Source organism: Argentina anserina, chromosome 2 (assembly GCF_933775445.1).
Source record: "Argentina anserina chromosome 2, drPotAnse1.1, whole genome shotgun sequence".
In the NCBI taxonomy this organism is placed as follows: Eukaryota; Viridiplantae; Streptophyta; class Magnoliopsida; order Rosales; family Rosaceae; genus Argentina; species Argentina anserina.
Window position 1 is genome coordinate 5468043 of NC_065873.1, and position 71444 is coordinate 5539486.

The 71444-nt window shown below is 37.9% G+C and overlaps 6 protein-coding genes and 1 non-coding gene across 8 annotated transcripts; 2 read left to right on the top strand and 5 right to left on the bottom strand.

Annotated features, from left to right (window-relative positions):
• Positions 1–14891: 14891 nt before the first annotated feature.
• On the bottom strand, positions 14892–18313 carry LOC126781939 (uncharacterized). 2 transcript variants are annotated; one of them, XM_050507063.1, is made up of 2 exons: positions 17657–18313; positions 14892–15402 (listed from the first exon to the last, which is right to left on the bottom strand). In XM_050507063.1, exons 1-2 carry the CDS (start codon positions 18085–18087, stop codon positions 15138–15140), a joined length of 696 nt encoding a protein of 231 aa, XP_050363020.1. In that variant the 5' UTR covers positions 18088–18313; the 3' UTR covers positions 14892–15137. The 2 variants fall into 2 exon arrangements, with proteins under 2 accessions (XP_050363020.1, XP_050363021.1); XM_050507064.1 differs by lacking the exon at positions 14892–15402 and adding an exon at positions 16656–17084.
• Positions 18314–18378: 65 nt separating this feature from the next.
• On the bottom strand, positions 18379–21510 carry LOC126781960 (HVA22-like protein k). Its single transcript, XM_050507092.1, has 8 exons — positions 21414–21510; positions 21250–21308; positions 21046–21143; positions 20675–20726; positions 20023–20086; positions 19617–19712; positions 18966–19038; positions 18379–18735 (listed from the first exon to the last, which is right to left on the bottom strand). The coding sequence occupies exons 1-8, from the start codon at positions 21432–21434 to the stop codon at positions 18623–18625; spliced, it is 576 nt and encodes a 191-aa protein (XP_050363049.1). The 5' UTR covers positions 21435–21510; the 3' UTR covers positions 18379–18622.
• A 433-nt stretch (positions 21511–21943) lies between these two features.
• LOC126781945 (origin of replication complex subunit 1A-like) lies at positions 21944–28022 on the bottom strand. Its single transcript, XM_050507072.1, has 16 exons — positions 27258–28022; positions 27020–27155; positions 26478–26627; positions 26250–26387; positions 26012–26163; positions 25826–25925; positions 25569–25691; positions 25325–25486; positions 25116–25173; positions 24762–24940; positions 24570–24684; positions 23540–23610; positions 23210–23305; positions 22855–22931; positions 22511–22594; positions 21944–22202 (listed from the first exon to the last, which is right to left on the bottom strand). Exons 1-16 carry the CDS (start codon positions 27986–27988, stop codon positions 22139–22141), a joined length of 2436 nt encoding a protein of 811 aa, XP_050363029.1. The 5' UTR covers positions 27989–28022; the 3' UTR covers positions 21944–22138.
• LOC126785577 (small nucleolar RNA snoR28) lies at positions 26493–26570 on the bottom strand. Its single transcript, XR_007671107.1, has one exon. It is a non-coding gene; the product is annotated as a small nucleolar RNA snoR28 (small nucleolar RNA).
• A 1581-nt stretch (positions 28023–29603) lies between the features above and the next one.
• Positions 29604–35326, bottom strand: LOC126781965 (polyadenylate-binding protein RBP47B'-like). Its single transcript, XM_050507096.1, is given in 9 exon segments — positions 29604–30047; positions 30662–30762; positions 32935–33093; positions 33954–34050; positions 34165–34196; positions 34199–34302; positions 34389–34472; positions 34579–35062; positions 35137–35326. Coding segments are annotated over 9 exon segments (1302 nt in total). The 5' UTR covers positions 35287–35326; the 3' UTR covers positions 29604–29956.
• Positions 35327–42081: 6755 nt separating this feature from the next.
• LOC126781942 (stromal processing peptidase, chloroplastic-like) lies at positions 42082–53959 on the top strand. The gene is made up of 26 exons (XM_050507068.1): positions 42082–42215; positions 42870–43034; positions 43380–43644; positions 44062–44303; positions 44445–44643; positions 45424–45471; positions 45658–45765; positions 45862–46050; positions 46133–46426; positions 46602–46703; positions 46842–46976; positions 47381–47605; positions 47986–48189; positions 48303–48473; positions 49370–49519; positions 50083–50220; positions 50384–50611; positions 50691–50840; positions 50949–51075; positions 51157–51289; positions 51818–51938; positions 52023–52103; positions 52232–52333; positions 52535–52685; positions 52953–53088; positions 53576–53959. Exons 2-25 carry the CDS (start codon positions 42883–42885, stop codon positions 53033–53035), a joined length of 3798 nt encoding a protein of 1265 aa, XP_050363025.1. The 5' UTR covers positions 42082–42215; positions 42870–42882; the 3' UTR covers positions 53036–53088; positions 53576–53959.
• A 10356-nt stretch (positions 53960–64315) lies between these two features.
• LOC126781949 (aldehyde oxidase GLOX-like) lies at positions 64316–65990 on the top strand. The gene has a single exon (XM_050507080.1). The coding sequence runs from the start codon at positions 64347–64349 to the stop codon at positions 65988–65990; it is 1644 nt and encodes a 547-aa protein (XP_050363037.1). The 5' UTR covers positions 64316–64346.
• The last annotated feature ends 5454 nt before the right edge of the window (positions 65991–71444 follow it).

The window sequence follows — 71444 nt, forward strand, 5'->3', positions numbered from 1 at the left end:
CAGTACAATGAATCGTAACAGTGAATCGTAACCGTGAACAGTAAATTCGTAAAACCGAAAATTGCTTAACAGTAACCGATTATTACTGTTTCGGCATTTAAAGGTTTACGAAACGTTTCTAAATTCTTTTCTTATCTTTTCAAGGTGATCTATAAAGCGAGAAAAGGAATTATCTTCGGAAATTGTGGAATTACGCTCGACTCGATAAGGTGAGTAAAATCTCACATAATTACGAATCTACCCTTGCGGTGATTCTAAGATATTTGCAAGAGTTTTTAATATTGAAATACGACATGTATACAATATAGTGGATTCTATATATATTGTATAAATGGTAATAAGTACATATATATATATATAATTTGCTATATTATATACTGTTATGAATTCATCTGGATTTGGTTAATTCGATGACAAGCATGTGAGCTTAATATGGAGTTTGTTTAACGTTTTGTCTTCGGACATGTTTATAAATTATGACATGTATAAGATATAATGGATTATATATATATATCGTATAAATGGTAAATAAATACATATATATATATATAGTTTCCTATATAATATACTTTTATGATTGTATTGTAATGATGTCATTTTGATGACAAGATATATCAAGCATGTGATTTTGATTTGTACAATATGATGTGAGATTATTGTACGTGATTTTAACATTGAGATTGTTAAAATGTTGATTTGTCTTCGGACGTGATTTGGTACAATATGATGTGAGATTATTGTACGTGTTTGGCAAGTCGGAACCTAGCCTTTGGCCGGGCGAAAGTTACGATATAGTTAGAGCTCTAGTCTGTCTGCCTTAGTACTGCATGTGAGGTAACGGGTGGTTATCTGCTCATGGGTACTCAGATTGTTTTGGATGTTGGGTAGCGGGTGGCTATCCAATATCGGCGGTGTATTACGAGAGGGGTAACAGATGTGTACCAGCGTTCTTGGTACCCGTATTATAAATGCATTGGGTAACCAGAAGGGTTACTTAATTTTCTCATAAGCGTTTCATTTCATATTTCTTTGGGACAACCAGATGGGCTGTCCATTGACTCATGAGGGCATTTATATTTGTTGATTTGTGATTTTTCGTATATATTGATATGCGAATTATATTTTGATTTTACTCATACGAGCTATAAGCTTACCAGGTTTGTGTTTACAATCCCGGTGCACCAATCCAATGGTGTAGGAGATAATTCCGCAGGTGTTGATTAGTGGAGTTTGAGAGACGACTCCGGAGACTCGAAGTTGTTCGTATCCAGCTTGTGGTGAGGTTTCTTGCGTGGAATTTTGTGGGAAAATTGGTGTGGTTTGATTTGTGAGTTTTGTGAGAGTCGTGAGGATTATTACATTTCCATTTTATGTAATGTTGAATTATAAATTTGGGTTGTAATAATTGGTTTTCTAAGTTGTATTGAGAACTCAATAATGATCCGCTGTGCATTTTAAATAATTTCGATTTCATTGAAATTGTTTTGTATTTAACGACTTTAAAATTTTGAGTTTTTAAGCTCGAAATTTTAGGGTCGTTACAATTTGCGTACCCTTACTCGTACACTATGTTAGCTTAAAAGTGAAAAACAACATTAGGATAGCACTCAAAAATGGAAGTTGGTGTTGAGCCTTGAGCTCGTTAAATGCAGTCAAAAGGAACATGTCATGAGAGTTTCGTCCTAAATTCGATCTCAGTCATAATCAACCTCATTTAGACGTCCCAATAACAACCCAACCTGCTCCTTGATACATGGTCATGTAATCTAATTCATCTAAATGATCTAATCTCTTCCAACACAGCGATACATGCATCTTTCTCTCTTGTAGAGCTAAGTGGGAATCATAACTATAAGGCCAATATTGCTCTTTCTCGATCAGTCTCACCTGGTCTCTCAGTATTCTTTGGGACAAGAGCAGCCTAAACTAGTGCTTTTATTGAGTTTTAATGCCCCCAGCCAATTAATTAACCAAAGGAAGTTGAATCATTGTCATTACGGATCGAAACGGCAGATTACATGAGGCTACTGGGAAACACGAACTGATTATACCAGTCGTCTACGCGACAACCCTGGGGCTCAAGCAAAACTACAGACACTCATCTAATTGTCATTAATTATTTAACTTGTACAATCATGCATAATTTGATTTTACCTTATTAAAGTGGGCTGTCGATCACCGAGGCAAATAACACGAAATCCATCAGTTTTTGAGAAAAGTGAGCATCTCTTGTGTTCTAACTTCTAAGGTCAAGAATCAAGATTCCGTATTATTTGAATATTTACCATGTAAGCAAATGATATATACTATGCTGACATGTATACCTTATTTTCACCATGGATGTTCCAACCTAACTTGCAAAGTTGGAAGTACCTGTAAACAGAATAAGATATGGGAAATCTGAGTCCTAGCAAATGGTTATCTATGCACATACCATGTCATTTCCAAAAACTGCAAACTTTGATACGAGTGATGTGTGTACCACACTATCAGAGAGTGAAACTAAACTTGTCTTATTTCTAAATAGATTGATCAAATAATAAAAGGGCAAAAATCCAGACGACCCACACAGGGTAGAACCAATCTAATGCATAAATGAGCCAAATGACTCCGAGTTTTAACTTCAGACCTGTTTTCCAGTTCTGTAATAGATGCTTACCCTTTTGGCTTACGACTACCGAGTCAAAGATCAAGTTACCAGCTAAATGAAGTCACTACTTTACTAAAAGTAAATCAGAGACTAAACCACATGATTGTGACAACGTCTTACATTTTGCCAAGGATGCTCCAATCTCACTTTGAGGTATTTGTAAACGGCGGGACAAATGGGAATCTGAGTCCTAACGAAAGGGTGTTATCTAGGTGACTAGGTACATACCTTGTGGCATTTCCAACAACTGCAAACTCTAAATCAGTTAAACCAACATGTCCCATGTCTAAATTGAATGAACAGGAACAACAGAGGGGTTGGTTATTAAGCCTTCGACAGTAAAAAAACCCCCAGCTTTTTTCGGATCACCCAAGACAAGGAGTTTTTCTTTGTTCAGCCAACCGAATCTTCTTCTTCAAATCTGGAACTTTTCTCCGTTGCCGCAACACTCTGATTTGGGCATGTTGAGCTTTGCATACCATTCACACAAGGTAGAAGTAGAACTAACCTAATGCACAAATGACTAGAACATGATTATAACCTCAAATTTGCACCCCAAACCATTTCTTTTTGACAATGTCGCACCATTTCAGTCAGTAAACAGTGACTGAAACAAACAAATGTAGCTCACCTGGGAAATGGATTTGCTTATCCTGTAGGCTCACAAATGCCAAGTCAATGCTAGTGTTACCAGCTAAATGAAGTCAGACAGTCCCTGCTCTATTGAAAATATGTCACATAAGCGAATGAAATATAATCTTACATGTGTTACTGATGCTCCAACCCAACTTGCAAAATTAGAAGTATATGTAAACAGCATAAGAAATGGGAATTCTGAGTCCTAACAAGTGCTCATCTATGCACATACATTATGTCATTTTAGAAAGTGCAACCTTAATACGAGTGATGAGTGGATAAGAGAGTGAAACTAAAATTTCCTATATCTAAATAGATTGATCAATGATGGCCAAAAGTACAATCAATAACATAACATGATCACATTAGTTTTCACCAAAAAAAAAATTTATCAATGATAGAAAGCAAATAAGTCACTTATATAGCTTGATAAAAGTAAAACACGCCTGTAATTCAGTCGCATTAGTTATAGGGGTAGAGTACCTCCAACATTAGTGAACCATACCTCCAACATTTCCTTCACATTTGAGTTTGCAATAGCAGCAATGATCTCTTGATTAGCAGCAACTTTCTCCAAAATCTTTGCTAATCTTGGATTCACAGATTCATCAGGAACAACAGAGGGTTGGTTCTTGAGCCTTTGATAGTACCAAAAGGATCAGCTTTCTTCTGATCACCGGAGACAAGAACTTGTTTCTCAGCCTGGTTTATCCTTTGTTCAACCAACCGAATCTTTTCTGTCAATTACCTAACATTCTTTTTCAACTCAGAATTTTCCTCTGACGCCACAACAAACTCAGATTGCAGCATATTGAGTCTTTCAGACGATTTACATAGGGTAGAACCAACCAAATGCAAAAATGACTAAAAACATGAAGATCATCGTGTTAATAAACCTCAAATTTTCACATCAAACAATTTTGGTATAAGCCACTAGAACACCACAACAGATGTGCATGCACATCAAACAATCACAAGTACCCCGCAATTCTATGACTACTCACACAAATGAACAAATGGGTACCTCAGATTCCCATCAACTATATATATGAACAGCTGTTAAGTATTGAAAAGACTTTTTTTTTTTATGCATACATGCCCATCAAACGATCACAACTAGTCGACAATTCTAAACACACAGAAATGCACAGATGGGTACCTTAAAATCCAATCAAGCTATACATGAAAATCTAATTATCATTGAAAGTCTGTCACTTTATCATCTTTGGTATAATGGTATTATAAAGTCAGTGTCTTTCTACAATGACGCGTTACAAAGATCAAATGATCAGTTACAGTTAGTGGATTGATTCAGAACTCACATGCACCAAAATCCAAAGTCGACTGGGCATGAATTGGAACCAAAATTCCAGAATCCCAAAGCATTGGTCATCCATTTAATTTAAATAGTAAACAATAAGTGAAACAGAAGATTAACAAGAGCAACTCGGGAAAAGGGTTTTTGGTAACCTGGGCAATGGATTTGGCAAAGCGGCGATTGAGAATAGGGGCGGGATTGGAAATGGAGATGAAGCCATTGGGGAAGCACAAGGTGAAGACACAACCCAGAAGGACTCCAATGCCTATGGCGATCCCCACCCGACAGACTGGGGCACTAGGCTCTCTCTCTCTCTCTCTCTCTCTCTCTCTCTCTCTCTCCACTTATTTATCTAATTTTCTCTCACTGGGATCTTTAAACAATGTAGTGTCATTTTGGGAGGCATACTCCAGTGTTCCAATTTCCAACTCTGTATAAACCTTCTGAATCACATTATTTGCGGTAAATAAGCATAAAGAAAGAAAACAATTTGACAGCCATATTTGAATGTACACAGAGAAGAAAAATTAGTTATCTAGATACTTGCTTTCATCGTGTTTACAACATAAATTGAAATGCACTATTCATGAGGTCAACGCTGATCTCTGTAGCAGAGTTAGCGGCCCCAACAGGCTCAACTGAAGTGCCCTCCTCGTCTTCGTGAAATTCCTGGCTGTTGCAGTAGTTCTCACTGCCGGCCCTGAGGCAAGGCAGAGTAGGCACCGGCCTCAATTTTTGGGGGCCTCAATAAAAAATTTTGTATGCATGCATTTTTTTTTAAGAAAAATCAAGAAAAAAATTCTTCTTAATCATATATGAGTTATGCAATATTTACTGATTATATATATATATATATCTTACTTATTACAATGCATGAGTTATCCAATAGTCATTGATAATATCTATCTATTTCTTATGATAATTTTTTTCTTTTAATCAATTTAAGGCATAAAAACTTTCACAATTCATGTTTTTTCTTTCTCAATCCAAGGCATAAGATGTAAGATTTTTGAACCTCTTTATTTTGTATTTTCTATTTTGATCTTTTTTAGTTGAGATAAGATTTTATTATCGTAATTAATTGAAAACGTAAGACTTCTGAGCCATTTATATCCTTAGAATAATAAATTTATTTTTCTTTGTTTGTACGGATTTTATATTGTCCATGTTTCAACTTTCAACAATAAATTATAAACAATTAGGGCTTTGTTTGAGGATGAAATACTTGTATATTATTGAATGATATGGGAGCATATATATAGGCATTTACAACACCACAATCTCGTAGGATTCGGAGTCCTAATCTACTACGGAGATGCTAATCTATCTCCTAACAAGAAACCTATTAGGCTAAGACACACATAAGGGTAGAATAGTAATTCTCCCGGAACACTCCCCCTTGTGTCGCATGCCTAGGTTGCATGGTGCACACATCGTTGCCTCGGTAAAAACCTTGTCAAGCAAAACAAAAACCTATTGGGTAAAACAAAAGCTTGATCGAAGGGAAAAAGAGCACAACGCACCAACTACTTAAGGATCTTAACATGTGATGTAGACTCCCCCTGAAGTCTACCAAACTCTAGTGTTCCGATAAACGACGCATGCCAATGCTCTTCACATGTTTCACAAAAGTAGATTTAGGCAAAGACTTGGTGAACAAATCCGCAACATTGGATTCTGAACTCACTTGATTGATCTGAACATTCAAGAACTTCTGTTGTTGAACGTTGTAGAAGAACTTAGGCGAAATATGCTTGGTGTTGTCTCCCTTGATGAAACCTAACTTCGTCTGCTCTATGCAAGCAGCATTATCTTCATAAATGCACGTAGGTTGATCAGTTGTAGAGACTAATCCACAAGAATCACGAATATGGCGAACAAGTGATCGTAGCCAAACACATTCTTTCACTGCTTCATGGAGAGCGATGATCTCCGCGTGATTCGAAGAAGTAGCAACAAGAGATTGCTTTGTGGATCTCCAAGATATCGCCGTATTCCCAATGGTAAACACATAACCGGTTTGAGAACGAGCCTTGTGAGGGTCAGAGAGGTACCCTGCGTCGGCATAACCAACTAACAAGTTGTTTGGAGTCTTTGCATCGGGGGAAAGAGCTGCACGGGACCGGTTGCTGCTCTCGGCACTGCGCACGGTCTCCACGCCATAACGGCCGGCGGCGTCGCTGCGGTGTACGGCAGCAAGGCCGGGGTCGGCGACGGCGGTGGTGTGGGGAGATACCGTGGCGGTGTTCTCTCTGCAATAGGGGTAGAACAATCTCATGTCAAGGGAACCTTTCAAGTATCGAAACAAATGCTTGATTCCATTCCAATGACGTAGCGTAGGTGCGGAGCTAAATCTAGCCAATAAGTTCACTGCGAAAGATATGTCCGGTCTAGTGCATTGAGCAAGATACAATAGTGCCCCAATCGCACTAAGGTATGGAACTTCAAGACCAAGAACGTCTTCATCATCCTCTTTAGGACAGAAGGGATCCTTCTTGATATCTAGACTTCGGACGACCATGGGAGTAGACAATGGACTGCATAGATCCATATTGAAACGTCGAAGCATCTTCTGCGTGTAATTTGACTGATGCATTAAGATGCCGTCGGCCCTATGCACAAGCTCAAGGCCGAGACAGAATTTCGTCTTCCCTAGGTCTTTCATCTCAAATTCCGACTTCAGATAAGACACGGTCTCTTCAATCTCATCAAGAGTACCGATTATGTTCATGTCATCAACGTAGACCGCAACGATGACGAATCCGGAATTTGTCTTTCGTATGAACACGCATGGGCATAGTTCATCATTCTTGTAACCCCTTCTCACCAAGTATTGATGCAACCGATTGTACCACATTCTTCCGGATTGCTTTAACCCGTACAATGAACGACGTAATCTGACTGCATGAGCACTCCGTGGTCTGGAGGCACTTGATGGAAGTAAAGGTAGTCCCTCAGGAGCTTTCATGTATATCTCTGCGTCAAGATCCCCATAGAAATAAGCTGTGACCACATCCATAAGCTGCATGTTTAGTCTTTCAGACACTACCAGACTAATAAGGTAGCGGAAGGTAATGATGTCCATAACAGGAGAATAAGTCTCTTCATAGTCAATACCAGGTCGTTGTGAGAATCCTTGTGTCACGAGTCTTGCCTTATAACGCACGATCTCGTTCATCTCATTACGCTTACGAACGAAGACCCATTTATGTCCAACGGGTTTGACATCTCTTGGAGTCAATTCAACCTTTCCGAAGACTTCTCGCTTCGCTAATGAGTCAAGTTCTGCCTGGATTGCTTCCTTCCACTTCGGCCAATCTGCTCTGTATTCGCATTCAGCTACAGAGCGAGGTTCAACGTCGTCTTCAGATATGATCTCAAGTGCGACGGAATAAGCGAAAACGTCATCAATGCATGTAGTGGCTCGGTTTCGGACCGACTGCTCACTTGTGTAGTTCACTGAGATTTCGTTGTTCTCTGGCATCAAACAAGGTTCCATAGCGTCACACGGAAACACTTTAGTTGATTCATGGACATAACTGTAATCAGAGACAACTTCATACGATGGTGATTCATCGTTGATGACGCGCTGTGCCTTAGCCATTCGCTTCTTTCTAGGTTTTGAATCCCTAGAGTTTATCGGTCTCCCCCTTTTTCTTTGAGGAGCCGAGGCCGAAGCTGCTCCATGCTGGGCCATCTCAGCATCGTCGCCACAAGGGGCGCCGGCAACACCACGGCGTACGGTGGTGCCGCCGTCGGCCTCCGTCCCACTGTCAGGGGCGGTGCCAACGTTGCTAGGTCCAGGAGCTTGTCTTCCACGCCCGTATTTCGGGACATCCAACCGTGCTGGTACGTTCGCAGCGGGTATGTTTGATCTCGTCACTTTAGCAATATCTACAAAGCCGTCGGGCATCGAATCCGCGACTTTCTGGAGGTCGATAATGCGTTGCACTTCTAACTCACTTTGAACAGTGCGGGGATCATAATGAGACATAGTGGGGACACACCACGTCAATTCCTGACGTTCATTTGGAATGATAACATTCCCATCTCCCCCTAACGACGGGAAGCATGTCTCATCAAAGTGACAATCTGCAAATCTTGCAGTAAAGAGATCTCCGGTGGTTGGTTATAAGTAGCGGACAATCGTTGTGGAATTATAGCCAACATAGATACCTAATCGTCTCTGAGGACCCATCTTAGTACGCAGCGGAGGCGTAATAGGCACATAAACAGCGCAACCAAATATGCGTAAGTGTGAAATATTGGGTTCGTAACCAGTTACCATCTGGTACACACTAAACGCTTGGTTAGCCGCGGGTCGGAAACGAATAAGTGTCGCTGCATGCAACACTGCATATCCCCACGCAGAGACCGGCAGGTTAGTACCCATAACCATTGCCCGAGCAACAAGCTGAATACGCTTGATGGTAGCCTCTGCTAGACCGTTCTGTGAATGAACATGAGGAACGGGATGTTCAACTTCGATCCCAATAGACATGCAGTAATCATCAAAAGTTTTGGAGGTGAATTCTCCAGCATTATCCAAACGAATGGATTTGATAGTATAATCGGGGTGGTGAGCCCGAAGTTTGATTATCTCAGCTAATAACTTAGCAAATGCAGCATTCCTTGTGGATAGCAATGCGACGTGTGACCAACGCGTCGATGCATCAACCAATACCATAAAATATCAAAAAGGTCCACATTCTGGTTGAATAGGTCCACAAATGTCACCTTGGATATGTTGTAAGAATGGAATGTTCTCGGTTGAAGCCTTAGCAAAAGAAGGACTTCCTTGAAATTTAGCAAGAGAACAAGCTTTGCAAAACGAGCGATGGGCATCAGAAATTGCCATGGAGGCATGTGAAAGCACGGGAGGCATCACAAGCTCCTGTGAAGGAGGGGATGCCGCCACCGACGGCATGAAAGCCGTGGAGCTGCCGAGTGAGGCATGCTCGGCCTCACCATGCGGTGCATGGGTCGGCACGGCCTCACCGTGCGGAGCACGGGTGAGGTGATCCTCCAATCGCTTCCGGGACTTGAAAAATGGATGACCATGTGAATTCTTAAGAATTCTAATCATCATATCACGTCCAGGGTGCCCGAGACGGGCATGCCAAAGCATATAAGAGTCCGAATCACAAAAGTTGCGTTCAACCGCATATGATTCAAAGATCCGAATGGAAGTAAGATACAAACTATTCCCAAGACTCTTCATCTTCTCTAAGATGCGGCGATGGCCTGCTTTCTCAGAGGTAACGCAAAGATATTCCTCTCCATTCTCAACATAAGTATCGAGGTGAAAACCATTGGCACGTATGTCCTTAAAACTTAGCAAGGTACGGGGAGACTTCGGCGCATAAAGAGCATCGACGACGTTAAGAGTTGTACCATTAGGCAACATGAAAGAAGCAGTGCCTCTTCCTTAAATGATGGATTTCGAGCCAATCATTGTAGTCATCGAAGAAGTCGAAAACACTAGATCCGTGAACAACTGCCTGTGCCGTAGGACAGTGTGGGTGGTTCCGCAATCAGCTAGACATTCGATTTCACCGCGGGACATCTACAAAATGACAATTAAGAGAGTCAGCGACACGGGAAAAATTCTATACAATACGGCGTAGGATATTGTAAGAAAGGGAATCGGAACAAAGCGCGATTCCATCGAATGTATCACATGGCAATAGTACTACATTCTTCAACTAAAGAGTTGGAAATCATGGTATTGAAGCAGTGAAATACCAAACAGTAAACGAGGGTGGTAGAAACCATCCAATAATGGTGTGGAAAACACACACAAAGAGTACCGGTGAGTGCATATAACGGACTTGGAGAAAACCTGAAAAACAAACCGGAAAACCATGTTAAAAGAACTCAAAACCGGGTGAATTTTGGACGAGGAAAACGTGGCAGCAGGGGCTGCTGCAATATGCCGGAAGAATCACGAGAAAACGACGAAAAAATCGTCGAAAAACTCGGTGGAAAACCGGCGGCACCTATTGCCGGAAAAACCGGTCGGCGGCTGTCGAAACTGGCCGGTATGGAGGCCGGGACTTCAGGTCCGACAGGGGACGCCGGCAGGAGCCGAGTGGCGGTGCCGGAAACGCCGGGAAATGGCCGTAAGACGGCGAATACGCCGGCAAAACGTGCCGGAAACGCCGGAATAGTAACCGGGGCCGGCCAAGGCAAAACGACGTCGTTTTCGACGTTCCGAGGTTCGTTTTCCGAATTTTAAGTTCCAAATTCACAATGTAGTGCTATTGGGGTCCCATGTGACCCAAAAAGCGTCCAATTTAAAAACCACGTGAGTTGCACACGTTGATCATCATGCTAAGTGTCGGATAAATAAAATTCTCAAAGAGATCGTCTTGTAAGCAAGAGTTGAGAAATTTTATTGAATGCCAATCTTTAATACATCACACATGAACTTCTAATTCCAAATTCAAAAGACTATTACAAAGTCAATGAAAATAACAATGGCGGTCGGCCATAACAATACTTGAATCATAAAGCTAAAGAAGCTAAAACGACTAATCAAAGTCGGGAGTATCCATGGTACCAACCGGAGGCCTAGCTTTAGAAGCAAGGGGCTCGGGTTTCATGGAGATATGGTGAGTCTCGATCTCATGGTCCTCATCCACATGATTCGATTCGGGTTGTAGAAACTTCTTGTAGGCGGAGTAAGCCTTGATCATCTCTTTGCTAGCGCGACAATCGCGATTAAAGTGCTTAAAGGAGCCACATTTGAAGCATGGAGACTTGCCATTACCGGAAGTGGAGGCATTAGGAGGCGCACGGCCTCCTTGGAGTGTGGGACGGGGACGGCCTCCCCCTGAGGGTGCGGCGCCGCCACCATCACGGGTCCATGTATTGGACCGAGGCCGAGGTCGGCTTTGTTGCCTCCCACCACGAGAGTTGTTATTTTGGTGCTGATATGGAGCGTTCCTTGATTGATTCTTTTGCTTAGGAGCTTTCCCATAGTTAGACTGTGGCGTAGAAATTCTTTTAGTGCCAACAGGTCTATTGTTGTTGTTGAGGAGAATCTCAGAATGTCTCTCCTTCTTAGCTAAGAGTGTCATTAAGTCGGCAAAAGACGGATCTTCCCTTCTTCTACATGAGTGCGGTACGTATGAGCTTGAACCTCATAGTTGATTGGAAACGTATCCAATGTTTTATTGAGAAGATCTAGGTCAGTCTTGATGACACCAATGGTGCCAAGATCGGATTGCAAGCATAGCATATCCTGATTGAAATCATCCACTCTCTTATAGTCCAATAGACGGATGTTGTCCCATCTAACGGTCAATTCAGGAAGAAGCTTATCATGAACGTTGTTGTACCGCAAGCGTAGTTTGTCCATAATTCTTTAGGATCTTTTACGTTCAAGTATTGCCTCTTGAGAGTTGCATGGATGTGACGTCTCATAAAGATGAGAGTCTGAGTCTTAGCCATAGGTGGGAAATCAGCAGGAGGGTCGGCAAACATGTCTTCAATCCCTCGGCTCTCGAACGCGAGTTCCATGTCGGAAACCCAGCGGTGGTATTCCTTTCCTTCTAGATCAAGAAGGCCAAATTCCGGTCGAGATGGCGATGACATTTACAAACACGAATACATAATCGATTAGATTCAAGTATAATAGGAATTAGAAGGGGTGACGTATATGGTCACAAGAAAAATCGATGCAAGCGGCGATACTCATGATCGCACCCAAAACAGCGGTGCACTCAGGCGACCACACGAAAATCGATTAACTTCCCTTTCAAAACAATCGTGACTCCCCCAGGACCGTCACACAGAAAACATCGAACAAGAGGGGAAACCCATCCCTCTATAGTCTCATCGGCGTTATAAGAAAGGCCGGAATTAAGACAAGAAGAAGGCTAATAGCGCCCGATATAATATATATATACGTTCAAAAGCGGGAACGTTTATAAAAATTTACCTTGGGAGGTTTGTAGTATACGGGAGTAGCTTCTCTTGAGCGAAGTCCTTGCTTGTGACTTTCACGTCTCTTGGGTGAATATGCGGGAGGAGCAATTTTGAGTGATTTGATGCGGGAACTTGCGGGGCAAAAAGATTTCTTTGCGGAGCGAATGCAGAGGAAGCGCTGCGGGGCTGCAGGGCTGCGGGGCTGCGGGGCTGCAGGGCTGCAGGGCTGCGGGGCTGCAGGGCTGCGGGGCTGCGGGGCTGCAGGGCTGCGGGGCTGCGGGGCTGCAGGGCTGCGGGGCTTGCGAGGGCAGGGGCTACGAGGGCAGGGGCTGCGAGGGCAGGCAGGGGCTGCGGCGGCGGCAAGAGGATGCGGCGGCAGGGAGTTGCGGCGGCGGCAGGAGGCTTTTGGCAGCGGAGGAAGGGAAGAAGAAAAAATTTCGGAAGGCTCTAAAAGATTCAGGGTTTTAGGGCTTCGTGCTGATAACGTGTTTGAGGATGAAATACTTGTATATTATTGAATGATATGGGGGCCTATATATAGGCATTTACAACACCACAATCCCGTAGGATTCGGAGTCCTAATCTACTACGGAAATGCTAATCTATCTCCTAACAGGAAACCTATTAGGCTAAGACACACATAAGGGTAGAATAGTAATTCTCCCGGAACAGGCTTTTCTTTTTTTTGAGCATTTTTATTTTGGGGCCTCCAAAAAAAAATTTTGCCTTGAGCCTCCATGCACAAAGGGCCGGCCCTGGTAGTTCTTGACATCGCTATAGCATATTCCGGTCTGAAAATCTGAAATACATATATTGAATACAATGAGGCATAATATTGCATTTGAGCATTAATTCCTAAGTAGGCATTTGGTTACTTAATTACAATTGTTGACAAGTAATTACCTCCTCTGCAATCTTACGCCAGTGCTTGCAGTTTTGGGCAAAAGACTTTTTCACATTCTTCTTATCCTGGATAGATAATCGTTTCTTGCCGGCAGGGTTTAAGACTACGTTCCACCTGTTTTTGCTGCAAATCGGTTTTATTTTGACATTGGCTCTCTGTGGCAGCCTTCTAGCAGCTTCTATATAGTCTAAACCCATGCTCATGGACTCGCACAAGGATTCATCTTCTTCAACTGTCCATTTGTAATGTTTAATAATTCCTTTTGTTTGTAAATGTAGAAAACACATGTACTTAAAATTATGAAACAGATCAACATCCCAAATTCACAAAATGCTAATGAAAATTCCACAAAATAACTGAACAGCAAGTTTATATGACATTAAAAAATCTCAAATTGATCAAAGAGTAGATATAATTGCACAATACAGGTGTTCTCTAAGAAATAAATTGGAAATGAACAAAGAAAACCGTACCACAAAAAGAGTTCGGCCTTTAGTCTGGGAAGGAGGAACTTGGAACAAGCTTGGAAATGTGCTGAATTGCTGATCCTCCACAAAGTGGCAGTGTGGCACATATAGCATTTAAAATGAAGGATGTTTACCAAATTGTCCATGGGTTAACTACCTTAGTTGGACAATTCAGTAAATTACACCCGAAAAAGACAAATTTAGGAGAATTTGCTAGATAATTGTACAATTAAGTAATTTCAAACAAGATGCTTTTTTCAAACATATAAGAGCAATAAAATCAAACGAATCTCAATCACCAGTACAATCAAAGGAAGCTCAATAGAAGAGTATGCGATGGGATAAATCTAAAAATGAAGTCAGTACCTTCAAGCTTGAGAGCCGAGATGGAAAATCCAAGTGGTCACCAGAAATGGGCACTTCTCGGTGGAGACTGAACCTATTTGAGGCGTCGGAGAATCGGAGGGATCAAGATAGAGGTCGAGATGCAGTAAGAGAATCACAATATGTCGAAATGGTTTGGCGATTCGGCGGAATGGTAGGTCTAACCCGAAATGAATGAGGAAAGACTAAGAAACCCTTACTTGATCAGAAGCGCGCGCTTTCATTTCGGAAGCGTGCGTTTCCTCTGCGTTTCTATAACCCCCTTTTCTGGAATCGCAAATCCGTGCGTTTCCGACCGTTTCCGGCGCGGTTCCGTAGTGGTTCCGCTTCGAAAGCGGGAAACGCACTCCCTCTTGCGTTTCCGTGCAATCCAGCTTTTTTCCGCTGAGATAAAAAGATGTCAAGATTCACCAAACTGTTACTCCAAAAATAAAATAAAAGATTCACCAAACTGTAAGTACTTGGTGCCTCTATAGACTCTAGAGTCTATGACAGTCTCGTCAGTGGTAACTTTTAATACCAATACTCTATAAGCTGCAGTATCCAACTTTAAAAAATAACCAGTCATCTTCCCAGAAATTTATGCATACAAACCTAAACTCATCAAAGAATAATCAAATTTACAAATGCAAAATACAAAGGTCTTTGGTCTACGTTGTTGGAAGTTGGAACAAGCTTTAAGAACTTCACTAAAGAGTAAGGAACAAACTGTTGTGCAACTCATACACATCCCATGGGATGATCCAAGGCTAATGCACCTCACATCACCAAAACTTGAGGCTCTAAAGATCCGCAAGAGCGAGAGTATTTTAACCAACTAGTCGTCCATGGGCGTAGTTGGGGAGCTCAGTCAACAAGTTCTTCCTTAATAGCAACTTTACTTCGATTCTCCTCACGTGCAGCTTTTCGCTTGGATTGGATTTGGTGTACATATTCTGCCACTATGACATGGAACTTAGGAGCAAGCTTACTTGATGAGGACACATTAAGACCTGCCTTCCGCAAGGCCCTGGTGACATGCTTCTGAGCCTTTAGGAAGTGGACGGCACACAGAGAAGGAGTACTGGATCTCAATATTGGCTTCCCACATGTTATAGGACCTGCCTGAGCACTGCAGATACATCAACAAGTAAGATCAATAGACATAGTTGTCTGAAAAAGATCAAATTCTACTACTCATTGATGGCTTGGAGAATACAAAATTATACAAATAAATAGAGAACTCACGCAGCTTAAATACTTTAAATTCAACAAGCTTACTCTCAATAGCAAAAATTCTCCCATTAGGACCAAAGAGCCCTTTTTCATCCCTTATCTCCAAATCAGCTTTTCAACTTAATTCATTTGTGGACGCCGACATCTGAACACATTTTACTTGATTTTAGTTTTTAACTAGCTATTGGGGTTTAGTTACTACTCCCCTATATTAGATTGTAAATCAGTAGTAGTTGCCCATGCTGAGTTTTACAGGACGAAAAGTAGAGCACCAAACAAATAGCACATATCTATATGTAAATATTTCAACATCTCTCAACCTACATGAAGATATTACGGTAATTCTACACAGTACAAATCATTTTTTTTTCCTAACAAGAAGAGATGCATAACGTAATGGTTTTCCGTCAGCATATTTTTTGCTTTTCTTTACCTCAGTCTCATCTTTTTTTTACTGTTATTATTGTTATATTTGGATAACAAACAACAATTTTCATTACTAACAACAAGAAACTACAGCACATCTGCAAACTCAAATGTTCCAATCAAAAGGAATCAGATTTTCTTTCTGGCATAATATTAGTGCCTCTTTCTCAAATGTGATTGGCAGCTTTATTTTTGGCTTGCTTCTCCACCTAGCTTAACAATAAGTATATATGGTTTCAAAATGACAAGAATGAGAGAAAATGTATAAATAGTAACCATTGGGTCAAGGCATTAAAGATGAGCCCCCATATCAAAATTACCACTTCTATAGTAAATGGGTAGTGTTCGTGTGAGAAGAAAATAAATGTTGATGTACTGACACTAGTAGGCCTCTAGCACCAGCCGTTGTGTGAATGCAAAGGGGCTTGTTATACCAAGCAACATATAGAAGGTACTTCTGTACAACTACTAATGAAAAGTTGTCCATAGTAGCCATGCATCTAAGAAAATAATATAGGACCAAAAATAGACATTATCTTACTCCGAATCAAATTCAAAAGCACAATGAGTCTAAAGTGAAAAGTAGCCTTAAATCTGCCAAAATGAAATAAAATAGGTCTTAAAATGGAGTACCAAGCACCAAAATGCGACTTTATCCCAATAAACCACCACTCCTCCCGGCCAATATTCTCACAAGTCCTAATAATCCTCCACTACAAAATTTCCCATACACCAACTATACCCACAAACGTTCCGTACATGCCATCACTGCAATTATGGTTGAAAAAAAAATTATTGCAGGATGTAAAGTTTTAGTGTATTAACCCTTATTTGGCACTATGAACTGGAGCAGAAAAGTGTATAACACTGGGAAATGGCCTACCAAAAACAATAACTCGAATCTCTTTTTGATTCTAGTGACAGCAAGCCATAACTCCTTCCAATGGAAATGACTTACAACGACTTCATATGGAGAGTGATTTTTCTTAACCAAATATACCAATTCGCAGGCCACATTTCTCCTTGAAAACAACCATCTGATAAGTGCATCTTCTTCCCTCTGCAGACCTGCTTTCCAACTTCCGAATTACTTTCCTTGGAAGTATAGAATATATGTCTTGCATATCATTGCTGCAGATTGGGGCGATTGGCCTACATATTGACAAAAACACTCATTTACAACCTCCAAGTGTCTCCCTACATACTCCAAATCTCAAAAAACAGACTCCAGAGTGCATATCCTAAAATGTTGATAGTCTTTAACCAACTCCACACAGGTAAGCTATCCACTTTCCTGTCTTCTAAGATTCATGTCTACACGTAACAATTATCTTTGTTGATTATTCAACAATTAAGCTGCTTCGGAAAACCCAAACTCCACACTTGCCACCTCTCACTGATTTGGCCTCCTTAATATTGGCCTCACATTTCTCATTTACAGGACTCCATACATCCCAAAATCCAATTGCTCCATCTATCCTCCCACGCTCTTTTCTCCCCAAACATGTCCTAGAAACCCCCATTCACATGATCCTAGGCACATCTTTAACACTCAATTACAAAATAAAAACGCGTCGTTTTTCGGCTCTAGATTACATTGTTTTCATCTGTATTTCTTATAAACATAACAACCTAATAGAATATGGAAAATGGAAGAATTTCAGTCATCAGCTACATCTAGAATCATCTACAAATTCGTGGAAGAATTTCATCTGTAAATGTACCTCTTGATGACGTAATCGCAGGCCTTGTAGAGCCTCTGCTTGGAATCCGATAGAATATGAAGCTGACAGAAGCTCGTCAACGCCATGGCCGTCAATTTACATCCAATAGAAGAGCACCGCCGGTTGAATTTGTCGTTGTCGCCATCGCCGCCGCCGTTGTTGTTGTTGTTGTTCTCGTGGACGGGGCTGACGCCGTAGTTCCAGTAGTAGTCGCGGTAGTGGATCTTGAGGTCCTCCATCAAGGCCCAGTAGTGGTCTCTGTAGCATTTCGCCAGTTGCTTCAGGTTCTGGGAGCGGCGCCGGAGGACATCTCGCCGCGGCACGTGTGAGGCGAAGTCGGCGGAGGTGGAAGGGGTTTCGGTGGGAGTGGTGGTCGTCGTTAGGTTCTCCACCGGAGTAGGAGTGGTCGCAGCGGAGGCGCCACCGGTCATAGTAACGATAGAGAGAGCCAGAGAGGGAGAGCAACTCAGAGTTTCTCTGTGTTTTACAGCGTGTGCAAGTATTTATACCCCAATTCAATAGTAGAAACCTATTTTAAATTTTATTTATTTTTCTCGCACTTCTTTTATTTAAATCACATGTACAGATTCAGTGAAATAATTTTTTTAATGGAGTTTAAGGTTGCACATATAAACCATGCTCAGCTATTAAAGGCGACCTCTCCCACGCATTAATAATCAAAGAAGACGATAGGTAGCACCGTACCATCCAAACATAGTTCCTAACTCAAAACGCAGCATGTACAAAACTGAAAACTATTTTCAAAAGGAAAGACGATCAGATGCCAAAGTGTAGACTGTATACAATCATTTGCTGTTTCCTAAAGAAATTTGTTTACCTCCAGGTTTTAAGCACACGAAACAAGGGAAGTATATTTACAAGATCTAATGAACATCGAAAAGTAAAATCTGAGCTAACAATTGGCTTCTACTATATGCAACTTTGGGAGTGCTCGCTAAGAATACTCTAATCGTCTTGGTCTGATCCAGAGTCTCCAGCTTGTTCGCCACGGCCTCGAATTGCACGATTTGGTTTCTTCTGTTGTCCCGGGTGCACAAGTCCCTTAACTAGTCCAGTTGCTGATTCAAAGAATAGCGAAACAATGCATGGTTACATATTTTTGCCAACAAAAAGTATAAAATATTCTTTTCAAAAAAAAAGTATAAAATACTACAATATGTATCTTCATAATATGTTAAAGAATATTAAATAAGGTAACAAATACTATCTCGATTTATTAGCTGAAGGAACTCATAGAGGAGAAACTTAACATGACAATAATGTTTGCTAACAGATGTATACAGTATACCTGAGCCCAGAATTTTCACAATAAGATTCCATGCAAACTTTAACTCTTCTTGGTGTGAACTGATGAATTTATTCTGCAAATTCACAATTACGGTACATCAACTCAATGTAAATCACACCAAGGAAGTACATGTGAATTATATCTTGAGACCTCAAAAGCCTATGGAGTGGCATCATAATGCAAATAACGTGCCACAAGAATCCTTAAGAAATTCATTAATGCAAGATAATAAACTAGTCCACCCCAGTGATAGCAGCACAAGATCAAAATTCATTGTATTACACACCAGTGAGTTTCATCTTTTGATTCTTGGTGATACATTTGCATTTTACTCGTGCATTTCAGGTCCATGAGACTACTAACTTTCACCATAACCGTTCATTTGTTTGATGCAATCGACTATGAAGACTATTTTTGTTTATGTTGATCTTTTACAGAAATGATCTTTAGTAATAAACTAAACTTTTGAACGGTTAAAGTGATGTATTTATATTCCCAAAGTGTGTAAATAAATGAGAGTTTGGACGCACGCGTACATACTAGTTTGTACACAAGTTTTTTTCCTAAATCACTATTTCCTTAACGGAAAAAGGCAAATTAACCATATCAAACAAGCATCCCTGCATAAGAAAATGAAAGATGAAAAATTACCGCTTCAGCATTTATATACTCTACAACTTGGTCAAGTCGAACTTGATGCCTCCGCAGGAATGGACCCAAATGCCTCATATACAGATGCTTTGCCCCCTATTAGACAGAAAGCATTAGTCATTATATTTAAATGTATGGCTGAATGTCAATTTTCTACTTTATTTTTCTGGTCAACTCACATAAGGTAAGAAAATGAATTCACTTATATGATGACCATGTCAGTATTAGAAAAAGGAAGCACGAATTTAACATGAAAAAGAGCAAATTACCCCTAATAATCTCAGATTAAGATAAGTCAAACGTGATACGCTAGAATCTTTACCTATAATTAATATCTTAAAAAATGAAGTTAGAGATATGCAATTTAACAAAAGGAACCAGAGTGAGAGTAGACAAGCATGCTTACATTTGTACTTGGAAGTTGTAGCCAAACGAGAAATGCAAACTTTATCTGATAGTAGAGTGGGACCCTGAAAATGAAAGCCAGGTGTCTTCATCAGATTTCAGTATCTCATTTAGGAAGCAGTAAAACAACTCACTTAAAATGCCACCAACTGAAGAATAAAGAGCAGCTTTAACATTGTCCAGATGGTTATAGATCCACAAATATTGAACCACAAATAATTATGAAGATGTGGTCATTTAGTTTTAGAGAAATATGTACTAGTGTTATATATGCAAAGAAACAATTGGTAAAAAAATCTACAATCAAAACAAACAAAATCAACTAGCCAGCAGAAATATATATCGGCAAAAACAAAAGGCGAAGATAATGAATAAAAAAGAGGGGAAATGAGAGCCGAGAGAAGATAAGAGGCTAGTAATCTGATTTTGACTTCAAATTAGAAGGGCTGTCAACATGATTATGTTATAGTCAATTTATTAAAACCCTAATCCAACACAAACTCACATAACACCCTAATCACATCGTTGACCAACTAATGCCCTGATCAAGTCTTTGTTAAACGTTTATGGTTCACATGGTCTGCTTCAGAAGACAAACTGGGAAAGAATAATGTCGTTCCTTTCATAAAAAATTATTGATTAGAACACTTTACCAGGAGATAAGTCTGTCTGCAAACACTTCTGCTATACTGAAAGATCCATAAGCTGCAAGTAGCAACAGAAAATCAACATAACATGAAGAAAATATGAAGACACAACACAATCAAAATATGCTCTTCCAACTAGCAAGTACAACTTCAACACAAACAAACAATAAACTCCCTAATAACCCGACTTCCCGGGAATCTAAGTCTTTTTTACTTGTTATCACCACAGTAAAAACCACAACCCCATGACGTTTGCCTAAGCATTCATCTAGTCATCTCAACATGAAACAATACTAATTCGATCCTAAGGGATTGCGTTATCAATCTCAAATCAAGAAACAATAAAAGAACAACAAGTAGGGATCAGAAATTCAGACCTGCCCAGTAAAGAAGCATTCGCTGCTGTTCCTTTCGATCTTTGCTCTCAATAGCTTTGAAAGTCGAGTACACAGGCAAAGCCACACCCACAGAGCAGCTGCAATTAAACACCAACTCAACAATCATATCTCAATTCCGAAATTCAAGTAAATTCAAACACCGTAAGAACCCTAAACCCTAAAAAAGAAAATCGGAAGGTTTACCAAGCAGTGCGGACGATGACGTTGGAGCCGAGAGGGCATAGCAGCAGTCCCAATCCGACCTGCGCGAAAATCAAACGTGGCCACGATTTTTGAAGATTATGAGAAATTGAGAAAGCGATTCTTGGATCATGAGAGAGAGAGAGAGAGAGAGAGAGAGAGAGGACCTCGGCTGGTGGGAAAGCCATGGAAGAAGAGAGGGTTGAAATCTCTGAGGGCTTTCGATCAGTTTTCGAGTGTTTGCAGTTTGCCAAATAGCACGGTTACCTTTTCAAGCTTTGTACAGTTTTTTTTTTCCATCGAAAACCATCTCGTTAAGGACTAGAATCTTCTTTGACTTACACAATTTATTTCAATTGCATATTTATATCTTGACCGTTCAATTAAATTGAGAATTTTTGTGATTTACATATTTTTCAATTTCATATTCATAGTTTAATTTTAAGATATATAAACCTGTAAATTTTCATCTAAATTAAAAATAATTAAGGTAATTTTTTTTTTAAACAGCGAAAAAAGAATTGGAAATTTTTTTTTTGTATCAGAATGCCATGCTAGACCTTCTAGTGGTTTTGGCTGTTATGTTTGTTAGAAGCTTTTACCTTTTCTCTCTCTGTATAAAACTATAAATTGCTGAACCTCTCATTTTGTCTGCAGCTGATGCTTTGTTAATCAAGTATGCTCTTTCTCTTTTATCTGAAGGAATATCATGTGTTGATAGAATTCATAGAAATACATTGTACAACAGATCAACAGATGATTCAAGAACACAGTACAATAATTTACTTTTGGAATGTAAAAGAAGATAAATATGATGTACAATTACAACAAATGACAGTAATCAGGGTCAAAATTGTTCCTCAAATGAATAATGAAAAACAACCGATTGAGCTCAAAGATACTTGGCCAACCAAGGTAAATCCCTGCTCTCCTGCAGTGCAAATGCCACATCGTCACTGAAATAGAGCCGATAAAATCATAATCAATCACAATTCAAGGTGTTTTCTTATGGCACTGCTGTAAGATGAATGGGTGAAGTAACATGTAAAGTTGTAAACACAAATTTGACAAAACTTGTCTTCTCAGTTATATAAAAGTGAATTCTGCAGTTTTGGTAAGAGGGATGAACTAATACGACACCAATGGTTGAACTGAAGGATGCTCTATATGATATTGTACCTGACTACTGTTACACTATTAAAATAAGAATGCCGCCCTGCGGTCACACTTTTAGTCGATGATAACAATTTGACAGTGAACAAACCTCGGAAAGTTGAGCTGTAACTTCTGCAACCTGTGCTTTGCTCCTGATTCACATAGAATAATTCTGCATTCACCAAGCTTACAACTGCCAAAATGATAAAATAAATTAATAATTTCTAATTAAATATTAAATTGAATCACATATCTACAATCAAGCTCTTTAAAAAGACAATATTGATATGACTGATATCAGTTCTTTGTATTATCATTTGTATGGAAAGGGATGCTGACCGAAAACCATATTGTTTCAAAAGATGCATTCAAAGCCTTCACCTCTTAGATGGTAAAGAAATTTATGTCATGCCCCATGCATATGCTCAGAACTTATAAACTCATACGCCTTACCCAACTTTCAACAGCATATCATGTCCAGGAAATGCTTCTCCATTGCTTGCACACAGATTATATACTGTCATTGCCAACTGCAGTGCAAACCGAAGCTTTAATGAGAACATATACTTACGAAAAGTAAATATATGAAACTGGTACACCAAAATCAATAATTTGGTTTTCATTTGTGATGCGACTGATGGTTATCCAGTTTCCCGGGACACCAATATTCTATTTGCCAGTATCTAAATCTCAAGCCTAATGAGCACCACCATCTGTGGTAGATACTAACTTCAAAAACAAAGAAATTGAATGAATAATACAAATAGTGAATAGTCATGTCATTCATGAAAAAGCTGAAGAAACTCACCTTCTCAAAAGTAGTTTCACCCATTCCGGTTTTATACAGTTCATACACCATAGCAGTCAAATATATTTTACTCAGTTTGGAACAAGTTTTCATCACCTGCAAAAGAATAGTAGTCATATAAGATTTAGCAAACTTTATCTGCTTCCAGAAAAGACAACTCTTAACTGCAACAATTTTTATCTTTTTAAAACCCCCACATATATCCCGGTCTGGATATCATTTAACAAACTATTACAGTATTGTACTATACACCTATTTGAAGAGCATCAATTCTGTCTTCTCAGATATAAATTACCATTAAAATATATTTAGTCAAGAACAGAAACCTACCTGGATATGAGGTGCCTGGAACATTTCTTTTATGGCTGCTTCAACCTCTGCCATACCAACAAGTGCTTTACCTGTAGAGTTAGAGCGTATCATACTGTAAGTTAAAAGCACTGACGGCAGAGCAAGATAACATGCTAAACAAAGAAAGCACATATTAAGAGACCTGCAACAAATGACGATGTCAAGTCAGGCAAAAGAAAAGTTCTTTCCATAAAATTTTTATTTATTTAAACACATCAAATAGAAGAAAGAAGTAAATAATGACAACTCCTTGATCACGATTTTTGGAGACAATTGAGGTATAATGAGGCTGGGAAAGTGATTGGTTCACAGCACATCAAAACAAAGCATCAGTATTCTGAACTAAGACCAGATAGTTAAGTCAGGGTGTAGAGACATAACCAGAATTGTATAAAAAAGGGCAGGTAATTTCCATAGCACAAATATTTAAATTTCAATGCATCTATGCCTTCTATCTAAAGATGGCCTCCGTAGAAACTAAATTTGATATATACCACCTAAGCATGAATACTTAACTTATCTTCAAGCATTGTTTCTAGTAACAAATGGAAGAAGCAGACTTCAAGTAGAAACACAATACTTATCTGTTGAATTGATTTTATTCATCTGATAATATCTTCAACAAAAATAACAGAGGCAATACTTGAATTGATTTTGATTTTGCAGAATTAGTAGTTTCTACTATCTTATTATCAAATTCTAAGTGAAATTATCATATGAATGAAATTAGGCAGTTATGTGATTGGTAGAAACATATTCTTGTATACAAGTGCATGACCAGCATATAATTCAGAAAAAAGGAAAACGTAGCTTTGTCACTAGATCTATCCAGCATAAAAACTTATCAAACATGGTCGTACAACTTCATTGGAGTGTGCAGGTCGATTCAGGACAGAGTACCAAAAGATAACAGTTATCTTCAAATCAGTTTTTTATTTAGATTTTTTAACTTCGAAGCATCAACTTGTGATGAAGTCAGTCTGGTGATCAATAGTTGAAGCATGTATACCTTCAGAAGCATTGTTGGGAGTTGATAGTAGCTTCTTTATGCGGTAATCTGTGATTTCAGCTGCACGCCTGCATATCTCCAATGCACGACGAGCATCTCCAGAAATAGCTGCTACCTAGAAACATGTTTAGATAATCTCAAAGATCAAGGATCAAATTGAATCTCCTAATGAAACAGAAGGAATATACCAACCTTTCTTGAAGCAAACTCTATAGCTTGTTTTTCAAATGCATCAATTCCTCTAAGCCGACTTGAAATGATCTCTTGAAGCTGCTGGTAATTATAAGGGCCAAAGCAAAGCCGATGGATTCCCATTCGACTTGAAATACGAGGAAGCAACTTTTCTGGGAGATCCATGGTATTTGCTATGCCTAAAATATACATTTTACTAGGAGTTAAGGATGCAGTAAACAGCATACCATAGTCAACATCATTTTCTTTCACAATTACAGTTTCTACATTTATTCCTGATAACTGTTAAATGAAACATCACTATTTTCTGAATAAATGCAATCATAATTGAACAAGTGAAAACTAAAACTGTACCTATTACAACTAATTTTGAGTGTGGCTTTGTTGGCCAGTCAAGGATGTTGTAGAGAACCTGAAACCAGAAGAGGACTGCATTAAAATTTGCATGTTTAAAAAATAATCAGAGTATTAATGAATGTTGTACAGCACAAAAAAAATTATTATTTACGACTTTAACATCACAATATGCAGAAGGTACCAACTAAGAAGAGAAAAATTATTACCGATTGGTTTCTGGTCACGAGAAGATCAAGTTCATCAATAAGGAGAATACAAGGTTTGTCATCCTCTTTTCCAAATTTCTTTCCATCAGAAAATCGCTCGTTTAGCAAGTGGAGAGCCTTTCTCCAACCAACTCGATGCCCACTTAATGCTTCATATATAACCTGTGCAAACAAAAGCTATATTACAGGACAACAAAGGTATCCGTTCTTGATAAGGATATAAGCATCATTGTAACAAATTTACCCTGTAGATATTCTCCGGTGCCGCCAACTTTAGACCATTTATCTCCACGAAACAGTAAGGTTTTATATTTCCAGCATCAACTTCAGACCTCAAACTCCTCATTACTGCTAGTACACTCATAGTCTGCAGTTACACAAAGATGACAAAGAAAATTGCTACAAGTTGTTTCGTGCATAGAAAAGATGAAATCTGAAATCTATAGGCTTTATACTTATACACTAATGTAGCCACTATTTCATGAATAAAATTTGCATTACCTTTCCAGTTCCAGGAACACCATGAATGTAGAGGCAGCGTCCAAGACATTTATCATCAGATATGGCACCCTTGATGAATGTACTTATCTCCAACATTTCTCTGCATAAAAGCAAGTATTATTATCACTACACTGCTCAAATAATGATCATCAAAAGAAAATTTTCAATGCACTTATTCTTACATACTTATCCCTGCAAGGTAAAGACTTAGGCAATGATGCCAACAGTAGTGTTGATTTTGCTCTTTCAAGAGCAGTCTGCTTATGGCATCTAACATGCTTAGGGATTTTCTTCATTCCAATCTTTTGAAGTCCAAAGAACCGCCCCTTATGCGAATTCTGTAGATAGATAACCGACTAGTTAAATTTTGATCAGAAAACAAACTTAATAAGAAGCCTGAAACAAAAGAAACAAGTACACATACTGCAGCCAACTCATGAGCTCGAGATGGTTTAGCCAGTATATTCTTTGTGCTCTCTTCTTCAAATTCAATTTCTTCTTCTGTATCAGAGTCTGAATCCTTGCCACGTTTCCAATCTTCATCAGTCTCGGCATCATCATGCTGTCAAGTAGTAAAAGACACAATTTCTTAGTGAACTTTATCTATTTTAAATTGTATACAATGCGGGGGGTCATTTCATGATATGCTTACCTCTTCATCATCATCAATTTCTGCAAGACGCTTGAAACTGTACCAGTGAATATCATATTCATATTCGCATAAAAAGACATCATCCCCTTCATTGGCTTTGGCATATTCTTTAGGATTCATCACATAACAATGTTGAAGAATCGATTCCATCTGTCATAAAATGAATTAGCAAAGTAGTGAACTAAGCAGTAGCATTTTTAACCTCTTATAAAATAGTGCAGCGATTCAAAAGGAGAAAAATATTGAAAAAAGACAAGAGACAAGCGATTCATAACTATTACAAAGCAAGAACCTATAATCCCGGAGTAAAAGGCAAATCCAGCATTGATAGAAGCAAACAAAGGTGGAGTAACAAAATTGGGAACCGAATTTGACATAATTTCAAAATGCATAAACCATACCCATAAAATGATTGTAATGTAACAGTAGATAACAAAGAGAGCAAAGTCTGTACGGAGTGGAGACGAGTTGTAAATAGAGCAGTAGTGTAGCATTAAGTTCACAAATTGAAGAAAATAAATAGAACAGATATCAAGTAGTACCTCAATGTCGGCAAAATCATTCGTGCGATAAATCTCCCTCCTCAGATTATGAGGTTGTCTTCCAGCCGCAGTCTCTTCCGGAATAACATACCAACGCACCCGGCACCAATAAGTCCCATCCACTTCTTTCCATATACTGCACGACTCCAAACGAAACACAATTCCCACAATCACAAGCATTACAAACCAAAAGCAAGAACAAAAAAAAAGTTAAAAGCAACATAAGCATTGATTCTACCTCTCAATGCGGGCAGCCCACAAATCGCTGGAGAGAAGCTTGTCTCGAAAAGTCCTGACCAGCTTCCTCCCCGGAGGAGGTGCAGGCAGCCGAACCTCTTTCCCCAATTTGCGAGCCGCGCAATAACCGCAGACCCAATCTCCTTCAGGAACCTCCTTCAAGGGAGGCTTCAAGCATTTCAAATGAAAGCCACCCAAACAGTCATCACACTCGATCATCACAGCCTTCCCAGACTTGAAGCAAACCCTACATTGCTCCACCTCACCCACCTCTTCGTCGCCGTCCTCCTCCTCTTTCCTCTTCACATACACGTCACCACCAACCTCAAACTCGCCGCCGTCGTACACCACCTTCTTGTAGAACACCTGCCTCTTCCTCTTCTTCCCCTCCGACGGCTCCGGTGACACCGGCGAGAACACCACTGCGCTCGGCTTCTCCTCCTCCTCCTCGTGCTTCGATTTCTTGCCTTTGTGAACAGATTCGGAGGTCTTTGGCTTTGGCGGCGTCGAATCGTCGGTGGTAGATATGGGAGTTTTCCTCTTCTTCGGTGGTGGATCTTCGACTAGCGGCGCCAGAGAAGGAGGAGGGAGGGCGTCGAAGTGGAGGGAGGCGCGGCGCGTGGATCGGCGAGGAGTGGAGGAGAGCGGAGTAGGAGGGAGAGAAGGGGATGAGGAGGATTTGGGATCGAATCGGGAGGTGGATCTCTTCTTGGGTGTTTGGAGGTCTCTCATTGCTGCAGCCTCCGCCGCAAAGCGAAGAAGAAGAAGAAGAGAGAAATCAACCCAACGGTGATTTGCCGTGGTTAAAACCAGAAAGAGAGAAATGCAGTAAAAGAGTCCATTTGGGACGAAAAATTAATTGGCGGGAAAATGGTGACACTAGTAAATAGGGTTTGGTGTAAGCGGGAAACCACACGCGGCCTTTTTCTTTTCTTTTTTTTCTTTTTTCTTTTTTTATATTATCGTCTCTCATTCCCGATTATTATGACTGCATGAGTATACTCAGACCAAAAAAATGAGACTATGATCAGAGTAAAGAATTGGCATATTATGCAGAATTATATTAGGGTAAAGATTATTCTGGAGTAATAACAGCTCGATCTAGTCGTTCATAAATTCAAGAAGAGCCATTCTGTATATTTATACCAGGTATAGGGATTATATTAGAATGATTAGGTGATAAAGTCAAACATGTATTTGGTTGTGATTCTTTGACCACCCAGCTTTTCAGAAAGTCTCCAATAATCATCGAAGATTCAGTAGAAGGCTTCAGAGCAGTACGTGAGCTCATGCCAGATAGAGTTATGGAGTTCCTTGAGAAAGCAAATTCACAAAAAAAAAACAAGCTTGGTTCACCAAAACCATCCTCATTACAGCCCCGGCAATTCCAGCAAGCCCACTTCATTTTTCAATCACGTAGTTCAGAAAACCCTCTTCAGTTGCGAAGACCAGAAAGCAAAAGCAAATAAAATAACCAAACAAACACAACAGTTGACCCAAAAAATCTTAAGAAAAGAAAGAAAGAGGAAGAAACAAACCTGGAATTTACAAGTCAGAAAGGGAACAAAGCGTATGAATATAGGTTGCCGCACTCCTATACAAGAGAGGTGAACATAGCTAGGTTGAGTTACATGTATTTGTCGAGGAAACGATCTTCCTCGAGATCTTCGAGGTCCTGCTCAGTCTTCTTGTCGATCTAAGACCTTGTCTAGAACCGGATCGAGGCTTCGTCCTCAGTTGGAGTTAAGTGTGCAGGCTCTCAGGCTCTGCTACTTTTGGGATCTCAAATTGTAATTTGGAAATACTTATGTAGTATCCATATCACCATATGCTGGGACTGGAATTTGTGAAAAATGGAGAGCAAATATGGATATCCGCACAATTCCTTTGTTATTTTTTTCTGTTTTTTTTTTTTTATACACGAGGGATCATTATGACACCTAAAATGTCTATCTCAATTATGACTCGGATTTCTTGTGCTCAATACAGTGGTGATCAACGCTGAGATTGTAAATTTCATTAATACAATAGTTTTTTTATTCAGTATAAAAGGGTAATCGGGATTATTGTTAGAGCTTCTCGACCAAACGCCCTGCGCAACTACTCATTTTTACCATTTTAATACCATTCAACATTCCCTTCAATCTTCACTGATTTCTATTCGTTTACCTTACGGTACTTCTCTTTCTTGTCATTCTTTATGAAATTGGTGAGAACCTCCTTAGTCAAGAAAATCTGTATATCGGTGAACACGAACCATATAACAATTACGCGAAGATAGTGTTTCAGACTTGCAATGCAATACTCCAGCAACAATATCACTTCGGATCTATAGTCTCCAAGGATACGCAATTGGAACATAAGGTGTAAAGGATCAAGACATGTTCTCATACAACAAGCCTGGTAAATTGGCCTATATTATACATTTTTAATCAAACGATGGACTGGAATATTAAAGGTGCAACAAACCTAACAAAGGCATCCCTGGTATCGTACTGAGAAACATCTACAAATCAACAACCACAGCCCTAGCCCCTGATTGAGAAGAAAAAAGGGTCTGTCAACTACTATTTCTTCCAGATCTTCACCTAGTATTAGCCATTCTACCCACCATTTCTTCTCTGGTTGTTATAATGTGAACTCCAAGAAAATTGAGAAAGAATCCAAATCAAACCAATGTCGTTACATTGCTAATGTTGACTAAGCTTGCTGCGGAAACACTGATGTTCTTAGCCACATGGGATGGCCCAAAATGGCCCTTCCATGTACAGCGAGGTAAGCAGCATTCAACCTAGTAAAAAAGAACAGAAAAAAAAAACAGAAAAATAGCAGCATTTAGCATATGAATGATATCTTCTGGAAACAGTCTGATAATTTTCCAACTCTAACCACTTAAAGAAGCAAGCATTTGTCTAGTATTAACCCAAAAGTATGTTTCTGTCATGCGACATCAACATTAACTTTTTATGAAAAAAAATACTCGATTTTTTTTAAAGAGCACCAACATACATGTTTGAAAAGATACGAGGGTCTGTAACTCTGTATGAAACCCAAAAAGTAATTGGACTCTCATGCGGAACCAACATTAACATTTGAACACTACACAGTAAGTTTAGTTAATAACGCCTTCAAGTACAGCATTTTACTTTGATACCCACACCAAAAATGCCATGACCACTACCCAAACCCAAGCTACAAACTGGGGGCTACATACTGAAGTGCCCAACCCTATTATATTTATGAAGACAGGGTAGCTAGTTAGGTCTTGTTAGGGGGTTCAAACCTCAGATCATTGGACAAACCATCAGCTACATTGCCTGTTCGTCAGTGGTTTTAGTTTTACTAGAGTAAAATGTATTGTATGGTTAATTATGTCACATTCATAAAAAAGGAAGAAAGCTGTACTTGTCAACATCAGGCGTAGCCAAGGAATCATCCAGCTCATCCCTCTGTTCAAAAGATGGAACAGTACCAGCCATAGCTCCCATATCTTGAACTCCATCAACCTGAAAACAAGAAGTCAATCAAATGTCTATAAGCAATCCTTTATAACTTCCACATCCGTACGAAGTCAAATTGCATAAATGCAACAATTCATATAAGAAAATCTAAGTCTACAGTGTCTGGATACATTATAGAGATAAATTGTACCTCTGAGAAGCTGAAGTAAATCTATAAGCAGAGGGGATTGTTTGATGTGAATTCCATTTGACAGAGAAAAAAAATTATCGACTCTCTGAATCCCCTCATTCTTCCATAACCCAACTGAACTCCCTATTCTTCCTATCAACTCTACTATATGTCTATATATATTATAGATACTATGTTTACAAACATATTTTTTATTTATCTTTACCAGAATTCCTCAAACTTCTATACAGACCCTGGTTCAAACTGTGAATTCCTGCAGAACCATACAATCTTAATGATGCAAGAACTCTAGAATATACCATGTTGAAGGGGTTCTGGTGATACACAATATAGAAACAAATAGGACCTTCCCATTCCAGAAAACCCTTTAATAATAATTACACGCAGTCAGGCACCAATCTATACAGAATCACTATAATTACATTTAGTCGGGTATAAATATATTCTATCGAATAATGCATGCATGAGCCGTTACAGAACAACTGCCCCCAGTTTTGGTGGGTCATTCATGCAGCTTTTCTTGTTCTACTTTTCTCAATGGTTTATTTGTGTTTCTCTAGCTAGTAGCTACAGCATTTTAAATCTAAAAAAGGATGAGATGAAGGAAAAAGGTAAGGAATTATAATCTGTAAGAGGTGGTGTTTGCTACATCATGAGATGCTTGAAACTTTGGACAATTATAGACAACCTAGTTTAGAAGGAAGAATGAATATTTCCTCAGGTGATTCTCTCATTTACTTTTTATTAATTCTCCAATTTAATTCAGTTGGTGATAACATGCATAATAGACTAGCAAAATATTAAATGATTTAAACATAAACTGATGCAGCAGACTAGCTGCTTAGGAACCAGGATCAACAAACTCTAAGTTTTAGAGGTTGAACACACACAGGTCTTAGGAATTAGGATTCACTCCCAGCAGTCCCAGGTTTCTTACCCTTATTTACGCTTCACATCTTAGTCTAGGCTTCACACCCAGAATAATTTGATTTAGGAATCTCTCCCAGGCTTCTCGCCTTAATCTAGGCGTCTCGCCAATCCCATCACAGGACAAGTCAGAATATACTCTGCTAATTCTTATTCAACAACACATGTCTCAGCCATTCGGCTCTTACATATATTTTAAACTCTAACTGACATTAACTAGCACTTCAGACTCTCTAAAAGTTATAATTCTGAAACTGAAACATTATTAGGACTTTTAAGGGAAATTTTAAACTCCTAAACTGAAACCACAATTTGAAAAGACACAACGCAGAAAGTTTAAAGGACATAAAGGTTAAAGAGTTCTAGAATCAGGTTCAGTTTTCTAGAATCCCTCCAAAGAAATTGATCAGGCCCTATGGAAAGGGAATGATAAGGAGCTTCCTTAATCCAATTCCTTTGTTGAAAAATCTTAACAGGCTTAGCCGCGATTTCCTCATAAAAAATCCATACAAGGGTAACAAAAACATGGAGCACAATTACTCTTATGAAACAAAACTTGTACTATTAGGAAGAAAAGGTGAAGAAGAGTAAACACGACTTTGAAACTACACACACACACACCCCACCAATAAGTTCGGGCCAACTACACTGAAAAAACCCATGGTTTGATGCATCTTTCAATTTAAAATCCCCACTGGTCAACTATACTCCTTCGTATTTTTCATGTAGTTTCAGGAAAATAAAATATTTACAGGCTTTCTTTTTTTCTTTTGGTGAAAAGAAAATTATCAGTATCCCCAGGCCTCAGCCTTAGAGGAAGGATCTATCATTACTTCATTAGTGTATGACGTTATGGGATGTTAGTTCCCTTTAAAAAAATCCGTCTATGGGTATTTAAGGGACTACTTGACTCTTCTGCGACTCAGTTACAAGCTTCTGTGGACTTGTGGGCTTTAAAAGAATTGAAAAATTATACTCCAGTTGAATCATTCCAACAGTTTACAACAGTCTGTTTAAACAGCCATTGAAGGAAAAAGAAACTTTAAAACCAAACTGAAAGCATCTATTTATCTATCCAAACTCGAATTTAAATAACATACCTGTTGAGGATATTGGCCGTAACCGGCATAGCCGTTGTATGCATACAATGATGGATCTTGAGTAGCTCCATAGCCATATGGATCATAGCCTTGACCATAACCATAATATGCATTCCATTGACTTGGATCTACTTGCTGGCCCCAGCTACCAGGTACATCCTACAAGAAGGCAGTTTGTCAGATAAGGATTGTATGCCTCTACGGGTGTACGAGCAACACTTTCCATGAAACTAAAAATGGATGTAAAAATCTCTCAAAAATAAGTCTGTCTTGAAAGCTTCAGCAATTGCTACATGGGAAGCTTTAATTGTCATCAAAAATCCAAATTTGAGGCCTATCAAACTAAAAGTTTCTTCTGTGTTTACATCCATGAAGTGATGAAGAAATTTGAGAGAGAGAGAAAGAGAGAGAGAGAGTGGTGCAGTGGTGCTCAGTACCCACAGCAAGAGAAGAAAGAGATGAGAGAGGTGCCCCAGTAAGAGAAGAGAGAAGGTTGAGGGCTCAGACTTGAAAAGACTAAATTACCCCTTGAATTTTTGACATACATCACTATACTAACGGTATCAATGACGTTGTGTATGATTAATGGGCGTAACTTGAATCTGACGTACTAAAATTTTATGTTTTGAAATTTGGTGTCCTGAAATTCATAGTGGTTAATAATTCATGTATACTTGCAAACTTTCCCTATATGAGGAGCAATACTCTGACTTGTTTTGTTAAAATATTATAAATCACAAGTTAAAGTATGAATGTTTCACATCTCCAGAATAAAGACAATTGACTTCATAAAGAAGAAAAGCTTATATGCAGATGAACTTGTAGGACTACACATCACTTTTCCTGCATCACAATATTATACCAATAACAAACAGTCAATCTCATTTTTGCAACGACTTACTTTAATTAGTCTTTTAATTGACCGATCTTTCCTTCAACAAAATCAAAATGACTGACATATACAGGACTTCAGTCTAACAAAGTCAGAATTTTATCACACATCTGAATAAAGAGCTAACCTGTTTAGTTGTTGGGCTCCTACCCCAAGAAATGCGGACCACTTGTTGACCAATCATCTTTCCTTGCATCCTTTGTATAGCTTCTTCAGCAGATGACCTGTATGGACAGAAGTGACAATAGTAAACAACAGAAGATAGGGGCGGCAAGAGAAAAACAATAAGATAAAAATACAGTGTTTTAACCCTAATTCATCAAATGTGAAGTACAAACCTTGTCCCAAACTGTACAAAACCACAGCCTTTGCGGCTTTGCCTGCAGGAGTCTTAACATAGACAATATCTCCAAATTGCAGAAAAGTTTGCTTCAACTCCTCCTCAGCAATATTAGGATCCAAGTTTCCGACAAAATCTGCATTAGACAATAGACAACCAATCCGATAGTAAAAATATGACACAAGGCACAAATACCCTCACTCAATTCAGATTAAACCGGGCTTACTGTAGTGTTGTTTGCATCATACTCTGCTGCTGGTACTACAGGAACTGCCGGAGTAGTGTATGCCGGAACAGGATAAACAGCTGCCAGAAAATTCCACATTTAAAAATGCATTCTCATACATTGCCGTAAAAACAGCATTAATTTACTTCTACTAATCTACTATCAACTTATGAAAACCAGCATTACCTTTTGCTGCAACATATTGCTGCTGGAAACCGGTGGTCTTCTTCGGCGTGGCGGCGCTGATGCGCATTGGCCTAGTGGAGCAATAAACACCATCCATCTCAGTCATAGCACGGTTCCTCTCGGCCTCATCAGCAAACTTGACAAAGCCATAACCCTTGGAGCGGCCAGTGTTGGCATCGGTGACAACCTTGGCGCCTCTAACCGAAGGATAGGTGTTGTGAAAAGTCTCTTGCAGGACAAAATCAGTAACATCAGGGGCCAAATCACCTACAAAAATGGAATGCTCAGGGCCAGCATCAGGCCGCCTTTCGCCGATTCCGAAAGAGGCCCAGTTCAGCCTGAAAGTCTGCTCAGTTCCAGGCATTTGAGTGCCGTTGTAAGCGTGGAGGATCCTCTCGGCTGCGGCGTGGGAGACAAACTCCACAAACCCGTACCCCTCCGGCTGCCCCGTCATTTTGTTTCGTATAATCTTGATTGAAATAACCTAAACTCACACCATTGAGATAGTTATTTTTACATGCATTGGTTGATGTAAATGTAAGGGGGAAGGAAAGACACCTCGCCGGTGTGAGCGAAGCAAGAGGTGAGGTAATTCTCGTCGACCCAGTACTGTAGATCACCAATCCAGAGAGTACGGACTTCTTCCACTGAAGTTGGCTGGTGATGAGGATAGCCCTGAGGACCTGGCTGAGGCTGCGGATTCATCATACTCTCTCCCTCTTTCTCTCCAATTCGTCGGAGCTTTCGAAACAAAACACCATCGAGGCCTCAACTCACCGCCGTTTTGCAATATATATATGTTGCCCTCAAATTTCACTTTTTATTTTTTATTTATTTTTCATTATTCAACAGTATTAAATTTTAATTTTTTATCAGATAAGTTCCAGGTTTGAAACCTAAAATACTACAATAAATCTGGTATTAAGTCGAATTCACAACCAAATTGTACTTGGCACGATCTTAAATTTCTACCCATAGAAAAAGTAAAATTTAGTCCATTTAATTATGTTTGAATTTTGAACATCAATGAAGAAGTATGTAAAAAAATGCAAAATTTGACATATGGCAAGACATATTCAACTTTTGTTGATCGGACTAATCTCATCTCCAAAGAAATGCCAAAGTTTCACAAATTCAAATTCATACTCATCATACTCTCTCCCTCTCTCAACATTCTTACTCAGCTCTGCATATGATAATTAGTTGTCAATTCAATCTCAAAGTAAATGCATGTAATGTTCCTAACCAAGCCTTAGTTGCATTTTGTTGACACAAGGGAGTCCTCAAATGCTCTAGTATACTTTAGAGTTTAGACATCCTTTTCTTATAAAGAAATTTATTTCGAGACTTCCTATATTGAAATCTCTATAAACAAGAATTCAATTTTTTATATTTGAATGATTACATAAGACGAAGAGTTATGTAATCCGTCACTGCAAATCCTCACTGCTAAAAAGTAGCGACAAAAGGAACACATGGAAGTTGTTTGGGAGTATATTTGTTTTTTTTATACAATGAACACATGCATTTGACATAGCTCCTTGAAATACAGTTACAAGCATCTCTACTGGAGACTCTTAGAAGAACATTGTTATTCTAGAAGTTTTACTGGAAAATGATATATTTTAGTAACGACATTCTTACAGTTATGGAATTTTCTTTTGTTAGGTGTTGCTTTCAATTGAAGGAAGAAATTACTTTTGGGGTATAACTAATATAGTAACATGAGTCCTCAAGTGATATGAGTATAGGAAGGTAGCAAGCCATTGACGGATGCAAATTGCCCATAAGAAGTATGTAGAAACGATAGCAGACTGATTGTGATGTCTATCTAGGAAGGTAGCAAGCAAATAGGTCACGAATCCCGCATCGCCTAATAGGAGCACTTTGTGCAACATTCTTAACATGTTTTTACCTCCATTTCTACTTTGCTTAGCTCTTATTATAATATTAAGTCATTTAGTCATAGTAGGAGTCTTCGGTGGCATTGATGGATTTGTGCTTAAACGAGTTGAAAACGCAGAAATAGTCTAAAATCCTTGTTGGACTAGTAAACCTAGGTGGATTATGAGTCTTCATCTTTCGACGTTTCTATTGCATTGGCGATATGTTGAGAATCCTGCTTGCATTAGGAATCCTTTTTAGACTAGGAAACGTACAATTTGGGAAAATCATATTTGAACTGAAACTTTTATTCCGTAACTTTCCTAATAGTACTTTCCTACTCCGTAACTTACTTGTCTTTATTCTTGTCTTTTATTATTTTCAGATTTTAAAGATTAGATTGTGTAGCTAAAATGAAGAACCAAATAGAGGAAAAGAAGTAAAGGAGGAAAATAAAGAAAGAATGAGACACCTATGTTAATACATGTTCTTCTACAAGCCCAAAATCAAGCTTGACGTGCAAAGATCCGAGTCAGTAGTCTTAAAGCCCACGCCAAGCTTAATTTAAAGCCAATCGTAAATTGAGCACAACACGTAATCCACGTAGACCCAAGCTACGTTTTAGGGCTTATGAGATTGGGTGTGGTGTGGAAGGTGACGGAAGTACATGAGGTCCATTTAGGGATTTTTGTTTATTGACGGTTTTGGACTTGGAACCAAAACTCAAGCTCAATAACCTAAATTTTGACATGGGCATGCAAAGATGAGATCAACCATATCCATAAGCTTGAACACAATAACATGCCTTAGCCAAAGTTGTTAGCTTTTCCGATCACCCCCTTTTACCCTGCGATAATTCCTTTGTTTATAGGCTAAACACATAATCTCATCTCTCTTTCTTATTTATTATTAGTATTGTTATACAAGCTACTAAAAACCATTGTGACTCTTCTCAGTGAGATTACCTATTATGACATCTATTTTATCATTTCAACTCATCACAACAACTATTCCCTATGAGTTTGCTTCTCCAATTTCACACTTCATCCTAATAGTACAAGAGCATCCTCTAATTCATTTGGGTAATGTATTGTTCAGGGTATTTAGCTTAACCACTTTAGTATTCTTTCAAAGTCCATTGGCTTCAGCCCATGAACCTGTTTATTAGCCATCACTTCTCCCATCTATAAATTGAGGCTTCATCCCAGCAACAAGGGGACTTCCCAACAGTAAAACGCAGAACTCCCCTAAGCATAAAACCAAGCAATACATCCCAAATCCCTCAAGCATACCTCTCTAAACATCCCAAATCCCTCAAGCAAGAGAGAAAAAATGAGACAACCAAACTAAAGGAGAAAAAGAATGAATTGATCAAAGGAGATTGCACCCACCAATGACAAAAATAAGTGAAAAAAATTGAGGAGAAAAAGTCCAAGCTATAATATTCAAGAAGGCAAAACTCTTATATAAATAGCACATCATTCACACAAAAAAATCATCACTTCTCCTTAGCATTCAAGAGTTGAAACTCTACCAAAACACCACCATAAACTTCCCCCACAAATCAGCCAAGCCGTCCACCCCAAAACCATCATCATCTCCACCGAGTTTCACCTATTGCAGCCGTACCTTTAAGGTTCCTACAACGTGTTATTTTCACAATTCATCTCCATGACTTCGTTTATTTATGTTAATCTACAATTCTTTGTCTATGAAGAGTGTAAGTTGTTGTTTATGTGGAAGTATTGGCTTTGTATTTGTTTCAAAATTTTCAGATTGTATTTGATATGTTTTTGAGACTATGTCGAATCTATGTTCTTATAATTATTAAAATTTGTATTTCTATTGTTGTGGTCTACTTTTCTTTTACTTACTCTTAGATAATTTTCAGATATGTGCATATGAATTTAGTGTTTGAATGCAGTCCCTAAGATTGTATTTAAGTGCTATCTTCATCATCCATATTGACACAAATCAAATCATGTCCTAAGTAGGTTCGGTTAGTGTTAATTAAAGTGGGAAAATCTGAAAATTTACATGTACCAAATGGTGAGTGACGCCACTGTGAAGCATGTCTTCAACAAAATTTTGGTGCTTCAATGTAATCTTGTTTGATTTCTACCCTAAGTGTTGTTAAACTTGATTGCATGCAATTTAGGTGATGCCCTAAGTCAACCTAAACGTCAATAGAAATCTTGCATGATTAGATGTTCCCCTAAGGTTCTAATTTTATTGGTGTCTAAAAGTATGTAATCAGATGAATTACAATGCATGATAAAACCAAATTTGTAATTATGCGGTGCATTGGTGAATTTAGTTTAGTTTGATAGAGAGAAGTCGATCATGTAAATAGTAATTTAGGTTTTATTTTAGTAGTTAATAATCAATCTCAAACCCCATATTATTTGTTAACACTAAAAGTTTAGAATTCCCTTCATTCCCCGGACTGAACGATCTTTGCTTATTCTATATTAACGATGACATTTTACATGGTTAATTGTGTGACGCTCGCGCGTCCCATCATCGCCCAGGAGAAAATGGGAGTTGTGCTTATATGAGCAGAGTTAACTTCCCATAGTGAGAACGTGTTTTCAAATGCTATATCAACCAAATGTCACCCGTAAGTATAAGAGTCAAGTTATAGTATAGTTAGATTGTGAGTAGGGGATATCGTACCTAAGGGATTGGAAAACCCTCTCTAGCTAGGAGAACTTAAGGGATGCTAGAAGAATATGTAAATGTACAAGTCACAAATCAAGGCTCACAAGTGAACCCAAATTCATGATGGATATATGCAAGATGATGTAGTGATTCAAATTTATTTAAGATGTGGAGTTACTTCTAAAAACTAAATGACTACCTAAAATGTAAACTAGACTATGCTAAACTAGATGTGATGAAATTGATGGGAGTTAGGACTTAAGGTTTCTACCTCTAACTTCTCTTGTGAACAATGATGCTACTAAATTGAATGATGTCACTCTAACTAGCCAATTTCTCTCATTGTATCCCTCTCGGCTATGACAAGGGAGAATCTCCCTTGTTAGTATCAAACAACCCCTCTCGGGTGTAGTTCTTAACTACTCAAGTCATGCATGTGAATCCAGTTAAGTATCAAATGCATTACCAAGTGCATAAAATTTGGAAATGAAGAAATCATACAAACCAATCATGTTTATCTCTAAGTGATTGTAGTTCACAACTCTAACATGCACATATGATATGCTATTATGCTTTAAACAACTAAAGTTAATCAAGCAATCATTCATCATGTCATGACAAGCAATCATACCGAAATCAATTAAGTTTAAGCATGAATGTTCAACTTTTGAACTAACATATTAGAGTGCTATAGAATAGTCCATCAAACAAAATATTTACATCAATGTCATACAAGATTGGCTAAGGCTTTCACCATAGCCCCAACAAACTAACTACTCACTCATAACCAAATACATAAGTTTCAACATGTTTATGAAAATCAAAGTAAAAAGAGAGTAGAAAGGTGACTAGTGAATCTCAAGTTGAGGATAATGTGGATGAACTCATGGAGGTCTTGACATGGTGGTGATGAAGGTGGTGGTGATGGAGATCCTCAAATGATGTTATTCCTCTTTTTTCTCCTTGCTTGATGATGTTATGAAAATGGTGGATGATGAGGTGATGAAACTTGGTGTTTTATGGAATGAGATGGGTAGATGGTGGTGATGGTAATATAGGTTATAGCTTGAAGGTGGTGGTGGTGATGGAGATTTTGTGGAGGAAAAAAAGTAGAGAAAAAATGAGAGAGAATGGTGTAGTGAGTGGTTATTGAAGAAGTGGATGATGAATGCGGAAGTAGGTGGTGAGACATTGGTGAAAAATGAGAGAGAGAGAGAGAGAGAGAGCCCTCCTTTAGCTGCCTTCTTTTCAAAACACAAATAGAGATTAGAGACAATGCAAGAGTGTAGGAGTAGTCAAACTTTGCGAAAAACAAGGCTAAAGGCTAAAGAAAAGCATGTGGATGCATGACTAGGTAATTATGGACTTAGAGGTGATGATTATATTCAAAATCAAATCAGATTTTTGCATGTAATATAGGTGTGAACTTTTGGACATTGGGGAGCCATGATGGTGTGGGAAAGAGAGAAAGTGGTGTAGTTAAATCCCAACTAAAAAAATGAGATCTAGTTGTGATAGAACAATATGTTGCTCCTCCATAAAGTTAGCCGGAAAATGCATGGCACCACCAAAAGTGGTGGTGCTTGGAAAATTAGTGAAATTTCAAATTTTTCTCTTCTCATCAAGATTTTATACAAAACATGAAATGAATTAGTCTAAATTAAATTAAACACATAGAACAAGTAAATTTCATGTTTTAGGGAATTAGAATACATGAGAATTATGATTTAACATGCTACCTCAAGAACACAATCGTGCAGGTCAATGAGCCAAAATTAACAATATCCTCAGCTCATCAACTATGCAGACTGAGCTATTACGTGATCCATCCATTTCTATAACTTAGAGAAGAAGGTCTAGTTTGTTGTACTAGAAAGTATTATGGAAAACTTAAGAAGCAAAAATGGTCAGTAACTCATTAAATTCCTAATTAAAGGACTTTCAACTATTTTCTTTTCCTCTACACTTAACTAAAAACTAACATTTTTTTGTTAATATTGTAAATGAATATGAATAGGAAGTTTTTATTTATACCTCAAAAAATGGTATTTAGATCTCCCCAATTTTTCAAAAATGCCCATAATCTAATAAAATCAATAAAACACTATTTTTTACTTTAAAAATTCATTCAATTGATTCAAACCTATTGTAATTCAATTGATTCAAACTTATTATAAATATATCGAGTCTCTCAAGCTTGAGTGGAATCATAGTATAATAAAATCAATAAAACACTATTTTTGACTTTAAAAATTCACTCAATTGATTTAAACCTATAATAATTCACTTGGTTCAAACTTATTATAACTATATAGAGTCTCTCAAGCTGGAGTAGAATCACAGTATAATAAAATTAATATACAATTTTATAATAATAAAATGCATTCAAACAAGAGGATCACAATAAACTGGAAGAATAAAAAGCTAAAAGTTAAGAAAAATAAACGTCTACAAAATGAGACAATATTTTTGTTACGATGCATATGTGAATTATTGAAAACAATGATATCATTGTTTAGTTAGATCCTTCTTGTTTGAAATTATTATTGTAAAAAAGATTGAGAAATCATATGTATTGTATTGAAATCTTCGTTTTTTTATTTATTTTTATATTTATCTGTATTAGTAATTTAGCATTTGTTGATAAAGTCTAAGTGCTGTTTTAGGAGGTATGAATTGAAGCTCCCTTATGAATATATTTTGATGTCGATAATAAGCTTGAGCATTTTTGGTCTGAAATAATGATTTCTTAATAATATTTGATTTTTAATCACAAAATATTTACTGGTATTTTCACACACTCTTAACAAAAAAATACATGGCAATAGGGTTAGTGTCGCGTGCTCATAATATAGCCGCACGACGATTCCGGGCCAAAGAAAACATAGAACGTAGAAAAGGAAAGAAAAAAAAAAGGAAAGAAAAAATAAACGTTATGAGTGAAAGAGGTCGTTGGTATATAACCATATCCACCTAAAGCCTCTAGTGCGAGAAGCCAACCTCTTCACTCTTCTTCTTCTTCTTCTTCTTCTTCTTCCTCCTCCTCCTCCTCAATCTCCGCACAAGTGTCTGCCTTCTGTTCGCCTCATAGCGTAAGTATCTATTCGAATTTCGATAACAAATTGGGGAAAATTTTAGGGTTTAAACCCTGTGCTTATTAGATGTAATTAAAATTAGATTCTTGTACTTATCTCTATTAATTCATTCTCTGAATCTCAATGATGAATAATATGAATAGATGATGCCTTAGTTCTTGGCCTTGTATTGTTTTGTTTCTTTGTTTAATCTTTAGTTTAAATCATACTTTAGTTGAATTCTGTAATCGATTCATTCGTTTTCCTCCGTCTTCGATCTTGAGAGTTGGGTAAGATTCTTGGTCTATTATGAATGGAGTTCTGAGATTGCTTTACTTGATTGCTATTTGCAGTTCGCCACATTTATAAGCTTGACTGTTTGATTGTTTAATCAAACTGCTGCAATTACTATCTTTAGCTTACTGAGTTTTGAACTTGATGGAGAAAAGTTCATATTCTTGATTGTTCCATTCCATAATCATGGCACAGTAGTCATGGTACCACTGGATTACAAGAAAGTACATGATTCAGTTTCATATTCTCTTTGTCAATATTGGAAAATATGACCTTTTGTTTTGGTAAATTTCTTGTTCGGATGACTATGAAATGATATATTCCTAATTGTTGTAAGTAGCAAACTTTGTGGGTTGCTAATACTTGATGTTTTAATAGATCTGTGGACAGCATGGCAGCTATAAGTTCTTTGGTGGGAAGTGTTCCCCAAATCGGTCAGCCGTGGAAAATATGCAGAGATGATGGTTATTCAAAAAGGCGGGCGAAGAATTCTGTGGTCTCCATCCATGGCTCTCGTCTACCCCTCTTTTCCTCTCAGACCAGGTATTTTCTTCTACGGATTATTTTATCCCTGCTGATTTGGTTCACCCTTGACTAATTGCTAATATATGTTTCCTATCATATATATTTTTCTATTTTCAATAAGAAAATGAAATTGACTAAAACTTGAACAAAACTTAACTCGTATATTTTGCAAATCAAATAAGTCCGTATTCCTGCAGTGTTGTGTTGACTTCAATATAGCTCACAACCCATTTATGAAATTTAATAATCACTTTGTGCTATGTAATAATGTGTATCACTTAATGTGTTAATATTCTATTATATAATACCATTGGATATGACTGAGAAATTTTATTATTTTCTGGGCGTTTTTGTGGATGAAAGACGTCTTCTTGAAGTTGGTCCGGGTAGATCAAGTTTACAAAGAAAGAAGAGTAATAGTTGGGAACAACGTATCTCCATATTCGGAGAGCCTTTGATTGGAGCATCTTTTCCACAAAAGTATAATAGCATTTCTAGCTCTTTTTGCCAAAGTAGATGCACTTCCTGGCAAAGTAGAAGCCGTCATCGCCTCCGGATGTCCAGACCAAGTGCTTTTCCTGACAGAACTTCTTTCAGTTTATCCAACTGTAAACTTGAGAAGGCTTTTGTAAGTGACAAACCCAAATTTACTTCTATTGGAATTCCAAATCCAACATCTTTGTACAGTTTGGCATGGATTGGCTCTAATTTCTCTTCTTCTGGGCTGTAGAAATATTCACCATGGGAATTGTTGGATTTTTTTTAAAATGTAGCTTACTGATTGACCTAAATTTTATTCTCTTACAATATATGGGTTTTCATTGTCACTTTTCTTCTTTCAGACAGATGTTGTAGGTTGATTTGAATGGTTTCTTTAGACTCTCTTGATCCAATAAAATGTGTATACTAGATGCCTTGTGTTTCCTGTTTTTTATTTACTAAATTCATATAATGATATATTTTTTAGGTTTTAATGAGAAACATTACTGTACGACTAGTCATGCTTCAAGACATTTCCTGATTATCCTGATCCATATATTTTTAGGTGAAGGATGTTCATATTCCATTTGCAACTGTTGGGCCAGATGAGCCACATGCAGCAAGTACATCCTGGCCAGATGGTATCCTTGAGAAACAGGAGCCAGATTTAGTATATTCTGGAGTAGAACAAACAGAGGTAGAGGAGTTTCTAAGCTCTGAACTGCCATCTCATCCAAAGCTGTATCGAGGACAACTAAAAAATGGGCTGCGCTATCTGATTTTACCAAATAAAGTTCCGCCAACGAGGTCCGGCCTCTCTAGGAGCACATCTTATCTGCTTATATTTCTCTTGTTATGTTGATAGATATTGTTTATGTTTTTTTTTTAATTTTTTAATTTTTACTCATAAATATATTTTTACAAAGAACACATTTGTTGGAGTTTTAGGTTTGAAGCACACATGGAAGTGCATGTAGGATCAATTGATGAGGAAGAGGATGAGCAGGGGATTGCACATATGATTGAACATGTTGCTTTCCTTGGAAGTAAGAAACGCGAGAAACTTCTTGGAACCGGGGCTCGATCTAATGCTTACACCGATTTCCATCATACAGTGTTTCATATTCATTCGCCAATTAGTACAAAGGTTTCTCCCTTCACATTATGCTAACTGGTGCCATATGATCTTTAGTTGAAATTAGTTTTTATATTTTACTTAAGTCAACACCAAAGTCAATCAATTGATGCAGTATCTAGTCATTCTGGTTATGATGGGCTAAACATAATGCTTAAATTCATTAATATGAGTGAATTTATGAATTTTTCTTGTTAATAGACTCAAATATTGAAAAAGAGGAAAGAAAGAAGGATTCGAAACATCATGTCCTTGAACAGAGGAGAGATTTATAGTACCATGAGTCATGTACCCTTTGATATGAAAGGAGAAATTGTAAAACCAATAATGATGATTGGTGAAAGTCATAAAGGAGCAGACATGTAGAAGCTGAGAATTTTTAGGGAGGCTTGGTGGAGCTGGGTGTATGTAATAGGGTGTTATTTTTTTCCTTTCAAGAAAATTTTAAAGCTCTTTAGGGTTTAAGTGCTTTGGCTGTAATTTAGGCAGAAAGAAATTGAAGGTTATATGACAACGGTAATGGAGTTGGGGTGGAAGTCAGATTCTTGTCTGCCTAGTGGGCTTCTGGTATAATTAAATTAAATACTATACGTCCTCATTTTCTAGTCCTATTGTAGTTTCTTCTGTTTTATTTCCTGTAGCTTACTTAGAAATTCTTGTTTCTTGTTTCTGGTCACTTCTTGCAATAAAAGCCTTTTTTTTGTTTATATTCCAGAAAGGTAAAAAAAAGTAATTGAGATTATCACAATCTAGTATCTTATAAATATATTGACAACAAATGCTGCTTTCCAGGATTCTGATGAAGATCTCCTTCCAAATGTGCTGGATGCCTTGAATGAGGTAATAGTGATCAATTGTCCATTATGAATGCACTACATGCTTAGTATGGACGTATTCTAGTCTTTCAATCTAAACTTTTACTTTTACCATACATAATATTATCTATCTATTTCTACAAAAAAAAGAAGATATTAGGAGGTTTGTAGTTTTAAGGTCTCATTTGTTTCTGCTTCGTGCATGCTACAGATTGCTTTTCACCCAAAATTCCTTTCTTCTCGTGTTGAGAAGGAACGTCGGGCTATACTTTCAGAACTACAGATGATGAATACAATAGATTATCGCGTTGACTGCCAGGTTTGGACTAGGGAGGTTAATTATATATTAACTTGTTATTGAATTTGTACTTCTAAGCATCATCTGAACTTGTGCACGGTTTCATCTGGAGCACAGTTATTACAACACCTGCACTCTGAAAACAAGCTAAGCAAAAGGTTCCCGATTGGATTAGAGGAGCAGATTAAGAAGTGGGATGTAGATAAAGTGCGGAAATTTCATGAGCGATGGTACTTCCCTGCAAATGCAACCTTATACATTGTTGGGGACATTGAAAACATCTCAAAAACAATTTATCAAATTGAGGTATCTAAGACTTCGTCCTTTATCATGGATAGTAATTAATGATTCACTTCTAGAGTCATGGACAGACTACTTTTTACTGCAGGCTGTCTTTGGACAAACTGGTCAGGAAAATGGGTCGGCACCTACTCCTAGTGCGTTTGGTGCAATGGCTAGTTTCCTTGTCCCGAAGCTTTCAGCTGGCCTGAGTGGAAACTTTCCCACTGAAATATCGTCTAATTCCATCGATCAAACTAAACTCCTTAAAAAGGAAAAGCACACTGTCCGTCCACCTGTGAAGCATAATTGGTCTCTGCCTGGAAGTAGTATGGATTTGAAGCCTCCACAGATATTTCAGCATGAATTGATACAGAATTTCTCATTTAATATGTTCTGCAAGGTACAAGGCACTGTAGAGTTTTTCCACCTATGTACTAAGTTGTGTGTCTATTGAATCTTGAGCATTTTCGGTCTGAAATAATTCTTAACTAATATGGTTATTGATTTTTAATCACAAATGTTTTACTGGTATTTAACACACTATCTTCTAAGCATGTATTGTGGAACTATTGCAGATTCCTGTGAACAGGGTTCGAACTTATGGTGATTTGCGAAATGTTCTAATGAAGAGAATATTTCTTTCTGCTTTGCACTTCCGAATTAATACAAGATACAAGGTCCACTTTAGACTCACCAAATTCTCAGTTCTTTACCATCGCAAAAGTTGCTACTTGACCGGATTCCGTTTATGTTCTATATTTGAGTATCTTCATGATACACCATGCACTGGCTTAATTAATAATTGAAAATTGCAGAGTTCAAATCCGCCATTTACTTCAATTGAATTGGATCATAGTGACTCTGGAAGGGAAGGATGTACAGTCACTACTCTTACTGTAACCGCTGAACCCAAGAACTGGCAAACTGCAATAAGAGTTGCTGTTCACGAGGTTTGTGTTTCTGTCTGGCACTACACTGGAATTGAAAAACTTGTTTATGGGTTTTTAGTATAGTACCCATGCTGTCAATACTGAGAAGTTCTGTACTTCTGTTTGACAATTTGCAACATTTATCTCAAAAAGATGAAAAACATTTGACCATGGAACATAATTCTTCACCTTTTATTCGTATTTTGTATGTCTCACATGATCTTGCAGAAATGAATCAATGACATATTCGATTTCCTTTTGCTTTTGTTTGTTGCATAAAACTGAGCATGACAATTGACCACTTTGATGTCTTGGTCTAAAAGCTGTAAACAGTGTATACTGTGTTCCCTCAATATGTTTTTTTTTTTTGGATTATGGTGTAGTTGATTGCTAAAATATAACTACAACGTTGTTGTTCTGTGTAGGTTAGAAGGCTGAAAGAGTTCGGTGTTACTAAGGGTGAATTGACACGTTATATAGATGCTCTATTAAAAGACAGCGAGCATCTGGCAGCTATGATAGATAATGTATCTTCAGTTGATAATTTGGATTTCATTATGGAGAGTGATGCACTGGGCCACACTGTAATGGATCAGAGACAAGGGCATGACAGTCTGGTTGCTGTTGCTGGAACTGTTACTCTTGAGGAGGTAATGCTTAATCATTCATTATTTGCGAGTGTCACTTGGTACTGAAAACCAGATATGAGAACATGTAGACTGGTTGTATTTTGATTGTATGGAGCACATAATATGTTCAGGGCTGTGATTTAGATGATGATGCATTTTAGGGGGTCTGAGGCTTTTAAGTTTTAAGCGATAATGTAGTTTAATTATTTTTGCTCCTCAAAATTGGATTAACAACTAAGTTGATTTATTGAAGCAAATTATTGTTTTATTCTTTAAATTGAAGTCCCAAAATATTGTCTAATCCTTGAAATTTATATTAATTAATTTCAGTTATTAATAGTATTGTTTGTTTTTCATATTTCATATATATATATATATATATATATTTTGTAATTGTGTAGGTTAACTCTATTGGCGCCAAGGTGTTGGAATTTGTTGCTGATTTTGGAAAGCCTACTGCACCCCTTCCTGCTGCGATTGTTGCTTGTGTTCCAAAAAAAGTGCATGTTGACGGAAAGGGTGAAACTGAGTTCACCATTTCCCCTGATGAGATTATAGCTGCTACGAGGGCTGGATTGGAGGACCACATCGAACCTGAGCCAGAGGTGTCCTTCCTTATAAACTTGGCCTGCTTCCTCCCTTAACTTCATTGCTTATATATCTCTGGAAAGTTCTTCCTGACTTCATTGTTTGCTGGTTTTCTGTTTTTGTTTTGCAGCTTGAGGTCCCAAAAGAATTGATATCTTCATCGCAGTTACAGGATTTAAGGCAGGAGCGCATGCCATCCTTCATCACCTGTAGCCCAGAAACAAGTATGACAAGAATTTATGACAAGGAAACAGGGATCACTAGAGCTCGTCTCTCAAATGGAATTTCCATAAACTACAAGGTATCTCTTGCATATGTTTTACTTGGACGTGGTCGTATTCTTGTTGTTTAGTTTCTCTTCTATCAAATAAAGTTTCAGTGCACATAACTGTGTAAGAAGATTGAGCTATATAAATATGTGAAAAGAAGATGCAGCCTGATCACATCATGTCATACATTATTGTGGGCTATATTAGCAGTGTGTGGTTGAGATTGATCATCATTTGAAAATTCAGATGCCATGCCCCAGCTATATTCTCTCTAATTTGTGTGCTTACTGATGCAGCAAACGCGATGCTTAGGAACCGGGATCTACAAACTCTTAAGATTTAAGGAGTTAAACACTTACAGATTTTAGGAATTATGATTCACTCCGAGGTTTCTCATCTTTTTAGGCTACACACTGTAGTTTAGGCTTCACGCTAATCCCATCACAGGAGAACACAGAATTATCTAATAAATCTTATTCAATAAAACATGACACGGTAATTTGGCGCTTGTACTTATACGAGAGCTTATAACTGACAAACCAGTGTTAAAGACTCATTAGGACTCTTAAGAATAAAAGTCCTAATAAAGGAAATTTCAAAACTTCTAAATTGAAATAACACTTTAAAAAGACACAAAGAAGAAACTTCAAAGGACACAAATGTTAGACTTATACAATCAGACATAGCTTTCACTCCATGCTGCTGAAATCATCGAGAACTTAATCAAGCCCATAGAAAGGGAATGATTAGATAAACTCTATTCCATTTCTTCTGCCTATAAAGCCTTTAATGGTTAGACTGTGATGTCCTCAACACTGACTTCCACCGTTATATATATGTATATAATATATATATATATATATATATATATGTATGAGTAATAGCTACTAACACTTATTCATGTGTTTATTGTATGATTTAATCAAAGATTTCAAAAAGTGAGGCTCGGGGAGGTGTAATGAGGCTTATAGTTGGGGGTGGACGCGCAACTGAAAGTTCTGAATCAAAAGGTTCTGTTGTTGTGGGTGTACGAACTCTTAGCGAGGGAGGTCGTGTTGGCAACTTTTCAAGGGAGCAGGTATATTATTACTCTTATATTCCCTTGGTGAATTCTTTTTTATAGTGCTGCTCAATATATGAAATTCTTGTCTTCTATTGTACTTCAGACAGGTTCTTGTTAAATAAGTTAGGTATCACTACGTTATGTGAAATAGATGTCACATTTCAGAAGTAATTGGTCAAATAGCACTTATAGCAGAGACTGCAGAGTGCTGGCCTATTTATTGTGAGCCGTGTTACAATGTTTTACATACAGCTTCGATTGATCTCACTGTTTTGAGTGAAGGATTTTTTTCCCCTTTGGGTTTTGGCGTTAGTGTCTTCTTGTTTTGTTATATGTTGATGAACTTCATGGGTCTTCTAATGATGATATTCAGTTATTCATTGAAGCCAACTTATATTACAGTGATTACACTGATTAAAGTAATAGCAAGATTAGACATGGCTTACAGGCTTAGTAATGATATGAGAACCTGGTGAATATACTTTTAGATTATTTTATATGGTATTGTATAATCACGTTTTTTTTTTGCGCTTACCTCATTTTGAGATCGTTACACATATATGCATCATTGTTTTCAGGTAGAACTGTTCTGTGTGAATCACTTGATTAATTGCTCATTGGAGTCGACGGAGGAATTTATTTCTATGGAATTCCGTTTCACTTTAAGAGATAATGGGATGCGTGCCGCTTTCCAATTGCTGCACATGGTACTTGAGGTAATCCGATGGCGACTTTTAGTCTTTGTCCTAACTTTTGGATTTTGTGGGTCATTTCTTGTTATTTATGTCTGCATGTTTGGTCCATGTCTTGTACAAGGCATGCATTAGAATGTATAAATTCTAGGACAGATGATTGACAGTAATGGTTGCTGACTTGCAGCACAGTGTCTGGCTTGATGATGCATTCGATAGAGCAAGACAATTATATTTGTCATATTACCGCTCCATCCCCAAAAGCTTGGAACGCTCAACTGCTCACAAACTCATGTTGGCAATGTTGGATGGGGATGAGCGTTTTGTAGAACCTACACCAACGTCCTTGCAAAATTTAACTTTGCAATCTGTAAAGGATGCAGTGATGAACCAATTTGTTGGCAATAACATGGAGGTGTGCTTTATCCCACGTGCTGATTTTTTTTCTGGCTAGTAATAAACATTCCTCCTTATTGCTGTATGCATGTGTTTAGGTAAGTATTGTTGGGGACTTCACCGAGGAGGAAATCGAGTCGTGTATTCTTGATTACTTGGGAACAGTACAGTCAGCAAAAAATTCTGAGATTGAGCAGAAGTATAATCCGGTTGTGTTTCGAGCATCTTCTGATTTGCAGTCTCAGGAAGTGAGTAGTTATAGATCTATTTGGATGATGGAATGCTTATAATGGTGGTGTTGATGACATGTCTATAAATGTTTGACCTATGCTTACAGTTTGTTTCCTTCCAAACAGGTGTTCTTGAAAGATACAGATGAGAGAGCATGTGCATATATTGCAGGTCCTGCACCAAATCGCTGGGGTTTTACTGTTGACGGTAAAGACCTGTTTGAGTCTATCACTGTTGTCTCTTCTAGTGATGGTGAGTCACATTGAAATTGGAATTAGATATCAAATTTTATCTTTTTGGGATGTACTTTATGTGGTGACACTGGTTATGCAGATGCGCAGCTGAAATCTGAAGAGCTAGTTGTGGATGGTGAGCGTAATCAAATTGATCTACAAAGAAAACTCCGTTGTCACCCACTTTTCTTTGGCATCACAATGGGGCTCCTGGCTGAGATTATAAATTCCAGGTACGTCTTGTCCTGCGAATTACAGAATATCTGTGTTTTTCTTCCGTATTCATCATCTGCTTACTCTGTAATAGTGACCAAAATATGTTTTTTCTCCCATGCTATGAGTCTTCCCTGGGAGGTTTTCTGATTTCTTTACAGCCATTTTGTAGCGACCACAACTTTATCTGAACATGAATGTTGGAGGCTCTGTTTAGTACTGCGACAGTATTTTTGTTCATCTCTTCAAGCCTCTGTTTCTAATGTCTTAAGCTCTGTTTCTGTTCCATTTTAACTGTAAGGTTCTTTTAGGTTGAGAGATAGGACTATAAATGTTAATAAAATTTAGTCTTTTGTCTGATGACACTCTACGTGATTAGATTTGGGGCTATGATGAGACCCGCATCAAGACAACCTTAACATGTCATAAACATGTCTGAACATGCCTTTTGCATGTGAATCACCGATCTCTAGTTATCTGAATATGTGATAGTGTTATCTTTTATTTATCTTTATTGTCAGTAATGTAATGTAACATGCTCATTGCAGACTCTTTACTACGGTCAGAGATTCGCTTGGCTTGACATATGATGTGTCGTTCGAGTTGAACCTTTTTGATAGGCTAAATCTCGGATGGTATGTCATATCTGTAACATCAACTCCTGGCAAGGTGCGTAATTTAGATCATATAGAACCAAACTAATGAAACTATATTCAGTTAGTTCCAGTCTCATAGGTTTACCTTTGATATCAGGTTCACAAAGCAGTTGATGCCTGCAAGAATGTCCTTAGAGGTTTGCATAGCAACAAGATTTCCCAAAGGGAGCTGGACAGGGTTAATTTCTTCTCTTTTGCTTTACCCTTCCAAATTCTTTTTTTTGTAAAAAACAAAAAAGAAACAAAGCAGAAGATAAATATTCTCATGACTACTTCTCTAATTAATTGGTTATATTGAAATTGTAGGCAAAACGGACACTTCTGATGAGACATGAAGCTGAGATCAAGTCAAATGGCTACTGGCTTGGACTTTTAGCTCACTTGCAAGCTTCTTCTGTTCCAAGGAAGGTAAACTAGAAATTTCTCAAGCATTCCCTCCACTTCATTTAGAGATTACAGTTGGACTCGCAAAATAAATTTGGATATATGTTTTACCCTTTGTAAAAAAAAGAAGCTGTAAACTCTATTTATCACTGCTGAAATGTTTACTTTGAAAACCATTTTAAGTAATTGCGGTTTGAGGTACTCATAGTGTGCTATTTTGTTCAGGATATTTCTTGCATCAAAGATCTTACTACTTTGTATGAAATTGCTGCTATTGAAGACATATACCTTGCATATGATCAATTGAGAATAGATGACGATTCATTATACTCGTGTGTTGGAATTGCCGGGGCTCAAGCTGGTGATGAAATAATTGGTAAGGACATATGTGCTGCATTGAACTTTTTTCACTCTTCATACACGGTGAAACTCTTTAAGATACAGTGGATTTAGGGATATATATTGACTTGAACTAGTTGGAGTGGTTGTGAGACCTCATAAAAGTATTGCCCGGTTTTGTCTTTGTGGAAACTGGCTTAATTTGTTTGAGTTATCTTTCATTATGTCTTCTTCTGCCTCTTCATTTTGTGTGTTGTACTTTCCTTTTTTTATCTAATCACCCTATACTGCGTTGCTTCTTTAGAAGTTGTAGAACCAGAAGGTGGCTTACCAGGTGTTTTCCCTGGTGGGCGGGGGCTATCTACAATGACACGGCCTACGACATGATCTTAGATTATATGTGCCATCTCACATATAGTAATGACGTATTTAGCATTAAGGTATCACACGACGCTCTTAAATTTATCTCTTTTAATAGCTGTTGATACAGTTTTCTCAGTATCATCTTCTTTTAAGTTATCTTTTAGTAACTGCCTCTATACTTTTCTGCAATTAAATGAAATATATGATGGGTTCCAGTCAGTTCATATATATCCTATGAATGAAAACTCGTGGACATGAAAAAAATTGTTGCTTTGTTTTAGAGACAAAAAAAAGGTTCTTGAAATGAAAACATGAGATTCGTACCATTCAACGATTATTTAATCAGTATTAGGGTATTTGCTTACAGTATACTGGTCAGGAAGATATCAAAATCCTTGGTTGATTGCAGTAAATGACCATGTTCATGAAATTTCTATGCCAAGATGTCTTTATTACTTTGATCGTGGTACGACTCATAAGAGTTATGAAGCATATAAGCTGTAATTACTTGGACAAGATTTGATTAGTTATCACAGGTGTACTGACTTCCACATTTGTAAACAGGTCCAGAGGGGAGAAGTGAAGACCATATAAAATGCTAAAAGTGGTTGCCATAGTTGCGGCAGAACATATTATAGTAGACACCAGTCATGCCATTCGACATGCTCCTGCTTATGATTGCCTGGGGAGCAGTTGGGAACCTCTGATGCCTACTCGATGCCCAGTTCATGAATGAGATAGAAAACAGTAACATCATTGTCTACTACATAATTACGGGATATATCAGAGTGCCTAAGGCACTTATTCTTTGATATTGTAAATACATGAGCTCGTCAGTTCTCCAAAATTTTGCCTTATGCTGTCAATACTAGGCCAATCCCGAGGCCTAGCCTTTTTCTATTGATATACTATTGGTAGATGTATATATAGATTTCTCATGTTCATGCCCTGACGTGGTTTCAATTTGCATCTCAATATGGTGTTTTGTTTTTCATTTTTTTGGGGTATAAATTGAACCAGGCAGGACTGACGCAACAAGCCAGTATCTTATTGGATCACTCGTCTGAAAGCTCGCGGTGAACTTAATGAAAAGCCGCGAATATGGATCCTCAATGATGGGAGTTGCTTACGAAGCACTTGTTCTGGTGTGTGGGTTGTTTGGCTTTAGTACATCTAGATTGCTAATTAGAAGTGTTTAAAATGAGAAAAAATAGAAAATCAGAAGGCAAGGATTAGATCAACATGAGGCAGAGAGCGGTAATTAGTAACTATGATGGTTACCTTTTAGTAACATAATTTAATTAATATTTGATTCGGGGCGTGACATGTTCGTTATCTCAAGAACACTCCAGGTCAAGGATTATTTTTTTCTTCACAAAGTGATCTCAGACTTCGTGCTTATTGTGATTCAGATTGGGGTGGTTGTCCTATGACACGAAGATCTACTACACGATGGTGTATTTTTTGGTTATTCATTAGTTTCCTGGAAGTCAAAATGGCAAAAGGTTGTTTCGTTGTCTTCAGCCGAGGCGGAATATAGGGCTATGGCAGCAACTTTCTGTGAGCTAACCTGGTTGCGAAGCCTACTTAAAGATTTAAACATTCTTCACTTGAAACCAGCCTTGTTGTATTGTGATAATAGAGCAGCTTTACATATTGCAGCAAATCCAGTCTTTCGTGAGAGAACTAGACATTGAAATGGATTGTCACTACATCAGCGACAAAATTCAGGATGGTTCAGTGGCTACACAGTTTGTGAGTTTGTCTTCTCAATTGGCTGATGTTTTCACAAAGTCTTTGGGAAAGGAAGATTTCATTTCTTTGATTATCAAGTTGGGAGCTCGAGACATTCACTCTCCAATTTGAGGGGGGAGTGTAGGAAGGTATCAAGGCAAATATATTTGTAAATTTTCGTTTATAATTTCCTAGTCTGTAAAGATACCGTCTTGGCATCCAAGACTTCTCATGTATAAAAGCTACGGCTGCTGTATCAATAAACTTACTTCTGCAATAAATCATTTTTTTTCATGTATCTACTTCTCCTTACGTAATGGTTATCGGTCGACGTGGACTCCCAATAACATGATTATGACTTGATATTGTTTCATTTAGCTATTTGGTTTCAGCAATATTGGTTGCATTGTTCTCACCCTAATGGTTGTACTGCCCTTGGGTTTCCTAGCTAGGTTCATGAATCATATTTTTTGACTTTCACATTAGAAATGGTTTTATAATACTACAACACAACAGCAAGAAAAATGATTGGGAAAAAAGTAAAGAGGATATGGTTTGACTTGTTTATATAGATGCTTTAAATTATTCAATACCATGCATGAAACAAGAAAAATGATTGCGAAAGAATTAAAGGAGGTTGGTGCTGATAACTAACTAAACAATCACAAAGGTCCAAACGTATTAGAGAAAACAGGGACGATCATAGTCAATGGGAACTGCCGAACTGATAATGTCACAGGTCTATAAGCAAATCATATTGATGCGTATATACTATACTATGTGTGTGTACTATACGTACATATCATGATTAATATCCAGCAGACGTGCATGTTTTTTATTTCCACCCCTCAATATATATTTGACAATTTTAGCCGGACCGATTGTTCGTTATTGCAAGAATAAGATCAGAAAACTGTAAAGTGATTCGAATATTGATCGATGTGACCTACAAACAAGTCAAAGATCGAACAAACTATCTCAGCCTCCTGAAACATGATGTCGTCTAGTACTAATTAAAATGTAATTAGGATTAAGCACGTCTCAGTCTCATTCTGTTTGGTACTCGAATTGTTAATATGCTGAAGCTCGTTTTGTTGGAATTTGGAAATGCATGCATTAATCATGTTTTTGTATCTGTTATAGAAATTGTTCCCATAATGTAAACCAAAACCCCGATCATATATATATAGTCCATATCCAGAGTGAAGCTTCACTCTGGAAATACAGAGTGAAGTTCCAATTTTGACACACTTTTCGGTCATTTTTTTTCACCATAAACGATTCAATATTTAGGTATGCTATTTAAGATCATATGTACAAAATTTCATCCAATTTAACAATGGTTTGAGTTTTCAAAATTGAGATTTACACGAACAGTTCACGTTGAACAGTTTTAATTCATTCATTGATTTAATATAATTTCAATACCTTAACGATATCCAAATTAGATGAAATTTTGTACATATGATCTTGAATAGCATACCTAAATATTGAATCACTTATGGTGAAAAAAAAATGACCGAAAAGTGTGTCAAAATTGGAACTTCACTCTGTAATTTCAGAGTGAAGTTCCAATTTTGACACACTTTTCGGTCATTTTTTTTTCACCATAAGCAATTCAATATTTAGGTATGCTATTCAAGATCATATGTACAAAATTTCATCCAATTTAACAATGGTTTGAGTTTTCAAAATTAAGATTTACACGAACGGTTCACGTTGAACAGTTTTAATTCATTCATTGATTTAATCTAATTTCAATACCTTAACGATATCCAAATTAGATGAAATTTTGTACATATGATCTTGAATAGCATACCTAAATATTGAATCACTTATGGTGAAAAAAAATGACCGAAAAGTGTGTCAAAATTGGAACTTCACTCTGTAATTTCAGAGTGAAGTTCCAATTTTGACACACTTTTCGGTCATTTTTTTTTCACCATAAGCAATTCAATATTTAGGTATGCTATTCAAGATCATATGTACAAAATTTCATCCAATTTAACAATGGTTTGAGTTTTCAAAATTAAGATTTACACGAACGGTTCACGTTGAACAGTTTTAATTCATTCATTGATTTAATCTAATTTCAATACCTTAACGATATCCAAATTAGATGAAATTTTGTACATATGATCTTAAATAGCATACCTAAATATTGAATCGCTTATGGTGAAAAAAAATGACCGAAAAGTGTGTCAAAATTGGAACTTCACTCTGAAATTTCATCCAATTTAACAATAGTTTGAGTTTTCAAAATTGAGATTTACACAAACGGTTCACGTTGAACAGTTTTAATTCATTCATTGATTTAATCTAATTTCAATACCTTAACGATATCCAAATTAGATGAAATTTTGTACATATGATCTTGAATAACATACCTAAATATTGAATCACTTATGGTGAAAAAAATGACCGAAAAGTGTGTCAAAATTGGAACTTCACTCTGTAATTTCAGAGTGAAGCTTCACTCTGGATAGAGACTGTATATATATATATATATATATATATATATATATTATGGGTCTATATTATTGCTTTGCTTTACTTATTTTATCGCAGATGCACAATGCTTTTGTCGAAAAGGTCTTAAACTAACTGGTGTAGAATTGTTCTCATGTTCCTTCCAGATTGTAAGCACCGAAAGGAGAACGTAAATTAAACTAACATGCATACATGCAGTATTTACCTTTTGCATTGCATATATATTTAATATATACACAAACGATTTCCAACTTTCTCCACCGTAAAAGAAAATTCTGATTCCTTTGCAACAATCAAGCTTTCGTTGGAAAATGGGCAAATCGAAGCTCCATGACAACCACGTACAGATGTCTAACATATGAAGCTAGAAATTACGCCAATCAAACTGGCTTGGTGTAAGGTAATGAGAACATAACTAGTTTCTGATGAATATATACAAATACGGCGCGGGGTCATCTAAGTTTACATGTTCGTTAATTAGTAGTGATGGCAGCAAATTATCTGGATAATGAGAAATTATTATATATACCCTCCACATATCCCACGTGGTGTACCATTTTAATATTATTGGTCAATTTTTTACCTTAATTATTTCTGATTAGTTCTTATATGTAAATAAACTTTTTGTCATTTTCAACTCGTGTATGTTAATTATACCATGGCGTAATATGATTGGTTGGATACACCACATGACAGTGCCACATAGTGTAGCGGGTACGCAGAATAATTACTCTCGGATAATATGTCACTAATAAATGCATAAATACGTCGTTTTTGAATCCTAGGTCAATTCATAACGTCAGCGTGCCATTTGCCATTTGCCATTATAAAATTCTGAGGAACCATGCATTGCTCATACCTTCCTTAATTACCATAATTTGTGAAGTATAAATATATTGTGATTAGTCACAATATATACTAGAGTATAAGATATGATAGTGACATGTATACATACCAAAGCAGCTTATGAATAAGCCTTTAAATGTCTATCCATGATTGAAAACCTTGATCATAGATATATGCGTAAATAATTAAAAAAACGCTACAAGTATAACGATTGAAAACGACGATAAACATAAACATTTACAGAGATACAATTGAAATCTCAATCACATTGCATATGCTTTACAATTAAACACCTTAACCATATTAAGTTGCCATATCTATGTTGAACTGAAACCTTAATTAACCACATTTTTTGGGTGCATTCATAGGAACTACTGACAGACTACTGGTGTGACCTAACTGTCATTTAGTTAGCTAAGAATTTCTTTTTATTTGAGAATGAATTAGTTAGTTAAGATTAGACCATATGCATTCTATTCAATCATCTTTGATGGCTCTCGGAAAATCAGACCGTCGTCGAGTCGCCCAAGAGCACTGAGAAGCGGTTGCAACAGCTGTCGACGCCGCAGTAGAAGCCGCCGAAGTTGCAGGGACCGCTACTGCAACTTCCAACCTTTCTCCTCCGCTGCCTCCCCCGCTTTTTCATGGTCCTCTATTGCTTCCCTCACTTGATGGCTCAGTTCCACCAAGTCCCACAGCCACCGCGGCGGCCAGCTCGGCCCCTATACCCCTGAGCATTCGGTGCAAGAAACCCATGGATGGATTGACATGTATTTTCAACATTAATATCTTGTTTTTTTAATTGTTTCTTCTAGTGCTTATGTTTAAAGATTGATAGTGTTTTTGTTCTTTAATTGAAATGAAATTTAGTTTAGGCTATTGATAGTGTTTTTTTTTTGTTTATAGATCGATCTCCCGCGAAAGTGATTTCCTCAAGCATCTTACGATTATGTCTTTGTCTTCTAGGCATCTGGATGTTGTACTTTGCATAATTATTTGACAGTTGACCATCATCTGAAGAATCCATGTCTGTCTTATTTTTCCCTGTTGGAACGTGTACCTCAGTAAATACTAACAAAGTAGTGAGTGAGTTCAACAAATTTATTAAATAGACAGAAACTATATGGTTATAGCAGAAATAGTAGGTTATATATATGATTTTGTTAATAGTGCTTCTTGCTTGTGTTTGTTTTAGATATGATTTTGTGTATGAAGCTTACAATGCAGAAACAAATAGGTTATAGCAGTTGAGAATTAGGATTGTGTGTAGGCAACAGATGGTTATGAGATTAGTAATCAGTTGTGTACCATTGCTTGTTATTGTTGTGTACATGTTTTCTGGAAATTTATGTGATGGTATTGCTTTTTATTGTTGTCACAGATCATTTATATTGCAGTTCTGTGACTTGGTTTCCTGTTTGACAATTATTGCTTAGATTAACAAATGAAGGCATAAATACTGATTTGCACCTTAAATTTGGCTGAAATTGTCAATTTGCACCCCGAACTTGTATTTGAGTCAATTTACCTCCTAAACTTGGTAAAAATTGCTGATTTACACCCTGAATTTGCATTTGAGTCAATTTACCTCCTAAACTTGGTAAAAATTTCCGATTTGCACCCTATCAATTAAATTTAATGTTTTCAATCCAATTTTAAGTCACATGTCATGCATTTAAGGAGTAGTATTGTCATTATATATTTATTCATATTGAATAATGAAATAAATTAATAAAATTACTTAAGAGGAACACTTGTTATGGATTTATATATTTATTATTTTATGTGATATGGTATGTTAAAAGATATTAGAAAAAATATAAATAAATAAATACATTGAAAATTAAAAATAAATGTGCATTCCGAGAGAATTACTATTCTACCATTGTGTGTGTTAGCCTTATTAGGTTTCCTGTTAGAGATAGATTCACATCTCTGTAATAGATTAGGACTCTGAATCATACTGATTGTGGTTATGTAATGCCTATATATTGGCCTCATTATCAATCAATAAACGGTTACGTTCTGTTCTATTATGTCGTTATTATTCTCGTTTTGTTCATCCTCCAACAATGTGTACATATAAAAATATATTTATACACAACACACTATATTTGAATGGGTGGGTATATTGAATATATAATTCAAAGTAGGGTTAAGTAGGTAGAAAAAAGATGTAAATAAATAATTTGATTAACAAAATAATCCTCATTTTAAAGAATATTTTTTTTAAAGAAAAATATAAATAGAAAATGACAACATTACCCCTCATGTGTATGACATGTGACGCAAAATTGGATAGAAACAGTTAAATTTAACAGATGGGGTGCAAATCGGCAATTTTTACCAAGTTTAGGAGGTAAATTGACTCAAATACAAGTTCGGGGTATAAATCGGCAATTTTTACCAAGTTTATGAGGTAAATTGACTCAAATGCAAGTTCGGGGTGTAAATTGACAATTTCAGCCAAGTTTGGAGTGCAAATCGGCATTTATGCCACAAATGAATGCTTGAATGTTTGTTATATGCAGCTGAAAAGCGTAGGCGCGGTATAGTTATTGGTGCCAAGATTGATAAAATTGTTAAGATCACTAGATCAAACATACCGATTGAATTTTCAGATTTTCACTAAGGCCCTCACCATCAGAACAACCGTTCATTGTTGTCTCGGACATCGGGAGTTGTGTTAGGGCACATGTGTCGATGATTGCGGAAATGTTTTTCAAGCTGGACTCTAATGACAGGGAGAAGGTGACTAATTACCTAAAGGTAAATTGTTGTGTTGTTTTCCATCATAATTTTCAGATCTTGTTTATGTTACCTATTTACTTTACCCTAAGCTAATTACTAATGTTCATAGTATCGGTTTTGTAGACTAATTATATCATAAATGATGATGATTTGAAGCTGTTAGTTCATCGACAATCAGTCATACCATAGGTATGCAGATTGGAAGCACGACTACCATGAACCTTACAACCGTTGGAGTTTCTGCATAGGCCAGAGCAGTGGCAGTGGCTGGTCGCTTACTTTAATAACGAACCATTTCTAGTAATTGATCTATAAGTTTCAAATACTTTACTAATATATTTTGTTGTAACTTTAGTTGTTTACTGTGTTTTATTTTATCTTAATCTTTAGAAAATGAGTGTGACCAACAAGGCAAACCGGAACAAGAATCCAAACCGAATCAACCACCATTCCGGGCCAACATCTCATAGCTACCGGGCTCAAGTGCACGCTGAGAAAGAACATCTATCGCCGCGTGTTCAGGCTTTCATGGATGTGTACGGTCCAGACCCTAATGGGAAGGCGAAAGTGGTGAGCTCCGCAAATATTTTGTATTTATTGCTGCCATTTAAACAGTTCATTAACGTCATAAACATTTATGTCTTTGTGAATTATGACAGGAAATAGTTAAAAGAAAACTTGAGGCAAGGCTGCAGCAGCAAAAAGGGGTAGACCCACAAGACTTGGGAACTGTAGAAGTGGAACCCCTCTCGATTAAGGAAGAAGTGGAAATCATTATGGCGGGCATTGGAGAAAGGAAGGGGACTGAAGTTAGAGGTAATTGAACACTGTTTTTTGCGACTTTTAAATTTGTCTTTGCTTCTTAGTTGTGTGTAAGATGTTTGTGTAATATGTTGCTGCAAAAGTATGGTGTTTATATGTTAGTAGGGTTGGGAGCAGTTGTAAGACGGGCACCAAAAAAGAGAGGGGGAGCACACAAAACCTCAAGCAACAATGAGGAAGTGAGGCTTGCAAGGGAGGAGGCGCAGCTCGCCAAAGAAGCGGCCGATCGTGCAATTTCAGAATTGGTGGCATACAAGGCAGCCACAGATTCAGCAACACAGGCAGCAAGTCAGGCCTTTGAAGTGTGTTTGGCATCCTTAGAGGCAATATTTTCACAAAGGCAGCCTCAAGATCACCCTAGGGGAGGTAGTTCTTAGTTTCATCTTTTTAACTTGTTTTGAAGTTGTTTAGGGCAGTTTGTAGTATATATGTAATATGCTGGTAGTTAAGAGATGTAGAAAACACATATGAACAATTGCTATTTGGTAGGAAGTACAATTGACATACATGTGTACCTTTTGCTAGGTGTTAGAAACTTGATGGCATTGGTTTATGAATTTTTTTGTAATAGATGTGGAATGCAATTCATGGATCAGTTATAAAATGTAGAATTGGTTTGTAATATGTAGGTTTAGAGATTTATTGGAATATGCAGGTTTGGGGTACATAAAAATAAATGAATTATTATTTTTAACTTAAGGTGATAGAACCAAAACATTTGTCACTTCAATAAAGAAGCGACATAAACGTTGTCGCAAGAAAGTTTAAGCGACGACAATTATGGAACAAATCATCTCACCTAGGAACTCTACTAATGAGCTTTCGTCACTTAACCTTTAAAAGGTTTCGTCACTTAACCTTTAAAAGGTTTCGTCACTTAACCTTTAAAAGGTTTCGTCGCCTTAAGTTTAGTCAAGTTAAGACTTGTCGCTTAAGTTGTAAAAGTTAGTCATAAGGATCTAAAGCGACGATGAAATGTTCATCGCTTCATATGTTGCTAAGGTGACGAAGTTTGCTCCGGTGGTCGCCTAAGAACTATAAGGATGAGACCGAGGTGACGACGCTTACACGACGGATATGTGGTCGCCTAAGACTTAAGCGACTAATATCCGGCCTACAATGACCACATATATCCGTTGCTTAAGTGTAAATATGGCGTAGTGTTCTCAAATCAAGTTGACAGAATACATGCAATGTAAAAAAAGAGAAATATATAAGAATATTTCTTCGTCGTTGTTTATTTGGATATATAAGAAGAACATGAATAATATTTCTGGTCCACCTGAAAGTCTATATAGTATATACAATTAATAAAATGCACGATCAGAAATGCCCTTGTTCTGGCCACCCGGTAGTTGCAAAAATATATTTCAAAAGGGAGAACCAGAGAAGAATCGAAGGGAGTTGTTGCCAAATTCAGAAGGTACGTTCCGACTTCCAAGTTTTGATTAATTCTGTCCAAAACGAAGTGGCTTGGAAGTGCTAATGTATTCATTTATTAAATGTGTCAAATATAGTCTTCAAATCCATCGGTTAGGGTTCTCTACAACCATGCTTTTTCTTCGCACAAACAGCTCCCGGCCTTAGCTTAATCAGGTCTTTCTCGGTGAGATAAATAGAACTTCAGTGAAAGGGATATATGTATGGAATATTATTAGATTCCATACACACACACGTATTAAGAATACAAATTAAAGAGGGTGAATAATAAAAAGGATCTCATGCTCCTCGAGTCCTCGATCAGTACTTATTAGAACCCAACCAGGGAACTCATCTTGTTATATACTAATTATGAGAACTCATTTATGCGAAACTAACTATCTCATGTATTCGCAATTATATTGTCGTATCTAGAAGTAGCTAGGATCATAGGAACAAGATCGAAAGTGAATAAAATTGTAGCGCAAATCGTCTTATACCCTCCAAAGTTAAGGCGCCGTTCTAGATTCTCCTCCAGATCGATCACCACCATTTGCGGATTTGATGTACTAGTACGTTTACCTGAAGAAACCAATGCGTATTGTTGCCTGCTTGATATTGCTGAAATCTGACATGTTTGTAGGTTTCCCCTACCTAATTCTTTGTTCTCCCCCCTTACTTAAAATGATAAGACTCAATTAAACTGTACATATTGATTTCTACCCTTAGGAAACCAAAGATGAAAATCAAGTAATAACCGGACGCGCGCGCTTAATTAGGTTTACAGATAAAATATTAGCTAGAAGCCTAGACATTTAGCTGCAGTTTAGTGACTTTAGTCTGTTTCGATTTCTTGGACCGCTACCCGGAAACCTAGTGATTATGCATGCACCCATTCAAGTATCAGGAAAGATGACCATTTCCACATTACCTACCAGAAAAAATTAATAACTTTCATCACCAACACAAGATAAAATAAACCTAAAAAATCCATAATGGAATATGAAGCAGCTATGGCTAGGTACTTCATTTCTGAGAAATTCGATTTGCATGTACAAACCCAGAACGTGCAGAATGATTTTATTAATTTTGAGACTAAAAAAAAAGGAATTGAAGAACAATTCGATCACAAGCTCGCTACTATATAAAGGCCATTGTGTCAAGACACTACTCACATCTCAAATCACAGCAGCAAGTGATTTACAGATAGACCAATTTATTCTGAGAAGAAAAGACCAACAAGCCAAGTAGCTAGCTACAGAATCAAATCAATATGAAGACATTCCGGACTCTACCCCATCTCGTTATTTTGTTCCTTTTCATATCCATTTTCCTCTTCTCCCCGACCGACGCCGCCGACGGCAAATGGGAGCTGCTTCTGAAAAACGTTGGCATTACTGCCATGCACATGCAGCTCCTCCACAACGACCGCGTCGTCATGTTCGACCGCACCAACTTTGGACCATCCAACCTCTCTCTCCCTAACGGCGTCTGCCGCAACAACCCCAACGACACGGCTCTTAAAATAGACTGCACCGCTCACTCCGCCGAGTACGACGTGGCGTCTAATTCAGTTCGTCCCTTGTTTGTGTTCACAGACACCTGGTGCTCCTCGGGAGCAGTAAACCCCAGCGGAAGTCTGGTCCAGAATGGAGGTTCCAACGAAGGAGAGAAAATGGTTAGGGTTTTTAATCCATGTGCTACTTGTGACTGGAAAGAGGTTGGCAATGAGCTAGCCAACCGGAGATGGTATGCCACCGACCATATTCTTCCCGATGGACGGCAGATAATCATCGGCGGACGGGGGCAGTTCAACTACGAGTTTTACCCCAAAAGTGAAGGCTCAATGAACGCTCTGAATCTGCCTTTTCTTCAAGAGACAAGTGACGGTGCTGCCATAGAGAACAATCTCTACCCCTTTGTTTTTCTCAACGTTGACGGCAACCTTTTCATCTTTGCCAACAATCGAGCCATTTTGTTCGACTATGTTGCCAGTAAAGTTGTGAAGACGTACCCCACAATACCAGGTGGAGAGCCGAGGTCGTATCCGAGCACCGGCTCGGCTGTGATGCTTCCTCTCAAGAGCACAAAAGGTCAGGCTGTGGAGGCTGAGGTTTTGGTATGCGGTGGAGCTCCCAAAGGCGCTTTTGTTAAAGCCTTGAAAGGTACTTTCATGGACTCATTGAAGTCATGTGCTAGGATCAAAATCACCGACCCGAACCCGGAGTGGCTTATGGAAGACATGCCTCTAGCTAGAATCATGGGTGACATGACGTTACTTCCCAATGGTGACGTTTTGATTATCAACGGTGCCGGACAAGGTGCCGCTGGGTGGGACATCGGGCGTCACCCGGTACGTAGTCCGGTTGTTTACAAGCCCGATAATGCGGTCGGGTCACGGTTTGAGCAACAAAACCCGAGCACCATAGCACGCATGTACCACTCAACTGCAGTACTGCTACGTGATGGAAGGGTACTTGTTGGAGGTAGTAACCCTCACAATCGTTATGAATTCACAAATGTGCTTTTCCCAACCGAGCTTGCCTTAGAAGCATTCTCCCCTAATTACTTGGACTCAAAATTCGCAAGTATACGTCCGACCATCTTGTCACCCAAGTCACAGGCTAAGGTTGGTTACGGAAAGAAGCTTGTCGTTCGATTTTCGATAACGGGGACTATAGCGCTAGACTCAGTGTCTGTTACTATGGTTTCACCTCCATTCGCTACGCATTCATTCTCGATGAGCCATAGGCTAATAGTGCTTGCTTCAGAGAAGGTTAAAGCACTGGGGAAATCGAGGTTTGAAGTTCAGGTTACAACGCCGGCTTCTGGTATTCTTGCACCTTCCGGATATTATCTTCTATATGTGGTTCATCAGCAGATTCCAAGTGCCGGCATTTGGGTTAAGATTCGTTAATATTCTCCTACATAAGGGCAGTTACTTTCTCAATTTTCAATTTTCATCTTAATTAACATCAATTATTCTTACGGTATTTACAAATTACAAGTTGTAACTTACTGTATCATGCAAATTGTATACATCACGTAAAATTGAATAAACTCAGTAAGATTAATTTGTTTCCTTCACACACTTTTTATCTATAATTTTATGATCGATCTAGATGATACCTATCGATCACTACCAGTATATACATGCATGTCTGGATTAGTTGAATAATTACGTGACGTTATTATATAATGCATACAAGTTGTAATTTTACTATACTTTCGCTTCGATCTGATCGACAAGAGCTAATTAAACTGTCTAAACTCATGAAGTTCAATTTTGGATTTGAACAATTTACAAAAATGAGTATATCTCGAATAGATAAACTAAATGCTTACGCTAAAAGTAGGACATGTAAGCTGGCAGCAGCTAGCCAGCGTGACGTGCATAGTAAATATAAAACTACAGTATTAAGAGGTTGCAAATCATAAAATGCAATATTGCAATTAGTATATTAACATTATATATACTATCGTTAGCCAATCTTAATTTGCTTTACTTTTACGATCAATATATATGAATATATCCGAAGAAGGGATGGCATGCCTTCATTTGGGTAGCCTAGAAATGTGAAAATTAATTGAAAATGAAAAAGAAATCAGAGGACCAGTAATTAAAAGGCACACTCATATATGTAATGTTATGTAAGATAAGCATGTTTATGAAACATGAAATCAGGCAGTGATCGAAGGTGTGTTTACATGAATTATAATCGATGCCAAATGATTGTACCAAACTGTTTGGAATCAAAAGTCAAAAGATTCAAACACAACCCATACCGTGGCATGCAACTTCAAATCATGATTTGTGTAAAACTGTACGTACGTTGTACGTCATGAAAGACGTCAAAATTCTTTACATTTGTTCGTAAATAACATGATATGTATAGTACGTGAAAAATACGTCCATACGCACCATTACGTGTATTATTTAAACATTTCATGAAGTAATTTCAACCTAATATTTTTAATTAATAACTTATTGATCGATCGGGTCCTTAGTTTTCCATCTTGGTTGGTTAGTATTAGTGTGAGTTATTCAAATGGTTAGTACTAGGGGTGGATTGGGTGGATTGGTAGGTATACCAATCTCATTTTTCCAATACCATGTACCAACTAACATATAATTAGTATGAAAAATTCACTATTTAAACCAACTAATAACGGTGGTATACCAATATATTTGGTACAGTTGATATATGAATTGGTTGGAATGGAATTGTGTACCATTGCCACCCCTAGTTAGTACTTCAATATGTTATGAGTTGTTTTGAGATTCCAAGGTATATTTGTCATGCAATACACCAATATATGGCGAGGTTTTGGTGGGGAGACAAGGGTGAGACGAAGCAAATTCACTAGCTAGTTAGCATGGGAGAAGCTTTGTGTGCCGAAGAGTAATGAGGGTTTAGGTTTTCGTAACTTAATAAACTTCAACCATGCACTCTTCGCTAAGCAAGGATGGAGGCTGTTGAAGAGGCCGGAGTCATTGGTTAGTAAGCTTCTAAACAAATGCGTAGCTACACACAGACTACGATGAGCTGTAACCCACCTCAAATTACTAAAAACTTGTTTTTCTAACTAAATTTTAGTGTAAAAAATTAAACTTTAAATATTAACCCACCTCAAATTTCTATATACAGCCCATAAATAATCGTAATTTTTTTCTAGCCTAATCCATTATGAAATTCTGACTCCACCATTACTTCTAAAGGCTCGTTATTTTTCAAATTCAAATTTCCTTAATGCTGAATTAGGTCAAGATGCTTCGTATGAATGGCGTAGTCTTTTGGTTGGTCGAAAATTTTCTCAACATGAGGCTTAGGTTTCAAATTAACAGTGGTCGTACGGTGTCGGTTTGGTATAATTCTTGGCTTTCATCTCCTCATAGGTTTCGTCCAATTCTTCCTCCTATTGAGGGCACGGAAGGGATGATGGTGGGGGATTTGATTGATCAAGATGAAAGATGTTGGATGATGAGTTGTTTACGGTGGAGGAGATTGAGGTTATTTGCAGAATGGCTCTTAGTTTGCAAGAGGGAGAGGATAAACTAGTGTGGCACTATGACAAGAAGGGGACCTGTACGGTTAAGAGTGGCTATCATGTTGCTTGTTCTCATGCTCAGTTGGGGTTGCAGGCCTCGTCTTCCAATAGAGAATCCTTGAAGTGTTACTGGAACAAGGTTTGGTACGCTAAAGTATCTCCGAAGGTGAGGTCTTTTGTATGGAGGTTATGCAAGGAGGCGGTGCCTACACGAGCTGCCCTAGCTAAGAAGATGAATCTTCAAGATGTTTGATGTGTTTTTTGAGGTGAGGAAGTGGAGACAAGTCTCCATTTGTTCTGCCCGGACAAATTTCATGCTTGTTCTATCTTGGAATGGCTATGTGCAGTGATTGATACTCTTGACTCCGCTCAGGTTGATGTGCTCCTTATGATGCTTTGGACAATTTGGACGGAACGTAATAATATTGTTTTGGCAGGGAGGTAGTTGTGATCCGTTCCTTATGGCTGTTTGGGGTATGAAATTTCTTGAAGAGTATAGGTGAATAATAGGTATAGGCCGAGAATTAGATGCTGCTGCCCTTCGAGTGGGAGGCTTAAGCTGAATGTAGACGGTTCCTTTTCGATTGGAACTCAATCTGGAGGCATAGGAGTGATTGCAAGGGACAGTGAAGGGAGGTGCAGGGGTTCCTTGGCTCGGCTTTTACCCATGTAAAATTATTGCAGATGGACGCGGAGGCTCTCAGGGGCGAGTTACTCCTTGCAATTGATCAAAATTACAGTGAGCTAGAAATAGAAAGTGATTGCGCTATACTGGTCAGTGCTATGCAGAAGGAAGATGGAGATTTGTTTGAGGTGAGTAATATTTTACAAGATTGTCGTCAATATCTAACTTTGTTCAATTTTGTCTCTCATAAGCATGTCTATAGGGAAGCAAATTGTGTGGCAAATAGATTGGTCACCCTTGCTAGCTAGGAATCCTTTTATGACCCGATTTCTCGGATTCAATTTGTATGAATTCTTATAATTGAATAAACTTGGAAAATTTAATAAATCGCATTTTTCGCTTAACGACGATATCGAATCGAAAATGGATCCGTCTTCAGAAATCTAAATTAGAAAAACGTTACGTTTCCACGACGCATGGGTCGACTTTTACTCTGTCGCTTGTTTCTGAAAACTTCTTTTACGAAAGTTGTAGAGCTATTGTGAAAGCTATTGTCAATGGACGATTTTGTGCACACATCACGCGTTCTAATCGGACGTCATATGTGAAAGCTATTGTCAATGGAAGTTGGTTTCCGATTTTGGAAATTGCATAAAAGGAAATTTTTGGAAACTAGGGTTTCCAAAAATAGAAACCCTCTCCCAACCCGCAACAAAATCATGCTTTTGGACAATTTTGAAAGCATACAAGAACATTTGAAACACATTATATAAACCACTCACCTCGAAAGTACGAATCGTCACCCAGACCAAAAATCAAACCTCTTAGAACGAGTCTTCTATACATCACTATCAGATCTAGCCCAAACCTCTAGGATAGGAAGAGAACACCGATACGAATCCGTAGCCATTCGCGGATTACGAATCGGAGTTACGGATAAAAAGTTATGATCCGTTTAAGTTTCGTCACAAAACTAATAAAATAATATAAAACGAGAAGAAAGAGACATGAGGGCTGGGGGGCTAGTCTTATTTATACCCTTAAGAACGTTATGTGTTAGCCGAGAGACTGGAGCATAAAGTCGGTTGCAGTGGTTGATGTTTCCTCGGAAGCTAGTTTGGATTCAATTAATGATAGTGTTTCACTGAAAGGGCAATCCCTAATTCAGGGCAGTGGTGGCTGGCCGACAACCACACGAAACCCATGAGTCAAATAATTTCCTGTAATTGTCAAGGCTTGGGAAGTGCCATGACAATTCGGAAATTGGGGGATTTGGTTAGATCCCATTCCCCTACAGTGATCTTCCTATGTGAGACAAAGCAGAGTAAGTATCGCACCAACAATCTCCGGAGGCAATACAAATTCTTTAAGGGTGTTACAATTGAGCACTCTCTTTCGGGGGCAGGAGGTTTTTAGCTTTGTGGTGGAAGCCAAAGATTGAGGTGGAGGTACTTTCAAAAAACTAGAAATATTATTGAAACTATCATTACACTTACGAATTTGAATGTTACTATTCGAGTTTCTTTCTTTTATAGCCCTCCTTATAAGGACCAAAAGCAGGTTTTTGGTCCTCAATGCTGAATATGGCTTTGACTCCTACTTTGCCTTGGATTTGTGTTGGAGACTTTAACGAAATTATTTTGAATTGTCAGAAGGAGGGGGTGTCCTTTGGGCTTGGAATCGAATTCGCTTCCTCAAGAACTTCATGGATAATAACCTACTAGCAAATTTGAACTTTTCATGGCCAAGATTCACATGGGAGAACATAAGAGATGAGGATGAGGGGTTGATAAGGGAAAGGTTGGATCGTGCAGTAGGCAATGTTGAGCTTCTGAGTGTTTGGCCAAATGTGCACGTCGTGCATGAACCTAGAGTGGGAACATACCATTGTCCTCTTGTTCTTTACTCTCAATCCAAGAAAAAAAGTCCTAGAACTTTTAAGGTTGAAGCGAAGTGGCTCAAGGACCCAGAGTGTTTGGCTCTGATCTCGGCAGCTTGGAAATATAATGGCTCAAGAGATCCTTTCTTGTGTTGGGAGAACAATTTGAAGTAGTGTAGGGTAAGCCTGAAGAAGTGGAGTAAACAGAAATATCTGAACAATAAGGCCATGATTGATTCTCTCAATTGGGAGTTATCTGGTATTCAGTCGAGTTCAGGCCCTGGGGGTTCTCATGAGAGGGAGAAAGCAATTCTCATGGAGCTTGAGGTGGACAATCAGATTAAAGAGGCATTTACGCAATTTTATAATTAGCTCTACACAACTGATGGTCTGAGGGATTAGAATGAGTCCCTTAGTGCTGTTATTGGTCAGATTTATAGCTAGCAGAATGCAGGCCTCCTAAGCCCCTTCAGCTCTGAGGAGGTTTTCTTAGCTGTCAAGCAGTTGGGAAATCTTAAGGCGCCAGGACCAGACGGCTTCCCAGGGTTGTTTTATAAACAGTACTGGGAGGTGGTGGGTGACAATGTGAATAAGGCAGTGTCTTTTTTCTCGGATGTGAATTGCTCGGTGGATATCATTAGCAAAACAAACATTGTGCTCATTCCGAAGGTGTAACATCCGGAAAATATGGAGCAATACAGGCCCATTAGCCTCTACAACAACTCAATAATGATATTATCCAAGACAAATTCCCTTTTCTAATCTCTGAGCATCAAATTGCCTTCTTGGCGGGAAGACAAATCCAGGACACTTGATTT

Excerpts from the sequence above, each read along its gene's own strand:
- LOC126781939 (XM_050507063.1), bottom strand. The coding sequence starts at position 18,087 with ATGACCGGTGGCGCCTCCGCTGCGACCACTCCTACTCCGGTGGAGAAC. Across the intron at positions 15,403-17,656 it reads TGCGATTACGTCATCAAGAG|TGCTCAGGCAGGTCCTATAA; the intron begins GTACATTTACAG and ends ATGTATCTGCAG.
- LOC126781945 (XM_050507072.1), bottom strand. The coding sequence starts at position 27,988 with ATGAGAGACCTCCAAACACCCAAGAAGAGATCCACCTCCCGATTCGAT. Across the intron at positions 27,156-27,257 it reads TGGGCTGCCCGCATTGAGAG|TATATGGAAAGAAGTGGATG; the intron begins GTAGAATCAATG and ends GGAGTCGTGCAG. Across the intron at positions 25,487-25,568 it reads CACCGGAGAATATCTACAGG|GTTATATATGAAGCATTAAG; the intron begins GTAAATTTGTTA and ends TTGTTTGCACAG.
- LOC126781949 (XM_050507080.1), top strand. The coding sequence starts at position 64,347 with ATGAAGACATTCCGGACTCTACCCCATCTCGTTATTTTGTTCCTTTTC.
- LOC126781942 (XM_050507068.1), top strand. The coding sequence starts at position 42,883 with ATGGCAGCTATAAGTTCTTTGGTGGGAAGTGTTCCCCAAATCGGTCAG. Across the intron at positions 46,051-46,132 it reads AAACAATTTATCAAATTGAG|GCTGTCTTTGGACAAACTGG; the intron begins GTATCTAAGACT and ends TTTTTACTGCAG. Across the intron at positions 48,474-49,369 it reads GAATTTCCATAAACTACAAG|ATTTCAAAAAGTGAGGCTCG; the intron begins GTATCTCTTGCA and ends ATTTAATCAAAG.
- LOC126781960 (XM_050507092.1), bottom strand. The coding sequence starts at position 21,434 with ATGGCTTTCCCACCAGCCGAG. Across the intron at positions 20,727-21,045 it reads AATGCTTCTTTACTGGGCAG|CTTATGGATCTTTCAGTATA; the intron begins GTCTGAATTTCT and ends TGCTACTTGCAG. Across the intron at positions 19,039-19,616 it reads AGTATATAAATGCTGAAGCG|AATAAATTCATCAGTTCACA; the intron begins GTAATTTTTCAT and ends GTGAATTTGCAG.